Raw genomic sequence first — 67,632 nt, forward strand, 5'->3', positions numbered from 1 at the left:
CCGACCCCGGCCCCGTCGCTCCCCGCTCCAAACCTGCTCCGGGCGGCGGGAGGCAGCCTCCGGGCGGGCTGAGGGGCCGGCGGGCCTCGCCTGGGCCGCCCGCGCTGCTGGTGACAGCGCCTCGCTAGGCAACGGCCGCAACCTTCGGCGGCGCCGCCCCGCCGCGCACAGCGGCCCCCCGCGGCAGGAGGGCGCGGGCGGAGCGGGGGTTGAGGGGTGGGTGTGAGGGGACACCGGGGGGCAGCGGGGGGCAGCCCCCGGCCCCCAGGGACGCGCACAGCTCGCCCTCGAGTCCTGGGGAGGGTGGAGGGGGCCGTCTGCTTGTGGTCAAAGCAGGGGTGCGAAATGCGGCTTCCATCGCCGCGCTCGTCATGGAGGAGAGCGTCTCCTCACGGCTCCGGTGGAGCTCAGCGGTAAAGGCTGAGTTTTCCCTCAAACACAAGCGGTCTCCAAGTAGGCGAGCCACGCTCACAACTGCTCGCAGCTGCTGGCCCAGCAGCCGCCGGGAGTGCCCAGGCACACGTCCACACACAGACACATCTGTAGACACAATGCCGACAGAGCTCAAGGAGCAAAACGCGAACGGATTCTGTCCGATTTGTATATGAAAAACAACAGATAAGACCGAGTCGGTCCCATTCATGACATGGAACACTGCTTTAGCAATTTGTAAGTGCACAGAGCTTACTCCACCCTAAAGACTTGATAAACAAAGAGACATTTAGAAAGCTAAGCTGTGAAATGACTGAAACAAAAAGGTGTATTTCCAGCTTCAGTTCCCTAAAGCGTGTAAGTACTTCTCAGAAACATAAGACAGGACAATGTAAAGATGTAATCTGCAATTAAGTAGTTCTTCTTTCACAGGGAAAACCAAAACCAATGACTTTTCAGGGACAGCAAAAACTCTTGATGAGACAACAACCTTACTCACTGTTGAAAATATAATCCCTTTACATCATTGGCCTCACTCTGCTGCTGTTCTCTCCTTTTTCTTCTTTTCTCTCTTTTCTTCACATTTATAGATCTACACCCTGAAGCTAGAGATTTACCAGCACGTCGGCCACTTCTGCCTTTTCCAGGCTCTGAATCAGTATCACTTTCCAGTTGTAGTAAGGCAAAACGAGACGCAATGGTAGGGACTGAACTGATTAGAGCAGATTCCATTGCCATGTCTGAAATTCTAGGGAGCTGGCTTCTTTTCATTATCAGTTTCCTGGGAAAGTAGCACAGAAGGTAGAATGAAAACATTGTTTGATCAAACAAGCAATAATTCATATCATTAAACCACAGAAGTGGGTTTTTTTGGCTCAGAAAGCATAAGACAGGGCTGGAATTGGGGGAATGAGGGAGAAATCAAAAAGATACAGTATAATTTATTTATATTTTAACCGACTACACTGTATTACCTTAGGTAACTAAAGAAGAATTACATAAAAAAAAAAAAAAAAACAACAATCTACCAAACACATTTTAGGCTAATACATTCGCTCTTGAGAGATTTCGTGGAAAAAAGGTGGCTCTACAAGAAGCTGGTCTTCATGTTCTGGGTGGAAATAGACACAATTAGAATAGAATAGAATAGAATAGAATAGAATAGAATAGAATAGAATAGAATAGAATAGAATAGAATAGAATAGAATAGAATAGAATAGAATAGAATAATTTAGTGCTTAAAAACTATTTCAGATGCCATCCCCAGAGCCTGACAAACACAATTTAAAAATGAAGTAGATAATACACATACGCAAGCTCCAGTTTGGGGTAAGCAGCCTTATCTCTTCTTTTACAAGAAGTTTAATTTTGTTTGCAATGCACTGGAGATTCAGCAAGCAGTTTTCTCCACAGGGAGGTGAACCCAGCATTTCAGCTGGTACCGTCCACAAACATCAAGTTCACCTGTTCTTAGAGCAAGACACAGAGGATACGTTGGGAGGAGACAGAACTAAGTAACACTTATGCCTTCTGTTGTTGCCTGTAGCTAAAAGCAACATGTACATCCCTGGGACACCATTCTAAAGATCAAATCATTTACCTAGCATTAAAGATAGATCCTGGGTATATCTATGTTTGTCCAACTGCAATTTTTCCATGCAGAGTTTGGTCAATTAGCAGAGTATTGAAAGTGATGATATCCATCTCTGATTACAAATTTCATAGAAAACAGACATCTAGATATGCTGACATATTATGACAGCGGTGTAGTGAGATAATACATACTTCTTGAAATTACTGTTCAAAAGGGATCTTTAGATTTTGAAACAAGTTCTTGAGTTATCTGCTTAGATAACCTACAAATCTGTTCCTTATTAAGTACTATTACAAAAGAACATGAGACTCTGCAGAAGTTTCCACAGGCTCTCTTTACCACTTAACTCCAGAATTTCTCCAGTCCAAAATTGTATAGGTGCTCCATATATACTCAGGTATGTCAACATGCAACAATAGCATGGCAGAGACCATTCCCCAAAATAATGATTTAAAAGGAATATGTCATTTCACTTTTCAGAGATGAAAGAACCATGCTCTACTCTTAAGTTTACAGGAGACAAAAAGGTTACAGAAAAGAGCATTCTCATCACACAAAGTTACTCAACTCCATTTCTCTCAAAAGAAGAGAAAATGAAGCTGGTCATCTTAGGAGAAAACGGCCATTGAGCTGTGAATCTACTTGATGCTGATATTCAGATTAGCTGATCAGACCACAACTATGTATCTAGAAAATACAGGTCAATCATATCTACATCATAAGTAATTCATATTTGTCACTCTTTAAATGACAGAACAGGATACATTTGGATTTTTGTGCAGACAAGACTGTGCACATATGCACACGTGTGCATACATTGACAAATATTTTAATGCTAAATAACTATATAGTTAACCAGCTGAGGAAATTAGTTAAAGTTGAGAGACTTCATGCTCTTACTAGCTGGACACGAAATATGTTGAAACTTGAAGCTCAGAGAAAAGATTACAGGTGCATCTTTACAGCAAGAAAAAGCACCAGATAAAAGTGCTCAGTCATATTCCACAAGAACTTATGATGCTGGATGTTGCTCTAAAGCAGACAACACTCAAAGTTTTGTCTGCAGACTCCCTGCTGTGCTTGGCTTAAGAAAAAAAAAAGAACTATAGTATGACTCTTCAGTAAAAGCTTGGAATTTCTAGTCTCTCTCTACTGTGGTGTATTTATAGTTAATGTAAACAGTACAACGGCACAACAGTCTTTATTTGTACAGTGGCAGCAGTGGCTAATGCTGCCAAATCCTTCTTTTTGCACATACAATCTGAAAATAATTACACATAGCTGAACCTCTACACAGGTACATAAAGTGGCTGCAAACTCCCTTCTTTCGTCTATAAATACACCAATATAAATACACCAATGTAAACACACCAATAAGTATACCTTTGCTGTCTTATCGTAGTTGGCATGCAATTAAGAGCCCAGCTGACAAGTACATTTAAAAAGTACTACCCATGGAATTCTGCTGTTCCAATTCACTGAAATACTATAGTGACAACATGATATCAATTTACAAAACCTTATTCCTGAATTCGGTGTTTCTACATCATCATCATCATAATGGATGGCAATGAGTTTATAAAGTGAATTGCAAATACATGAGATTGCAGGTTATTTTCTAGTTGAGTCGCAGATAGTTGTTAACATTGCTAATTCAGTTGGTAGGACATTTCAATACTATTCATATTACAGCAGGATCAAATTATCCCACTTCTGCAACACCTAAAGATGGATCCAGTGATTCACCAAGGCCTACCACCATGCCAGGCTTCATATTTTAGCACCACACCTACAATTCTGGCAGACCCATTTTATTAAGCACCTAGCACTTCAGTTTCAAAGTATGGCTCCCATTCCCCCTTCCCTGAAAAAACAATGGGCTGATACCTCAAAAGCTTTCAGCTAATTAGAAGTGCTTGCTAGCACCCTTTCAGAGGCTGGTATAGTTCCCCCCACCTCAGGAATTATGAGCAGTGTTATTCTGTATTGCTATAGAAATAACCAGCCGTAGAAAATTAAAAACACACTGGTGTAATTGAGCTTGAGGCTGTGTTTAAGGAAGCTTTTTGATCACAGAAAGAAAGTGTTCAAATATGATTCAAAGATCGAAGCCGAAATTCCTTGAAGTGGTATAGTCTTTATTGCAGCGCTGGATGATGCACAGGGGATCTCTCCACCTATCGTGCATACCCAAGGCAGAAAGCAGTCTTGAATTTATACAATCAATCTATCAATATTCTACAAGCGCCTATACATATTCCTTACCTATCCCCGCCTTCCCTCGCTTCTCATGCTAATTAGCCTTTTGGCACCTTGCGCCTGCGTAGAGCCTCCCAAGAATTGTGGGCAGGGGTCTTTGGGACGTGGGCAGGGGTCTTTGGGAGGAAGACCCCGAGTCTTCCTCACAGTGTACTTTTCACCTTTGGTCAGGAATCTGCTGAGTTGGCATGTTTCTTAATTGCAAGCGCTGGTTGTTGCTAATTCTTCCATTTGTTGTATCTTTATAATGAATTCCAATGTCCAGTTTTGAGATTTATAGTCCTTCCATTTGTTTCTCTGTCTGTCTACCACTTCCTTATCATGAGTTGCAGCGTCTTGTTTCGAGATATACAGTCCTTGTCTGGGGATTGTCCTTGCCTCCCCAGTGCCTCCCCAATGCCTCCTTAATCAAATACCACAAGGAGTTTCATAATTCCACAGATCAAACTATGACCTGAAGCATCATTTCAACTTCTACAGTAGTTTTCAAGTAAGAGTTTTGAAGTGCGGTAAAATATTGGAAGTAAATAACAGCCTGTTGCCCAAACCCTATTTATCTGAACACAATATTCCCTACTACATAGGCTACAGGAAAAATCCGCATGAAGGTAAAAGGAAGCAAAGCCTGCTGGCAAGTATTTGAAATTGTTTCCATTTGTGTTATGTATTAGCAAGAGCCATAGTCTTGAGAGAAGGCTTTCACTAATGTGTCAAGGAAGTAAGTAACCCCGTTACAAAAAGAGCCCTCAATAATCCAACTTGCAACACCATCATGGCATGGATTGACAGCTCCCATAAATGACCCAGTTCCCAAACGTTCTGATCTGCATATCACTAGCAGGCTGTTAGTGCAACTCTCTGTGCAGTCTGCTCCAAGCAGTAAGAGTTGTGAACACAGCTCCTGCAGCCAAAAGTACCTGTTACTCAGATTCATGCATCACCAACAGAAGATGAGCATTATATACATGTACCATATAATTTTAAGGCAACATTATAGCAATGGTTATTTCTAGCAAGTAGTAATTTATTTATTTATTTATTTAGTGCTTTACTCATTTGTAGGTCATGCTTTTCTACAAACCATGTCAGCATACGTGAATGGATTATTTCAGATTTTTATATTAAAACAACAGATAAGACCAAGTCGGTCCTACTAATGACATGGAACACTGCTTTAGCATGTCTGATGCAGCAATTTGTAAGTACACAGAGCTTACTCCACCCTAAAGACTTGATAAACAAAGAGACATTTAGAAAGCTAAACTGTGAAATGACTGAAACAAAAGGGTGTATTTCTAGCTTCAGTTCCCTAAAGCATTTAAGTACTTCTCAGAAACAGAAGACAGGACAATGCCCTGAAGAGCTTCAGTCTAGTTTTAGACATGATGTAACAAAGCTAACTATGATAAAAGTAACATATCCAGTGTTTCAGTAACACCGAATCCCTTTTCTATGTTACCCACCTTAACCCACACTGCAGGTCAAATAGCTCTACTGTAAGCACTGCTGTAAGCCCCCAACACACATGTTAAGAGGAGCGTAATGCACACCCAGAAACTCAGTTGGAGCATCAGCAGCTTCCTGGTCTGCGTACAGCTTTGTATACATGCATGAATTTACAGTTAACTGGCAAATGTTCAAACACCACAAAGAAATGAGCAGCACATCACAATTTAGGACTCTAGGCTGACGTTAGGAGCAGACTTTCAAGCATTTGTGGAATAACCACATAGCTTTAAATACAGTGATCTACTGTTTCAAGGAAAATACGCTGAATAGCCCAAAAACACAACTCAGTTCCTCTTGAACCACTTCCATCTTCAACTAAACTAATAAAGCCACAGATTTCCAAGAACTTTGAAAAGAGCATCTTCCCACACGCTGTCTCCTTGTGTCTATTACTAACATGCTTATTTGCCACCATCTATCATCGAAACACGTGCTCAGCTAACACCTAAAGTACTGACTGTACTAACTCACCACTGTGTCTCTTATTTTTTTCCTTCATCTTCTGAGATTTGATTTCCTCAAGTGTTTTTATTCCAAAATTCAGATTGCCCTCTGAAAATAGGAAACAGTTCATGAGACTGGCTTAGAGGCACTCACTGAGGACCACAGCTCCTCAGGCTTCTTAGCGCTCAGCAACTTTCTGAAGTATTTAGAATAAAGCCTGTCAACACTCCTCACAAGTGAAAGAGCCAGAGAACCAAGGGCATTTTGCCCCTCCTTTCATCCTTCAGGCTTAAAAATGTAGTTTTAATTTTAATCCATTTACACGATATTAGATCCCTCTATCGTTAGATATGGCTTATCAACAGTGGTTGCAAGGCTGCACGTGCAGCCATTTCAACTCCATGCTGTGGCCCTGTTTTGTTCTCCAAAAATAAAGAAAAGGAGTTCACCTTTCTGACCCAATTGGCACATGATGGTATTCATGGCAGAAATGAGATCATGGAAATAACCGAGTCCATTCAGCATCCCTACATTTTGTTGTGTTTTTACACCACACTGCTTTTGAGTTAACTGTCAAGTTCTTCTGATTTATCCTACTAAGGTGCTGGAATACCTTGTTTAGTAGCAGTAGAACTGCCTTTGCGAGTGGAAATCACCCGTAATCCATTTTTGCCTTCCACAGCTGGTTGCTGGACAGGAGTTTTAGTTTCTTCTTCCTCAGAAAGTTGGTCTGAAGGGGAAAAATCTATTCAGTTATGCATAGACCAGATTGTTCATGATTACGTAGCTCATGCAGTGACACTTCAGCCCATGCTTCATATAAAAAACTTTGTTGCTCTTTTGTTTTGTTTTGTTTTTTAAAGAGCTACATTGACCTGATGAACTCCTAAGTAGAATACACTAGGACAAAACATCTAGGACTCTAGATTCTCTCTGCAGCTTTAACTACTACACAACACATTGCTCTTCAGACAGAAAAAAGAAATTTCCTTCCTAGTTTCACATAGAACTTTACACAACAGACCAGCTAAAGCCAGGAGTGGTTCTAAGCTTTCCTCCAACATTTCAGGTTCTGTCCACTGACTGCCGGACAAAGCCACCAGTGACCTGGCCACACTGCCTGCCCTATCGCTAGTCAGACCTCAGGTCATCTGTGATTTCTACATTCCTTTACAGCACAGATTCCTTCAAGAACCAAAGATTTACACAATCATTTACAGCACAAATTCCTTCCAAGAACCAAAACATGCTCACCATCATCATCTTCATCATCATCTGCAGCATTGATTACAACTGAAGGGTGTGTAGGGCTTGGGACATTTTCAGAGTTTTCCACTTTCATCACCCCCTTAGCTGTGGAGAGGGATTTGACTGGACAGAAAGTTTGTTTTGCTGCAGTGACATCTGAGCCACTTTCAAATCATCGTCCGCGGACTCAGGCGGACTTGGCAGTGTAGCTAGAGGAAGAGGATGATCATCGGTAATATGGCAGTTTAAAACTTTGACCACAATTTAGCAAAGAGGTGGTAGGAAAGGCAGATAACCCGCACAGACAATGAATTCATCATCTCCTTTTGCCCATCCCATCACTGTTTACACCGTCAACAAAGACTTCCCTTCGAACAACAACACATCTCCCTACCACCCAGCAAAAGATGAAACAACAGGAAGCAAACTGCAAGGCAAACATCACACAAAGCCAAGAGAAGCTGAGCACGAAAGCAGAAAACAAACACCAGCAGTACACTCGGTGCAGTACACCTATGACTGCAGACCTTTTCCTGTACTCACAAATGAACAGTTACCTGATGCCCCCTACAGGATTGGCACCCACTAAGTAATACTCCAAATTAAGTCTTCAGCACTTCAAGAAAAAGGACCTAAACTCACTCTTGCTTGGTGGGAAGAATTGTCCATCGATGTAACGTCCCTTTGCATGATGAAAAGCACAGTTGGCTTTCTGACAGCCTCCCGGCTGCTTCTCCCAGTAGCAAGGAATCTCACTGCACTTTTTCTGAAGACAGAAAGAAAGAAAAGCTCGTGATAACATGCACCTGAGGCTTGCAAAGAGATGCGCAGCTCCAGATCATGACAGCTGTCACAACACAGTGCTGAAACATCATTCCAAAGGTCAGTTTCTCAGTTCAGTGGAGTATTTCTGGGCATATTCACAAAGTTTGCATAAGCTGGAACCACTATGCACATTTAGATTTGTCATCATTCAGTTTGAGAAGACAGGCACTCTCAGACACCAGTTGAGGGTGGGTTAAACTAATACACCTAGGATTATACTAGCATTATTCAGAGGGAAAAAGAACATCTGAAATTGCCTAGGTTAACCCTGTCTAGAACTACTTCTTGGAGACTTAGTTCTTCTGCACCTTTAACTTTCCCCACTTCCTACCCCAGGCAGCTAGAACAGCGTTATCGGAAGGACTGTGGGTCAGAAGAGACCTGAGAGTTCATTATCAAGCCTGCTCCCATGACGATAGAACAGCCTGTTTATTACCCCCCTGCTCCAGCAGGTTTTAGCAGTCTATTTAACAGCTATTCTGCATCTGTTGAGAAAACTGTCAGCATCTAATAAAAATATATATATATCTTGCTAAGACATACCTAAGGCATTGATTTTATTTTCCTCTGCTTCCTCCCACCCCCTCTCTTGGTAACAGAAACAAGTATGATTTTGAAGCAAACAAATCTATCCTGCAAAAGCACAATCAGTACACCTACGGCACTGAAAAATGCTTTTGTTAATTGATTTTGAGAACACATCGTTAGGCACTCACGTCAATTTCCATGTGTCTGAATCGGCAGACATTCCTGAAACAACGACCCTCCTGCCACAGCTTGCAGACCGTCTCATTGCCCAGAGCAGCTTCGCAGTGGCGGTAGGCACATTTGTCTCCCTGGAACCAAAAGGAAACCAACGAGGAAAATAGAGTACAGCCTCAAAAATGGCCATGCTGCTGCCTAATGTTGCTACAACTGAATTCAGAATCTATCTGGTTCTCAAGTTAACCAAAGACCAGCGTGCTTCCTCCTCCTAATCTACTCCTTCCTGAAAAAAAATGGGAAAAAAAAAGCAAAGCAAAGGAAAGCCAGCCATACCTTGGTACAGGTAGAATAGAAATAGAAGTAGCAATCGTCTCCTTGTTTAGACATGCCGACGAGTTCTGCTAACAAGCTCGGCTTCTCTCCACAGGGCCTTCCTCTGCTCTTGGAGAGAGCTGTCTTCACCCTTGCTTGGGCTGAAAGTCTTCTACTGGCTTGTGAGCAGGGAAATCTTCTTTTGAAAAGTAACCCTAAAGAAAGTAACAAGTGAAAAATAATGAGGAACCAACATTTTTCCAGCTTTCTTCAGTTCATCAAATCAAGTTATCAGTCTCTCGAAGAGAGCAAAGCCTTGAAATCAGCTGTTACATGAACTAACTAAATATGAAAGTTCCGTAAAGCTGCCAGGAGCTTTGTCAGCAAGCGTTCTCTTCCACATCCTCAATAAGATGACTTGGAGCACATCTGGAAGCCTGAAAACGGAGTCACTCCTTAAAAAACCACCTGATCATACATGCAAGTCAATAATCAACTCTGGCTACAAATAACTTCTCTAGAACACAGTTAGGACGCATTAAACAGCACGTTCCAGGCACTGTGGGTCTTCCATTTCACCTACCTGGACAACCTCAGCAAAGTTATCGATCTTCAAAGACTTCCAGTTAACTTCTCCTGTAGGCCAAACCAAGACTGAATCCGTGAATTAAAAATAAAGGGGTAGGAAGAATTTTCCTCCTCACTTTGCCAAGGGAACCTCTCATCCACAATTCAAACATAGGATGTGCTTTTAAACGGCTTATAACTAATAGAGGAAGCAAGTCCATTTGAATGCTCTCTCAGACTGGAGACAGCCAGGGATAGTTAGCTCTTCAAAAAAATAAAAACCAAAAAAACAAAACAAAACAAAAACAAAAAACCCAGCGCATTTAGAGATGAACTCGTGATTCAAAGTGGCTGCAAAAATGAGGCTCCATCTTCCACAGCCAGACAATTTAACTTTTTTTTTTTTTTTTAATTTAAAATTCAGTATGTTCCAATCTCTGGTCTTCAAGATTTCTTCACCTATTAAGAAAACACAAAAACCTTTCCCCGTCTTTATTACCTGTACAGCAAAAAACATACCAGTGCATATAAATCCACAGATGTGCATACGCATACACACATCTGTGTTTATACACACACGAGGAGGGAGTGAGAGAAAGTTAGCGAGAGCGACAGTGAAAATCAGAATTTTTGCCTTTTCGACACAGAGAGCGCGTAAAAATTCTCTCATTTTGAGGGAACTAGAAAAAAATGGAGGCTCTACAAAAGATTTTGATGAGTATGCCTTCGAGGCCGATGCTTTGTAAGATGAGTGATCTGGGGGCCAGCACACAAATATGCAGACGTATGTACATGCATACAGGATAAACAGATCTATACACACAAGCGTGCACAGTATATGTTGTATGATCTCCATAGCAAGAACAACTCGTAGCCCTGATCAGACACGTAGAGTTGCAATCAATTAACAGCAGGAAGACAGCAGATCAAGGGTACAGCAAGCTTTGAGAGGCAGGGGAATGCTCACTTTGCCAGTGGCATGACTGCATGATGCCAAGGATTTTGAATTAGTTGGATTTTTTGGAAGCAATTGGGTTTTTCTTTCTGCGCTGTAGCAAATACCACAGGTTTGCCACCACGTGCTGTTCCCTAATCCATATATCCATCCTCATCCATTGCTGCAGGATCATGAAAGGTTAGAGAAGACGACTTAGGTCCAATTTAACAGCCAATGATTTTTCGATGAGCAGAGCTGCAACAGATTTTATTTAGCCACAAGCATTTTTTTTTTCTTTTTTCTGAGATGAAGTCAGAAATTTTAATTATTATTTTTTTTAAAGACACTAAACACAAAACCTGCAACCAGACCAGATAAAGTTCAAATTAGAGTGATTCTGAAACCTTTCATTAAAACGCTGCACATTTCTGTGCAAATTATTTCTGACTCTTCTGGACAAAAGTGGATGAAATAGTTCTTACAAATTAATAATCAAAGGTTGGAACCTTTTACTCACACAAACACTAGTGAATTTTCCAGGAAATATTTTTTTGGCAGGGAATTTTCTCAAATCTAAAATAAAGAGAGGAAAAGTTGGCTTCTCATATTAGTTACTGCTTTTGACTGCTGGGCAAAGGGAATAAAAACAGTAGTTAAGTGCAAGCTTTCCTTCTCTTCTTTACTATGGATAGGAATCGTCACTTCGGACCTTTAGCACCTTCAGAAACACACCCAGTGCCATGCAGGTTCCTCTGCATCTACTTCTAACAATTACTGGTGCTCCTTAGCATGGAAGTTTGACTCAAAACACTCTCCAGATTTAGCTCTTTTGACTGCCCAAGGAGCTCATCATTTTGCTTGTTGCCTTCCAGTTTCCTGAACAGACCGGGAACGCTGTTCAGAATCTGAATGGATCTGGTCTAAGGAATGGGAAGAAAGCAAAACCAAGCATACCTCGCAGCCCTAAATTCCAAAAAAGCAGTCTCATTTTAAAAAGGACCTCAAAAGCTTTTTTTTTTTTAAACTGACACCTGCTAACACGGCAATCCGGGCGCTAAACCAACTGAAGTTGCCCCTGAAAGCCTGAATAAAAATGAGTAACTCTGGTGCACTCAGCAGGTCTGTAATAGAAGTTGGTAAGATTTTTAGATTTCTTTTTTTTGCTCCAGGGTGCTGGTAAAATGTTTGCATTAAGAGATTTTGAACCTTTTGTACCAAAGAATTAGAGATGCGCTACAGTGCCAGTAGCTGGGGGTCTGGAAATACACACCAACAAGTGTCATAAGCTTTGCCTTTGCTGAAGGAAGATAAATAGTACCAAGAAAATCTGTCTAGTTTGTTTTACAGGCTTGTCTTTCTCAGTATGGAACAAACTGACCTCCCTGGTCTAACTTTGCAGTTGCCTATTCTGCCTTTGTCCTGGAGAGAAGAGCAAGAAAGGAACAAATCTATTTTTGCACTCCAAAAACGCATTAGAGGAGGATTATCACACCCACCTAAGGGTACTTCCTTGTTTGTTTATAAAGCACCAAGTATTTCTCTTGGACAGTCTCTGTAGCTGGTCTGTTTTGTGCCTTCCATTTATAATAAAGATATTAAGATGCTTACCCCTTGTTTTTTGTTTTTTGTTTTTGTTTTTGTTTTTGTTTTTTTTCTAACGAACAGTGGAAGTGGAGAGTCGGATGACAAGCAAGAACAAACACTAGAAACTCCTTGTTCTGCCCCTGCTTTTTAATCACCCAGCATCACCCCGGCTGCAAAACAGCCTCTGCTGATTTACCTGCTTGTTAAAGCACCCCACAGGCTGCAAGTGCGGTGTGCTAGGTGTCAAGTTCTATTTAACGGTGCACAGGTAACCATTCATCTTCCCACAGTCGAAGCACAGAACAGTCGCTTGCTAACAGAACTCATCCCTGCTGCTGCAAGAAACCTCATGGCCTGCAGGAAAACCTCAAGCTAAGAGTTCCAAAGCAAAAGCAGAAAACGCATGATTTGTACTCTTTATATTGGAGTGAATTCTAGCTGCTAAACGCTGCCTACATCTGAGGGCACGTGCTGAGGCTGGGGGGAAGGACACTCAACACCCACTGACAGCAGGAGTGCAAAGATGACAGCCAAGAAGGCAAAGGTTAGAGCTGAACGCTGCCTCAGCTTCCTCCAGCAGCCAGCTGGGGGTCACCTTTCAGCACGCTCTCTGAGACTCTGAGCCCCGAGTTACCGCAGCCGCCAGGTACAGCTGCTCCTTGCTGGCCCAAACTATTGGAAGAGTCTTCAAACTTCAGGGACCTGTTTTATGAGAGCCTCGAGATCCAATTAATCTGTTCCTGAAGGCGCTGATCGTCCTGGTGTTTCTGGAGCTGTCCAAGAACAATCCTGAACTGAGGCACTCGTCTGATCAGACAGTGCTTTGGCACAGATCTGTCTTTAGCTTGACACATCAAGGTGAAGAGGAATCGATTCTTGCAAGCAACCTCTCAAGCAGGGATCTGATAAGGTGACCAAAACGACAGATCTGTTGTACAGATCTGAGCACGTCCCTCTGCAGGGAATCACTTTCAAGCCTAAGATGTTTCACCCATCTCCCTGCCCCAGAGCGACACAAGTAAAGCTCTTAAGCAATTGCTAACCTGTTCTCAGTGCTCACGAGTCCCAAATCACTCATTTTACAATCTATAAACCATGGCAGCTGGCACCTAGTTGGCACACGGTGACACTGCACACGTTGGCAGTGTCGTCAGGAGCTGCAAAGTCAGGGCTGAGGGGGTTAAGGGAAAACCACACATCAGTTTAGCAACTTGGCTCCCGTAGGATACTTCCTACGGCAGGAGTTTCAGCAAAGCCACTCAGAGGGACCTGCTGGCTAATTCAAACGGGACTTCTGCTGGAGCAGTCAGAAGGCAGCAGGAGATATCCAGTGGGCATCGCTGTCAGTCTGTGGCAGTTTGGGGTCCAGGTATCAGTGGTTAGGTGGGGTTTTCTCTGCTTCACTTTCTCCAAAGCTGTGAAAAAATATTTCTTTTACAGCACTGTACAGTCCCACGTTAAGGATGGAACCAGCTGCATCAACTTCCAGTACGACGGTGTTGGAAAAAGGTGCCTTTGGTGGTCAGGAGCACAACAGCTCTGCTGATGTGTTATTTAAGTGTGTTCTTACATCTGAGTTTCCTCACAGCAGTATGTAGCTGAGGGGGTCCTACTTTCCTAGGGAAGATTTATGGTTTTTCTCCTACCAAGCACCAGCTCAGTATACAAAGCTCTGTTAATAACACCCAAGCATGTAGATGGAATGCAATTGTTTTCCTTACAACCCCCCAGTTATTTCCATGTCTGTTCTGGACCTTGGGATCTCTTTTGGGAGCTACATTACGCAGAGCAATACAATAAGGCTGAGATCACCGCTGCCTCAATGTAATGCAAAGGTGAAGGCTTTTATGACAGCCAGTTTGGAAATGAATGCAGCCCCATCTTGTCAGCATCAGAGCAGAGCCAGCTCCAGATGGCTCCAAAAAGGAGCTGCTGCTGGCCAGAGCCGAGGCAGGGAGTGCTGCTGGGTGGGCTTCGGGGGAGCAGATTTAAGGAAGGGGGGAAAATACTGCTGTGCAACAGCAGCTGGGAGAGAGGATTGTGAAAGCGTGAGAGAAGCAGCCCTGCAGCTCCCAGGTGAGCGCCGCAGGAGGGCAGGAGGTGGTGCAGGCAGGCAGCAGCAGTTCCCCTGCGGGCTGTGCAGGGAGAGGCCCCTGGTGGAGCAGGCTGTCCCCCTGCAGCCCATGGGTCCCCCATGGAGCAGATCTCCACGCTGCAGCCCCCCCATGGGTGGAGGAGCCCCCGGTGGAGCAGGTGGATGTGGCCTGGAGGAGGCTGCGGCCCATGGAGAGCCCCCGCAGGAGCAGGCCCCGGGCCGGAGCTGCAGCCCGTGGAGAGGAGCCCACGTGGAGCAGGGGCAGAGAGGGACCGAGAAGGAGTGGTGGAGATGAAGTGCTACAGACTGAGCACAACCCCCAGTCCAGTCCCCCTGTTCCCCTGCGCTGCACGGGGGGAGGAGCTGGAAGAGCTCAGATGGGGGGAAGGAAGGTGTTTTTGGTTTCTTTCCTTTGGTTCTCACTTGTCTAGCCTGGTAGTAGTAGTAGTTAGGCAGGAAATCTTACTGTCTCCCTATGCTGAGTCTGCTTTGCCCATCACGATCCTTGTTGAGCGATCTCCCTGTCCTTGTCTCAACCCTTGAGCCCTTTGCCTCGTATTTTCTCTCCCTTTCTCTTTGAGGAGGGGGAGGGAGAGAGTGGCCGTGATGGAGCTCGGCTGCCCACTCACCGAAAAGCACTGCAGCTGCAAAGTACTGGAAAAGTTTTCAGAAGCAACAAGGTGTTTAACAAGGAAATGTATAGTTTCCTTTTTCAGGCTTCCTAAATAATTGGGCTTATTTCATATTCCCAACTCGGAGGAGGAGAATTGTTGATTTCACCTTCTTTTTTCTTCCTTGGAAATCAAAGGTGAACAGCTCTAAAAGGAAGGGGAACGTATCAGAAGCAAGCTTTTTTTGGCTTGTAATCCTTTCTTAAGGAAAAGATTTCTCACACACCTTCCCCAGATGTAGGGGGGCAGAGAATAATTTTGGAACTACTCCAATTAAAGTCAGCTTGGGGAGAGTGGGACTTCTCTACTTGTTTCTGAGACATTCGCCTTAGCAAGAGAGAGTGTTGTGTTGCCGCTGCCAGGGGCCTACGGTGATGACTTCAGAAACAGAATTGAATGATGTCACTGTGACACCTTGGTAACAGCTGCCTCTGAGCAAGTTTAGCGAGGAGGGACAGAGAAGTGTGCTGGATGAAACCACGTGAGGACTTGTGGATCCCACGTTGAGGTGCATCGAGAGGGCCCACCCTTCTGTAAGTGTTTGGATGCTTCATTTTAGATTTCTGTAGTTTGTGTAAAGTCCTTTCACAAGCATGAAGTTTGGTACTTTGGCTCAGGTATGTAGCTGCACAGAGTGACAGGTGCACCATGTGGCTGAGGGCCTCTGCACGTTCTCTCTTTCCCACACACGATCAAGAAAGAAGGGTAGACAAATAAGAGTGTGCTGTGGTCCTGCCATAGACCTCAAGTACTACAGCATAAACAAGAGACTTAAAAGTAGCCCATCACATGAAACTTCAGGACAGCAATGCACTTCATCAGCTGGTCTGGCCTGTTGAGTGGAGTGTCTCAGGATGGAGTGTATGAAGATGCACTCCATCTGCTTTCAGATTAGCACTTGCAGTGAGCAAGCTGCCTGGCCTTAACATTTTTCATTTCATTTTTCACCCGACTTTTGCTGGTTCTTCTTGGTCTAGAAAAAAAAAAAAAAAAAAAAAAAAAAAAGTGAACTCAGATCAAAATAGAAGGATTTCCTTTTCATTAATTCCATGTTCTTAACTTGACAGGTTTGGTTATTGACGTAGAAGGGACATATCTGGCCTGACTTGAGTTACTCATAATGTTTCACTTCATTGTAGATATGACTGGAAACCAGAGACAAGACTGGTAAAATCATTCCTAGAACTCTGTGTTGTTTTCCTTCAGGTACCTTGTCTCTCAAGTCAGTGAGGGCTGGGACAGAATGAGATTGGAAAAGTCAAGTGTAGTATTCATTGTTACAGAAGTAGTTGTCCTGTATCTTCTATGGCAAAAGAATTTTCCTGAATAAATATATAAATAAATAGACAAAATTCCCCTGGCAAAGATTGGAAGCTGACACTTACCTGAAAGTTACCAAAGCAACTTCCTCCCGGCAAGGTAACATAGCTCACAAATGGTGGGCCCAGGGAGCTCAGTGATTCATACACAATGATGCCTTCGCTTGGGAATACGGCCTTCTGCTTCTGTTTGCTTTCCCAGAACTCCTGCAATATTGCTACGACATTCACTGTCAAAGACATAAAAATGCTGAATGTAGGATGCATACATGTCCTTGATCTTAGTGTTTTCTGTGTTACACAAGAAATGCAGACATATGAGCTTGATACATTTATTATTGATAATAAAATGTCTGTGATTATTTCTGCTGGTGTGAAAAATATGATTTTGTGGCAATTTTGGACTTTCTGGGATTGCAGGCTACTGTAGTACATAAATTGCAGGTCAGCAATATTGTACTATTAAGTCAATGTGTTGGAACTTCGATATCACAGCAGCCATTAAGCTGCTCACTTTCAAACATGAGAAAATGTTATACTCAGATTCCTCTTTTCCATTCTCAAAAAACAAAAACAAAAACAAAAACAAAAACACATGGTCATGCAAGGAAAGCAGCTGACTTTTAATGCAAAACTTTATGAAGTAGCTGGAAAAAAAGGTGTTGTATATTATGATGATAATAGTTGCAGGCTAATGTGAAAATAGAAATGTGAAAACCAGAAATCCAATTGACATCATGACTATTGAGCCAGTACTCCAAAGTTTTACGTTCTGTGTTGGGGTTTTCTCAACACTTTTCGGCTTGGACTCGAAAAGAATTTTAGTATAGTTTATCTAGACTCCTTTTACAGAGCCATGTGTAGCTTAGAGATAATTTTCTTTCTTTCTGGGCATCGTTCAGCAGGTGGTGAGCAATTGCATTGTGCATCACTTGTTTTGTACACATTAGTGGTATTAATACTCTTATCATCATTATTATTATTTTCCTTTTTTTTCTTCTTCTTTTTTTTTTTTTTTCCTCTCTCCAAATAAACTGTCTTTATCTCAACCTACAGGCTTTCTTTCCTTTTTTTTTTTTTTTTCTTTTTCTTTTTCCTGATTCTGTCCCCCATCCCACAGAGGGAGGGAGGAGGGTAAGCAAATGTCTGCATGGTGCTTAGCTGCCTAATAGGTTAAACCACAACACTATGCAAAAACAAACAAATGAACAAACAAACAAAAAAAAAACAGCTGTGTATGATGTTCATCATTTCTCACTTGAAAATTTAAATTCAGAAGGTAAGAAGTATGTTTCTTAATTTGGACCTTCCAGTGGAAATATGGAAGCCCTAGGCAGCAGTATGGGTCCTTCAGAGTACTGATACTGGTTCAGTATCAAGTATTAGTGCATACAGGAATCAGTGGCAGAGATAATTTTCCTCATACATGTATAATTTTCCTCTTTCTTCATCTCGTCTGACCTTGTTAGTAGTGGAATAATGTAGAAGTGATCCATTTTGAGACAGTGTCACCCTGGTGGTAGCTCACATGCAATCTATGGACAGGGCATTGCTCTGTTTGCTGCAGGGTGAGCAATGTGAGCTCCAATATTGTCACCGCCTGTTTCCTGACTTCTGGCAGCTGCACTGCTCTCACAGACAACAGCTTTTCTTGGCATTTAGCCATGACAAGGGCAGACACACAGAGTGTGGTCATCACCAGTTCCCTTTTTGCTGTGCTCAAGCCATGAGGAAGTGTGGGTGGCGTGGTCTGAGCTCTGGGGAGGTGAGGCAGGGTGTTTGGAGCACACTGCTGTCTGCCACTGGATGGTGTCACGGATGCAGCAGCAGTGTTGGCTCCTACCAGTTCTGGCATTTGGGGCATTTAAAGCTGCAGAACTCTCATGGCATTGGAATATTGCTTCACCGTAAAGAAGAAAGCTATCTGAATAAATTTTGTATTTGTAACAGGAAACACGTTGGGATAACCACTGTCTCAGTGCAGCTGTGAGAAAAAACTGAAATATTGAGGAACTCTTAACCACAGAAACTGACTTCTGCTTTTCTAAATGATGATGAATGTGGGAGAAAAACTGGTCTACTAGCCAGGGAAACTGCTACCGGTACGGACTCCAAATGGTAATCCACCTTCAGAAATTGGTCTCTGGCTGAATACCTCACTGATGTAAACATCTGAGTGGTTTTTTTTTCTTCTTTTTTTTTTCTTTTTTATGAGACCTTCTGCTCCACAGAGCATGCACACATTGGGTAACAATCTAATTTTAAACCCATTAAGTGAAAACTGATATTTGAACATAAAATTCATGAATGTAAAATTTCCAAGTTTAAACATGACAATTCAGTAGGAGCTGTTGCTTCAGTGTGAGAATGGTATTGGTGACATTCAGTCCTTTACTGGTATTGAAATAGATAGCAACAGAAAGTATCAGCTTTAAGAATATCACTGATTTAGGATGTTTCCATAAAGTGCTTTGGTTTTTGAAACAACTGTTGTCCAAGAGTGCAGTCCTTAAAAACAATAATGCAAAGTCCACAGGAATAATGAATTTGGTGGTGTAGGTAACCCACAGTACTCTTTCTGGTCTCATCATTCAGCCTGTATGATACAACTTTTGGTAAAACAATAAATAAATAAATTTTAATAAAGCTTGATTTCTCCCACATCATGATGAGATCGATTATTCTGTAGGTAATAAACTGCTGAGTCTTCTAAGAAGATGTACAATGCAATTGGCAAAGCTGCACAGGGAAATCCCAAGCATGATCATTTTTTGTCCAGTCCAAGTCCCTAGATTTTAGTATCCTAAGCCCCTCATTGATGGAGGGGAAACTACCCATAAATATCATGCGTGCTTTTGCTTACCAAGAGGAAATTATACTGGTATAGTGGTCTATAAAAGAAACAGGTATTTAAACTGTTTAGTACCAATGATAGCAATAAGTGACCTAAATTGCTGTGTGTCTGATCCTTGCTTCTCTTCTGTTGTTAGTTTTACAGAAATTAAGAGTTCAGAGTGTAAAATTTCTGTTTTAATTTCCATTCTTGTTCATGAGTCCTTTCGATGGTAATTCAGCATTTAGACAGCCTGCATCTCTCACTTGGCTGAAAGTTTCCACTCTGAAAACTAATATTCAAAAGACTTTTTAGAGCTATAGAGAGGTATCTACTTTCACTGCAATACACCAACAGAAATATATTTCCCTTCTTTTCCTGAAATCCTGAAACATGCTTTAAGCTGTCTCAAATTTTACAGATAAAGCAATATTTTACCAGAGGACTAGTAAGCAGTGAGTAGCTGCTACAGATTAAACTAATACGTGTATGACTAACACAGAAACAGTAGCTGAGCAGCATCATTTTTATTCTGTTTAGAATTTCTGTCAAATGAAAGCTATGTGCCTATCCCACAGTGCAGCTGGATATCTCTGTAATTAAGTAATTAAAAGTGCCTGGGTTTGTACTGAATTGGATAAACATAAAACCTGGCTTAGCTGTGAGGATGGTAGCAGGAAATACTTGGTGGTATATATGTAGTGGCAGCATCAAATTATCACTGCAGTTTTTGCTGTGATTTTTTCAATCCTAGCCAAAACTAGCACCTCAAAACAGTGATGAACATGAAGATGCATCAGGTTAAACTACAGAATGCAGCCATGATATCAAAGCCTCAAACTTTTTTTTCCCCAAGAATTCTTTATGTTTTGATTTAATTAATTTTATTTTACTCAACTGTTTAGCTTGAATCAGTATGTTTATCATCATTAAATTAAAACAGCATATCAATTTCAAATATATAATTAAAACAATTTCAGCTAAACTTGTAAAAATTCGGTGTGTGTGAAAACAGTTCTCTACTAAAAAAAAAAAAAAAAGATTTTATTTATGCCTAACAGCCACTACAGCCACTATTATTTTTTTTTCCTTCATTATGTATCACATGGATTTGTAGTAGTTTAGGAAGATGTGAAAAATGTATACATATGATCAGATGCACAATCAAATATACTAAGTTACTATTCTAAGATAGTAACTAATGATTACTAATATGATGATTACTAATGTTGTATTAAGATCTCTCAATATTCATTTTTCCTGCAATCACATGCATTGTTTGCCTTCATTTCTAAACATTCCAGGCAGAATGTTGTTCAGTCTCTATGCTGTATATCAGTATTTGGAATCCAACTGGCTTAAGTCTAAAAATGCAGTATGGAAAACAATGAGAATTTTCAGAAGTACATAAATGAAACAACAAGATTCATGGTTTAATGCAGCAAAATACTGTAATTTACGTCTCATTTTGAAAGGACATTCTCATTGTAATTGACTTTCGTATTTTGAAAGATGCCTATGATGTGGTTGAGTTTTTAAGATAATGCTTATAGTATTTGTATGCAATGACAAACAATTTTCTTCAGGATTAAATCATCCATGCTTTAAAACAATTTATTTTGTACACTGTCAGTTGCTGAATTAGTTAACAGTATTGATTTTGTTGTAGGCAATGCCAAGACCCCATTCAGACAATATTTTATCCACTTTATACCTCAGATCTTTCTCAGTTAGAGTTTCATAGTAGTACGTGCATCACCAAGTTCAAGAGCAAGAATTCCATATACCCTCCTTTAGTACTCTCCCATCTGTGAATATTAATGGTTCCACAATAGTCTATTTGAAGCTGGCTGTAATGCCTAGTTACGAGGTGAGAAGATGATTTTTCTTCTCTACTTTGCTTTTTACTCAGCTGGAAAAGCCTCTTGCCCAGGGGCTGAGCATTGTACCAAATGAAGCTGTCCCCAAGTGCAAATCCTGGTAGAGTTCTTGAAGTTTTCCTAGACTCTAAGGACTTTTTATTATTTATTTATTTATATATATATATATATTTGAATTTAGGACAGGCTGCGAGTTCTGTGGAACAACAAATATGTGGGTTATACAGCTGCATTTACCCTAAATGAACCCTGAGCTCTTTTGAGAGTTCAGAAATACAGTTTGATGTGAACTGTGTTTGAAAGAGGATTAAATGATAACACATTTATTATAACACAACATTGTTTTCCAGACAATTTCTCACCTTTCAGTAGCAACTGTCTTGCCTCTGCTCAAGGAAGTCTGTGAGTCAAATTAAATATCATTCTAAGTGGGAAACAGAACTCTCCAACTTGGATTATGTCAGTAAGTTTGCACTGCATTGATGCCAGAAAAAAAATAGCTCCAGGTTTCTGTGAATTACTGCTAAAATACTGGCTAGGCATTCACCTCAACCAAGGCAAACAAACAATGCCATAAACAGGAGGCTGGCCAACTGGGAGGGGGGTGTTTTGGCCAAGACTGGAAGGGCAAATCGGAGTGGGAGCCAAGTGACTCTGCCACTGAAGTGGAATGGAGTCATATACTTGACAACGTCTCACTGCCGAGAGAGTGGAGTATAAAGAACACACACACAAGATAACCACCTACTTTGTCATTTTAAAACTTAAAACAGCTGTTTCTAAAAGTCCTTTTAACTGCCTTCGTGGATTTAATTTAATACGTGAATGCAGAAGAAAAATACAAGCTTTTTGAATGAAAGAAATATGTAATATGAAATCTATTAAAGAAGATTCTTCAGTGAGAGGCTAGTAAAGTTCCCTTACATGTCTTAAATCAAGCCATGGCACATAATCAGTAAAACTATATCGTTTAAACAAAGTTCATAAGTTACAAGTGCACCCTTCCCCAGCTGCAGCCTATTAAGGCTTGTAACTTAATGCATACATCTTAGGGAAGCTGTTAAATTGGGCTCAGGCTAGCAAAGAGATACTGTTTAAATCTCTAGAAAAAAAAAAAAAAAAAAAAAGGCAGCAACTGGAGTGGGATCCAGCTGTTTTGAGGGAAGGTTTTATTGCTTCTCTTTTGATTTATTTTGCATATTTTTAAACATATAAATAATAGCTTTAGGAAAAAAAAGGTACAAATGCGAGTAGGCAATATCAATTAATTTTCCCATGATCTTACTATGCATTTATCATATATATTATGTTATGTATTAGCATGTTAGCAGTGATTTTGTTAGGATATTCTGGTCCATATGCTATACTATTCTGTTCTCCATGTATATGTACAAAAATAAAAAGCCCCATATCCTTACTAAACCTAATGAAATTAGGTATATTGTTAAATATATATAAAAACATTATCAAGTATCATGTACTGGGACACCAACAATATGCTGAGAGGACTTCAGGGGCATTTTTCCTTCTCCATGATGGATTTGGATGCTATATGAGTGAGCTGATCTAGCAGTGGACTACTAGGTGATTCTGTCTAAAACCCTTAAAAAGCACAAAAAGTAGCAAGATGTTGTTTCAGGAAAAGAAGATCTGATTGTGGGGTGAGATTCCACTTGTGAGAAGCAACATCTTTAATTGGCAATGGCTACCTTAAATCCAGCACTGACTGACAGTTCCTAGACTTCAAGGATTTGGAAAAAGAACAAAATAAAATTAAATAAATGAACTGGATGGCCTCCTCAAGAGCCATTCTGAACATGTTACCAAGTAAAGGAAGAAAGAAGAAGATGTTGGAGGCAAGCAGCTCAGAGAATGGTGTAGGCTTTGCGAACCATTGGTATGTTTGTAGTCACAGCAGATTTAGATGCAGCTAGGGAAAGGAAGGGTAGAGACTGGGAGGGTTTCACTGACACCACCGTTGGACTGAGGCAAAAAGTCAATCCCTGCAGCGTTATGAATTGAGTAAGCAGGTTATCACTTGGAACAGAATGAGTAGACATACTAAAGTCAGGTGTTTTTAAGCTGATAGTCTGAAGACAACTGTTAATCATTGCCGAACAGCTTGGCTTGGTCTACATTCTTATGTAGCATTACATGGGAAAATGATAAGAACCTTGGTATAATTTCAGCATCTGAATATAGCAATAAAGAATTATAAATTGGTCAATCTCCTGTGATAATCAGAAGTATAACTGATTCGCATAGGAATAGTATAGTAATAATAACATTAATCTAGAAAGGAAAAGACTGTTTGTTTGATAAAACTTTTAATCTTGTAATATTTCTCCAAGGCAACTGACTTACTCTGGCTATAGTGCACTTCAATTTAAAAGCTTGTATCAGAGAGCTAGTATGGTACCCACTGACAAATCTATTTCAATGTTAAATGAAGAAAAGTGAGCTGGGCTGATTCTACCAAAAATTATGGGCAGATCCCCATAAGTTAACATACTTTCTTATTAAAAACTCTACAGTCTAACCTGTCCATCTATTGCTGACCTGAAATCTTTGCTGGCAAAACGTGCAAAGGAAAATGTGCGATTTGTTGCTACCAGTAAAAAGAAATGGAGACACAGTGCTGTTCAGCTGATGTAAAATCACTTTGCTAAATGTTCACAAACCAACCAAGTAGCAATCCATCTAGGAACCATGAATTCAAGTCAGGGCTTAAAAAGACTTTCTGGAAGTACTTAGCTTTTTTCCAAGCTTTATCGTAACTCCTACCTGATACCATAATATTTTTTGATATGAAAACGAAGTCGTAATAAGGTCAGCATATGGATTAGACCAGTGCTGGGGTTAATTAGGTCTGCATGGTAGAAAGCATTATCTTTTTATCATGTTATCTGGGATGGAAGCTACATACAGCGCACAGTTCAGGGAAACACACACACCAAAAAGCAAACACAACTCTTGCAGTAGCATGGGTTGAGCACTGGGCTCCTTCTTCTTGCCTTCCTCCTCCATGTCTTTGCCTGTCCCATTCTTGCTGGAGCTGCCAGCCCCTCTGCAGCCCACTGTTCCCCGTCCCCCATCAGTGGGCTGGTGACAGGCCTGCACCACGGGGCCTTGCTCAGACCCCTGCTCTCTGCCAAAGATTGTTTACCACTATAAGGATAAAGCATTCTCATGGCAGGGAGGAACTTGTGAGAAACAAATTATCCCTGCTGTCTTGTTGCCAGGGCACCCAGCCATGATCTTGCATCTTTCCCAAATCCCATCATCTCTGCCTCTGCTGGGCAGATGCTAGCCCAGAAGGAGCACTGCTGCAGCAGGCACAGCACCACTCACTGTATTTGCTCCTGCAAGCTGCACCCAGGAGGGCAGGGACTTTTGAACATCTTGTCTCTCCCTGCTGCTGTTGAAGAAAGCCCTCTGTGAGACATTCCCAACAGAACAAAGTGTTGGGACAGTGCAAGCCAAGACCTCTAGGTTGGAATGGGAACAAAAAGTGTATGTGGTGCTGAGCAGTGATGAGCAGACTTGCTCTGACATCTTGCTCTAGCAAAACTCAGTCCTGTTGACATACTGAGTCACACCACATTGTGAAAAGGGTAGATGCTGCTGCAACAAAGTAGATCCTGAATGGACTTCATTCTTACTTTGTTCTTTCCAATAAGGTCTGAAAGTAATGCGTTTGTAAGAGATGTGGACGTGGTCCCATGGGGAAACATGAGACACTATGTTCTTTCTAGTCTAATACTTGCTTGCTGTATTTAAATCTGATTAAAAGTCAGAGATGGACACCACCTAGATCTAAAGATGACTTTTTGCTGAAGATAAAAAGAATGCATGTAAATTCTCATCTGACTCATCAGACAAAGCACTATGAATGTCTGTCACCAGTCAGAATTAGTGGCACACACTCACAGCAACTTCAAGCCTGTATAGGTTAAATTTATATTAGAATGCCTTCAAAATTCTTTTCATACCTCAGAAAATCTAAAGTAGAAAAAAAAAAAACAAAACTACTCGAATCCACTCGCACTTTTGTTTCTATTTAATCATCTCTCCCTCCCTTAGATCTGTGGGTGGTCACAAATGCATTGTCCAAGCAGCTTGTACATACACTTTCAATAAAAGCCTTGTCAGTAGACCTGCAGGAACTGGTTACCAGTGGAAACTTATGAAAGGGAATGCCCCTCTCCTCGAGCCCACCCCCCACACTGCACCCCGATCAAATTCTTTGTTCCTGTGATGTGTGTACATTCACAGACTGCTCCACGAGGTCCCAAGACTGCAACAGTAATACAAACCTACCCAGCAGCATACAAACCTCCTGCAGGGTGGCCTGAGAAACAGATGTCAGACTCCTAAGCTCTGGGACAGATCCTTATGCTACATTCACACAAGAGTAGCATCCTTCTACAAGAGTAAATCCAACTTAGTCCCAGGGAACTACTGGGTCAGCCTCTGACTTTTCAGTGTGGCTATGAGCATAAGAATCTGGCAAGTGGAGTTGTTTAATGCAGATGTACATGGGTTTTTCCCCTAGGTCCATCACTAGCCATGTCTTTAAGTCTTTATTCCTTTTACAGCAAGTTTAGAAGGCAACAGTTGACTGTATGAGACTGATTTTATTAACTCTAACAGAGCTGTTGACAAAAGAATGAAGTGGAGATTAAATAAATGTCTCTGCAGTGTGCCTCAGGTCACACGGGAGATTACGATTAGAAGTGAATGTTAAATAAATAAATAAATAAAACTCCCTTCTAAAAATCTAACATTGTTCCAGCATTGTTTGCATGTTAAATGATTGACTAGGTGATTCAGACTGAAATGACACCCAGCAAAATACTAATTTTACAATCAAATTGTTTATGTAGGACCAGATTTGGGGGCATGACATCAAGAGATCTCATTCACCTGTGAAGAAAACTGAGAACAATGGAATTTAACTATTGTTTCATTTGATCTGTTGAAGAGGGTTTTTTCCATTGTATGAAATCTGTGGATGTATTTTCTAAGAAATTACTAATTAAATAGCACTTTGTTCCATGCATAGCCCCACTCAAATCATAAATTCAAATTTAAATACTCTTATTTCCGTGATGTGAGTTGCATTGAACTCTGTTTCAAGGGATGCATCAGGCCAGTTTATTATGTGCCATCTACTGAAAGGTACTTCAGAACATTTCACAAGGGATAGTTTGTAAAATGAGAGAGAAAGAGAGAATAAAGTGTTTTGGCCAGGTTTAAAAAGTGCATCCATAGTCAAGTCTGATATGGGGGGGGGGGAGGGAAATCACATTCCATATACTTGCAGGAAAACATCTTATGTTTTAAGATTGCAATATTTGATATTTTGCAGTACTACAGTCAAGAAAGGTAATTTATAGGACAAACTAACCACAGAAAGAGAGTTGGCATAAAGTTTTCCAAAATTGTCAAGCAGTAAAGTTTTTACCATGTTATTAGAATGTAATTAAATATCCTAGGTAAAAGTTGTGAATCAGTTTTCTGAAATGCAAACTTAAAAAATAAGCAGCAACACTGCCTTCAAATAGGCAAGATAAAATAATGATAGTTTGTGGTATGCACACGAATACATGTACAAGCATGTTAATTACTTCTCTCTCTTAATTTGTTGGGTACAACAGACATTTGAATTAAATACACTCACTATCAGGGAAATAAAATCATTATCTTTGGTACTTACAGTCTTTAAAAACCAGGGCAGGGTCTCGATGAGGCAGAACTTGGGCAATTACAAGTTGCAGAGACTCCAAGGTTCTGTCCATCTCTGCTCTGCTTTTCCAGAAAGCAGCCACAAGCTGCCCTCATGCCTGAGTCAGGCAAGTCCTGTACCAACTCTGGATTCCTGAGGAATCTCCCCACGTCTCCCAATCAGGCATTGCCTCAAACCCCACGACCCTCCGCAGGGTCCACCTCCCCGGACTGCTTATCTTTGCTGTATGCTGAGCTAATTAGCTGCAAAGGCAGGCTGACAGGCGCATTCCTACTCCTTCCTTCTGTTAAACACACCCACCTACAGGCCGGGGAGAGAAGCTAATCACCAGAAAGAAGTTTGTTTCATCGGTTTATTGGCGATGTGCTGAGGCAAAGACCTCTCTGGTTCATACCAAATGAATAAAGAGACTCTCTTGCTCACCCAAACCCTCAAATTATGGAAAAGATTGCAAATATAAGGAAATACTTATGTAAAGCTATACTAAACGTGATAGCCTGAAAGCAGCATGCAGGCTCTTGTTTAAAAACAACAAATTCGATAAAAAGTATGGTGTTTTTTTTCTTCCTGTAACTATGTAACTGGAGAAGAAGGATATTAATGGCAAATAGAAAATTAATCCGATTAGCAAAATTAAACTTGTGATATATTAGGTTAACCCAATTTGAATCTGGTTTCCTGACAAGCAGTTTCCTTACTCCCTATACAATAAATGTATTAAAATACCAGTGAATTAAACTGTTTACATCTAAAAGGACCTGTGGGATATGCAGAGGTCTGAAGAGGCACTCCAATCAAGGCAAACACAGATGCAGTGGCAAAAGCTTGAAGCACGAATGTAAATACATTGCTGTCACACACATTTGTGTAAGAGTCATAAACTGTACAAAATAGTTGCTTTGCTCAGCTTACTTTTATTTCAATTCCAGTAAAGTCTTCTTTTTGATTTGGAAAAAATCCCAAAGTAAGGATGTGTGTTCTTTAATTACTGTACAGTCTTTCCCAAAGAAAGATTATTTTTTTCTTTTTTTCTTTTTAAAGATGCAGCAGTGGAAAACTGCTGGGCAACCTTTTATCTCCATCACTTGCAAGTTTCAGTACATACTGTTTCATTTATAGAGTGTGCATTGCACAAGGTGTATCTACTCTTTATCTTCATGTTTTGTTTACAAATTAATGAACTAACATTGTGTTTGTTTACTATAACATTTAAAACCCATTTTGTTATTACCCGCACATTCCTTGCTAGGTGAATTCGCTAAGATAATCAATAATGCTATTGTCTTAACCTCTGCATTTTCCCAAGTTCACTCTAAGAGAACTCTAAACTTCATCCCATGTGTAAACTTTGTGGCGACCTTTGATGACTTCAGATATTTCAGGAATTCTGCTGCTTTGAAAAACAAACAAACAAACAAAAAAAAAGGCTTAATAAAGATATATTAAGCTGTAACTCCCTCACTTACTCTACTCTCTGAAAAGTCTCGTCTGGCAGAGTAAATGAAAATGATAACTTAGAGCCATCCATTAGAATACCTTTGAAAGAGTTAATGGATGCTTTAAAGGAACATTTTGAAAATAAACAGCATGGATTTCCATCATTCCATCCTTTCTATTCTCATGGAGCACAATCAAACGGGACAGGCTTTGTATATTTTTGGAACCCATTACCAAGACAGACTTAAGGTCATGCACCAGAAAGAACTCACCCACTGTGAAAAGCTCTAAATTAGAAGCCAAAAAGTGTGTGCACATCTTATGCAAAGAGCTTCAACTGAAATCTTATTAAGCAGTCACTGAAACAACCCCTTAACAGATAAGAGTGTAGAAACATAAAAATATGTTTTTTCCCTTTACATTTAAAATGGAAATAAAATTAAATTCAATTAGGCTGCTTTTCTGCCCGTGCTAAAAAGAGCTATTTGCATCAGGAAACAGCCCTACATACCTTGATAACAATCACATTTAAGATTTAATTGGACTTCCTTACTTCTGTCACCAGACCTTCCTGCAGCTTTGATGCTAAAAGAAACACTTATCTATTACATCTCTGCTCCGGCCTGCCATGCTTTTAAGAATGTATACCGCTGCTAGCTAAGACTAGGTTTTTTATTGTAAGAGCAAAAAGACAGAAGTTGAAAACTTTCAAAGCAGAGCATGCTGCAAGACAGGACAGAGCATGTAATTCTCAATAGACTAAAAGCTGATTTTCAGTTAGGGTAAAGTAGAATATAGATAGTATCAGGTGTGAGTAAAAAATCAACCTCAAATCCAAACTTCCTCATTTCCCCAGCCAAGTAAAAGATTTAAAACATTGCAAACTATGGGTTGATGACAAACTTTACCATGTCATACGTCTCTAGGAAGGCTCTTCACCTAAATCACAGATACATCAAGATACTTGTTTTTCTAGGTCTTCAGAGACCCAAAATAACATAAAAAAAAACATGGTAATATTTTTTAAAAAGAGAAGTTCAGAATGCTCACCACTTTATGTAAATTGTTAAATGAATTAGATTTATTGGTAACTGCACAGCCAAATTCAAAACCTGAGTGACTGCCAGATCTCTACAGCACTGATTTATTCCTTTTCTCTTATTTATAGATCTTTTCAAGATCTATACAAGATCCTGGAGTGAAAGGAAAAACAAGCAAGAATTGCTTGGTTCAAAGAATGTACATTATCATGTTGTTTGATGATCCTTGTACAGGTTCAAAAGAAATTTTAGAGTGTTAAAAGCTATCAGTTTTTATTTCCTTTTGATTTTTAATTAAATCAAACAAATACCTGTTTGTAACCTGAGGGCAGAATTTCACATTTAAATTTTACGTTGTAGGAACAAAGGAAAATTTTTAAAGAGGAATCCTCTGCACATCAGAAGATTCTTAATCTATACAAAAACAGTAAAATTGACCTAAAACAAGATACTGTTGGAAATACTGTACTTAAATGATCGTACCTAGTACTACTAATTTATTTTAAATCACAGTCGATATTTTTAACTAGGAACACAAAATAAAATCATGCAAACAAAACCAGAGGAACCAGCGTGATGTTTATTAGTTTCCAAAAATACACGGTATTGTTAAGAACTTTTTCCTCCACTGTATAAAAGGATGCTTGGTTATTAGGTAACTGTTTTAGCTGTATGTACTGTGAGTTTTCTCATGTTCGGTGGCAGCTATGATAAATTATCCCCAGAAACTAGCTGCATCCAAGCTTGACTTAATGTTGTGCATATTTTCTCGACGTTGTTTGGTATAAACGTTTGCCTCTCCTTTCTGTAGTCATCGCCTCAGAGCAGACTTCTGCTGTTTTGTCAGCTGACGTTTTATCTTCCTTTTCACCAGTTCCTACAAATAAATAAACAATTCAGTATCAGAAGTTTTTGAACATCATTTAGTACTAACATTACCATAATGACACTGTATTCTCAGTACTAACATGAACATGTGGTAGTGAACCTGTCGAGAAGACCACCATGCGCTGAGCAGCTGGTGATCCACACCAGGGTTAACTCGAGTTTGCCCAGGCCTGCCCTGTGCTGTGCTGCCCATACTGTGTGGCCCCAGAACCCCCTGTGGGGCTGCACAGATCCCTTGGCCTGGGGCAAACTCAGCCAGCTTCTTGGGACAGAGGAGCCTGCAGGCAGCTTCCGCCTGGTTCCAGTGATTACCACTGCTCTGTGGTCTTGCCTTTATCTAACAGAGCAGAAAGAAGTTATAATAAGAACTTCACCTCTTCTCAACAGCAGAAATTGAGCAAGCAGAGTTGTTTCTTTGTAAGAAAATCATGTAATTATCTCAACTGAGTGAAAGGGGAGAACCTCTGCTACAGACAAGGTCTACAGTATAGCTATGTGGTTTGGAGTCAGGGTCAGGGCTCTAGCATTTGAAGGGGTGTACGATCACCTGTGCTATTTTTTTTTCTTTTAGCATTAGCTCTAATAAAAAGCATCTTAGGTGATATCTTGCAGAGTTTAGGTGCCTTTCATTCAGGAATCATAATGAACCAGTACTTTTCAGTGCAAAACATATGCCTTCAGCAAAAATGATAATGTCCTGTGCTTGCAGATTTGACAAACATCTTGTAAGTAGAAAAAGGACCAAGAGAGTTTGCTCCAGCACAAGGAGAGATCTCCTTGTCCTTATCACAACCCATGAATATTTTTTACGTCATCATGTTTTCTCCCCCTTTTTCCACCTGAGGACAGGGCTAAGAGAAGCATGGAGGAGCTGAGGTACCTGCTGGTGCAAAATTACCCCACAATCTAGTAACATTTCTTTTGCATTTACCCCAATTTCTCTTGCCTTGTTTTTTGTTTATGATACTGTCAGCACATTAAGTAGTAAGTTGGTAGTTACGTCAGGAACCAGAAAGAATTCTTTTGGCACTGTTTAAAAACTGCTGTGACTAATACAACTAAATTATGCAAATACAAGGTAGTCAATAAATCCAGGTACCCAATCCTGATTTCAGTAAGAATGCTGTAGTAATTACATAGTATTCACCTGAATAGTAGTTTCCTAAGCTTTACCACATGCAGGTTGACTATCAAAAATGTGAATAAAAAGAGTAGTATAAGATCTGTCTTTCTTTCCTCGGAAGCTTAGCAGAACTCAGTATTTAAACAAGAGCATTTTGGAAATTAAATCTGTGAATGCTCTTTAAAAATATTCCAGAAGAAATTCCTGAGGAAAGCTGGTAAGAACTAGTTTAAACTGGGCCACTGATGTTTTTCTTCTGTCAGTAAGACAATTGTCATCCTCTGCTTTTTATAGGCAGAGCTCTGAAAGAAGGCTTCTCTACTTCTCCCACTTCAGTGGACAGATGACTTCCTTCACAGTTCATACAAGGCTCGCTAGAAGAAACTTTGCAATACAAATACCAGATATTTTCACTATGCAAAAATGTAAATTCACAAAATACTACTGCTCAATCACAGCATGCAAGTCTCACTAGTCTCTCCATCATCCTAAGCCTGACTGTAAGCAAAATGAATAAACAAATCTATCATTTATTATTTAAATTTTTGCATAGTTTGCATTATTTCCTATAATTAAATTGCAGCAGTCCCTACAAAGATTTGTACAAGCACAACAAGACATTTTATTTTGTCTGGAATAGCTTATTGTCTGTAACTCATAAGGCTTTCTTTTTGGCACAGTCACCCAGCTATGACTGCACCTACTGCTATTACTGCTATTGTTTATACATGCCCATATGAATTCCTTCTGTGTGTTTAATCTGGAAACCTGCTTATGTTTTAATGTGTTTCTTCATTGAGAAAGCTATATAAACAACAGAGAAGTGCTAGAAGCAGTAACAGGCATTGGCTCTAAGCAGCTCAGTGGGTCTTACTGCAGTGCCTTTTGTGTTTTTAGTTTTGCAATCACGTTCTGATGTTACAAATAGCTCATCATGCATATCCTTTCTTTAGTTCTAGTATTCAAAAGTTCAAATAAGATTTAACAATGGGCAGAAACATTTTACTTAGCGTAAGAGCATATAAATGGAAAGATTACACAAAGTAAATTGACACAGGATGTTTATGTGGCTGAATCTCTTGAAAGCTGCTTCTGCTTTTATCTTTCTTTTAGAACAGAATATTAGGTACTTAAATGCCATTTGAATATTTTAACAAGTTTGATGTGTCTGCCTACAGAAAAAACATGTGTTCGCTAAACAATCAGGAAGGTTTCTACAGTGAGTGACCACTGCTACCACCTACTGGTGTACAGAAATATAATTTCAAATAGGGATCTATAGGCGATTCCAAAAGAAATCCTACACATTTAGGTTAGCAAACTGAAAGGGAAAAAATATGTATCGCATGGATCAGAAGCCAGGCGATTCCTAGCATTTATCCTAGCTCTTCTTTACTTCATTTCATAATTCAAGGCTAATTCTTTTTCTCCTTAATAAGGCACAAGGCCATGTCCTACAGTAAGAACAGGGATGACTAACAAAAGTCTCTCTTTCCTTCACACGAAGTCCTGTAAAAGTCTTACACAACTTGCAAACATGCTGTTCCCTAACACATTTATTTATGCATAAAACTGGCCTTTCTTCCATTTAAAATTTAGACACACTCTTTAAAATGTGACAGAGGTAGCCATACTGGATAGTATACTGAGTAGGGATGAAGAAAGATGTAAAATTCTGCCACAAAGTATTGATTTATGTAATGCTGAAAGTCAAATTCATATTGCCAAAGACACCATGACTACAATGAATTCATATCTATGTTTCAGAAACGTGGTAAGAGATGTGTTAAAAAGACAGATGAAAAAAGGCCAAGTTAAATCTTTACTCACGCATGCAAATTTAAAATACAAAAACATTAATTATGGGCAACAGAATTGATTTCTAGCAACAGAAATGAAATTAAAGTTGCTAATGCCGGAGTAGAGCTTTTGTGAAAGAGCAAAGAACAACACATGAAGTACAGCACTGGATATAATTCACTTGTAAACATGTAGAAAGCGTCAGACCTATTTTCTGTGAACATGGAACTACAAACCAAAGATGTACATAGTAGTAATCAATTAAAGACAGTTACTGCTAACTACGTATTTGTAAAAATATCTTCAACAGCTACGTCCTAAGATGGTATCAGAGTAAACTAGACAGTAGCAGTAATAATTACCGGTGGAATGGTTGAACAGCTCCCAACACTGCTGGCTGACGTACTTTTAGTTCTTGTTCTGTGCTCCGCAATATGAACCATACTGTCTTCATTTCTAAAATATGTAAATTAATGTTTTATTCCATTCAGTGAGCATCATGTTTCAGTCATTTTTTTGATATACAATCAAAAGTGCTAGCAGAACATTTGAGTACTACAGAAAGAACATTTACATTTGAAATATTAACACTAGTTCAAAAAACATATTTTATGACAGGAAGGATTATAGTGCAATAGCCACATACATACTACACAAAGTAGTGTAAGAAAAAGAAGCTTCAGAACACTAAAAAGATTAATTCAGATTCTGTACATTGCCTAGGCGTAGAATTTCATGAAAAAGGAAAAATTCAAAAAGAAAACAGGGTATATGAACTTTATATATGCATTCAGGTACATGGGGAGCTTGCAAACTAATAGTTTGAATTTTATATAAGAAGGGGTTAGCTTAAAGGTAAGAAGGAATTTCCAAGTGTGTCAGTAAAGGCATTAAAAGCCACATGGTATGACGTTCAGTAAAATATATTTGAATAATATATTCCAAAGAGCTTGTTCTTGCTAATTTCAGCCGAATGAGGGGCAGAGGCTGAGAAAGACCACTCTAATTATAAACTCATTTGTCAAAGCTACTTAGCAGCAGCAGCGTTTTAATACTAAAATATTCGCTGTAAGGCTGAGCGTTTAGTTAACTCGGTATTCATATTTTCTAAGCAATCTTCCAAAAATAAAAAAATAAAAAAATAATCCTGACATTAGATTTTAATATTTCAAACCTGTACTGTAATCAATGGTATAGTTTATATAGAGATATGTCATTTACTCTTGACTTTCTCTTTCATATCCAATATCCTTTCTGACTACTGTGAGTTCATAGCTCAAAAAAGTTTCTTGATAACAAGATCAGCTGCTTAATTACAAGAAAACCTGTATTGGTTTGAATTTTCCATCTTTTAATTTGTATCTTTCCATGGCATTCCTCTCCTGACTTGACACTAAGGTGCAATGCTATTTTGAGAGAACAGTGTGATTGTAGTTGTTAACCTTGATGCTGAGTTGTAAACACTGTCAGGTTCGATAATTTCCCAAAGGCTGAGATCTGATGGAGCCAATTCTCAAAGATTAAAAGATATCAGGTAATTGATGATCTTTGAGGATGTCATCTCCATAGATTCTTATTTCAGCTTCCTTTCTTGCTTCTTTAGGATAGAATTTATGGTTTGTCCTCAGGGGAGGAAGAAAAAACAAAAGAAAACAAACAAACAAAATAAAACTGAAACAGGTGGAACTTGCACCCTTCTTTAAAAAAAAAAAAAAAAAAAAAGCCTTTGGGGTTACTTGCATCTCCAAAACTCAGTTAGTGAATATTCTGAGGCTTGTGACTTGCGCTTGTATGTGCACTTGAAAGGCTCAAATTTGGGGAGGCAATACACTGGAAGAAGGTGATGTAGAAGTAGAATTTTAACTGTTAGTTATATTGGGTCATCTGATAGCTTTTTATGGTACTCAGGGTAGATACAAGTACCTTCTTATGCTTAATTTGAGCACCTCTCCCTAGCAGGAAGTTGAATATCTCTGTCTAGAACTATTCCGACTTCAGAACAGCACTTTAAAACACGTTCCTGACACAAATCCTTTATCAGAAGTGTCCAAGCATTAGGAGAGATTTGGGCTCACTGAACTGTGATGCAGCAGTACTTTGAAAGAGAAGTTTAATCAAGTTTGAATGCTTGAACAAACACAATATTCTGTGGGATTGGTGTTGTTTTAGTGTGTACCTGAATGCTTTTCCATTGCAAGAAAAACTTCTTAACAATAATGGCGCAATAAACTATTTTATTAACCATAAAACTTGCGTGCCATTTCTAGAAATGCATCTTTTGCCATTGAGAGTGGGAGATGAAAGGACTGCTCAGACTTGCAGCCATCTGAAAAGTATATATATATATATATTTATTTTTTTTCTCTAAAAAGGGAAAAAAAAGTTAATATTTAACTTCCATATTTCATTTCCTCAGTATTATTTCCTTCAGTGACAGGATCGTATTTTGGAGGAAAAGACCTAGTTAAAGAAGTGCTAGTGGAGTAGAAATTGGGAAGTTCTGCAATTAAGAGCCTTTACCAGGCTCCTGGATAGCTTTGAAAGCATATAAGAAAATCTAAATGGCTACTGTATGGCTTAGAAAAGATCCCATGAACTTGTTTTTTTGCTATTTTCAGAGAGAGTTGCATCTACCTTTTTATCAAATATCTTCATGAATACCAGAAAAAATCCAGGTATCCTTGCCATTAAAATGTCAAAAAAAAATTGCCTAAAATCAACTAATTAGAGCTTTAAATTATATTTAAAGATTGGGCTTTTCTTAACAAGCTAAAAGCACATTTACTAAGGCAAAGTAAGGCAAAGTGTTAAATCCTTGGTTTTGTTTGAGAGAAATATTCTGCAAGCCAGCCAACTGTGGAAGTTGTGTGAATTTTGTAATTAATATTTTGCGTACGTACATAAAGCTCCAAATGACCTATTTTTAAATAAAGGACAATGATAACACCCTGTAGGAGGGTCAGACAGATCATTTTGTCAGAAATCACATGTAAAACGAGGGCCAAATTCACTTTAATCGGACCCACCGAGAACAAGTTTCAAGTCAAAGCCTTCAACTCATTTACATCAACAGCCGAGACTCCTAGCAGTCTGACCTGGTAGCTGGGCCAGGTTAAAACAAACAAACAAATGAAAAACTTTCATCTGTTGCTGTTCCAGTCTGTCAAATTACCAAGATAAAATCATTTTACTACTGTGTTCTGAGGTGTATTTTAGTTAGTGAATTACTTCCTAGCCCTCCTCTTAACTGCCTGGTTCCTGTCAGCAAAGTCAGGCCCACCAATTAGCGCAGGCTAATTCTGCTCCTTTTTATATGTGTGCCTCCTTTGTTATGCTGTACATTGTTCACTAGTTGGGATATCTACTGACAATTAGGGAATGAGGCAGACACAAAGCCTAATTTGATCACCCGGAGACCTGCCTCCCAAGATCCCTGTGTAGGCAGTGGAGACACAGCAGTACCTCCAGGGCACTCCAGCTGAGGTTTCAGCTCGCCTTCGCCCTCTAGAGAAGCCTCCTTCTTTCCATTAACTACAGGGAAAGACTGGCATCCCCAGGCAAGAGATGGCCCCTCTCAACCACGCTCCCATTTTAATAAGGGAAGTCAGCGACAGAGTTTGACTTTTGAGTTTCAGGGCAAAGGCTGCTCGTCCGCCACGCTGGAAACGGGCCTGGTCCGGCTGCCTGATGGAGCTCATCCCAGCCCAGCTCCCGACCTGGCCCCATAGGCACCTTGTGCCTCCAAAATCAGCAATTCCCTTTGGGCACACTTCTATGTGCTCTCGGGACACTCCTGGCCTCACCAGGAGGACAGAATGAGGGAGGAATGGCAGTGGGGTGAATCTTTCACGTGAATTAAAGTCATTAAGTAAGGTTCTGTTTGTTAGGTTAATTGCGGTATTGATCCTCCAAGTCCCTCAATTTGGAGTAGTATATAACTGATACAATTTCAGTTCAATAATTTTTGTTGGTGAAAACATGCATTTTACCTGTATTCAGCTTAGTTTCTTTATGCCTTTTTCCCTAGCCAGTTCACACACTGTCAGTTGTAGACTGGACTGCCTGTAAGTGTTGGGTGTATGGCAGACATCATGGATGATAACCATTCAGACACAAATATTTTAATTGTTGAACATTCAAATTCAAATGTTGGTCAAAATAGTTTTGATACCACTGGAAAAATTGAGAGGGAATCTGGTTCTTGAAAATTTAATCTTTATGAAAACACTTAACGAAACAAAACTGGAATATGGATGAAAGCTTCACAGGTACGTTGTGAGATTTTTAAAACCTGTTACTGGTTCTGCCAACTGTGCACTTTTTTTTTTTTTTTTCCGAAACAAGTGCTCATTTTTCTGAATATAATTTATAGGGCTGGCTGAGATGTTTAAAACTCCAGAAAATACGAGTGGAAAAACATCACCTTCAAGCACTGTTCGTGACAGTGATCTTACACCACCGTGCACGACAATGGACACTTCTGAACTGCGTACTCCTGAAGAATCTGGTATGGTTGTTAATTGGAAAGAAATTATTAAAGTATACTTTGGGGTAGCTGTGTCTGCAACTCACTGATAGTGCATAGCCTAATGCTAGGCAGACTTAGTGTAGAGATAAAGCATCTTGCAACCATTGATTTTTTTTTTATCATGTATTGGAGGACATTTTCCAGTAGTTCCAGTTATTTTTTTTGGTAGGTGTTATTTTTTTATTCATTCAGTTTTATATCGAACTTCTAAATGCTGAAGTATTGTTTCAGGCAAACCTTGTGTTGAAGCATGGCAATCCTTTAATCAATTGTCAGGGGATACATCTAGATTCAATGACAAAATCTTACGGCGGGGAGTGGTTATGCTGTAGAATTTTGCAAAGATTCTACTTAAGAAAAATGTCAGATTAGGAAGATTTGTGTTAAGATGATCCTTAGCTTTTTTTTTTTCTGTCTTTTGCATATGACTTTGCATATCAGTCGTGTTCCTGAATAACTCAGAATTCTTTAAATTCTGTTTTACTAAGAATTTAGCAAAAGTGAGCATCTAGTGAATCACCAACCAAAATCAAGAATGAATTATCCAATATTCAGAGTAGTAATACTAATGATTTTTATCAGATTAAATAAAAAATCATCAAGGTTTTTTAGGCTTAATTTTTTTAACGTATGCTGTGCCTTGTAGGAGCTAATTGCCTTCTTGCTAATTACCAAACCAATTGCTGAAACACAGTTTTGGATTTAGCTTGTAGAAAGCTTTGGCTGATTGAATCCATTTTTTACTTAGTTATACAGCGATTGGAATGTTTGGATTTCCTGCTTAGTTTGTTTGCCAAATTAGATAAACCTACTGTTTATTTCAGGAGAGATGATGGTGTCACCATTAAATACTCCAGATTCTTCAGGAGAGATACTGGATTGTCAAGACATCTCAGATTTGATGAGAGAGAAGGAATCTCCAAAGTCTATATTTGAAATAATGTCCTCCAGAATTCCAGAAGGACGAATAGCTATGCTGGAAGAAGATCTTGATGTGGATAGCATGTCACTCCACTGGAGTCACAAAACACCAGATCAGAAGTTGGAGTCAGTCAACGTTGCATCAGGCATCAAGCAGCCATTAAAAACCCCAAACAAGAAGCCAGAACCTGTAGAGGTCCTGTCGGGCATCAAGCAGCTCATGAAGACCGCCAAGCAGAAGCCAGAGCCTGTAGAGCCTACTGATTTCCTGTCAGGCATCAAGCAGCTCACAAGGACCCCATAGCAAAAATTGGAACCTACTACAGATGAAAATGCCTTACAGAAATTGCCGGAGACTCCAGTAGAAAACAAGGAGGTAGTAAAAGATGTGACAGGAGTTAATTTAATCCAGAAAAATCCGAAATTGAAACATCAGCCGGTAGAAGACATGGTTGGAGTCACACATTCTCTGGACACTCTCCCAACAGTTTAATGTCCTTTTTGTGCTGTGGTGCCCAGAACCGCGCACAGTGCTCGAGGTGAGGCCACTCCAGGGCAGAGCAGAACAGGGCAATCATTTCCCTCGACCGACGAGCAATGCCAAGTTTTTGAAGTATTTTTGATTTTGTCCGTAAGAGTAACTTGTTCTCTCTGTCTAATTATTCAGAACTTTTAGGCGTACTTTGTTTCTTTCGTGCTTATTTTAAATACCTCAACTCTGTTTAACTCTGGCAGTAGGTAAAGGTCAGGTTGGCTTTCATTTGTTGTGAAACCACAGCCTGAAAATGAGGTTTCGAGCAGCCAGGCTAACCAATGCCCAAAGAGCAGGAGGAGCATTAAGTCACCTGCATCTCCATCTGCTGCCTGGCCTATCTCTACTCCCTCATTTCTAAGAACTTTCCTGTTCTGTTTCATGGAGGGGAAGAGAGCCGTACTCTCTAATCCCTTTTATAGAAGTCCAAACTCTTTTGTGACTCCCTTAAGCCTCAGAGAGAATCAGCAGAGAGCAAATACATGACTTGCTTTTAAATTGGCTTTATGTACTGCGTGGAGGAGGCTGGAGAATGAAACGTGAGGTAGTTGGGGCCTGCGCTTTGTAACCGCAGGCCACTGGTAAAAATGTGCAAAATGAAGAAAAATTGAGCATAATGATGGAAGTTATGTGTCATAATGTAGTTAATTTTCATCTGTGCTTAAATGTTTTAAAGAGCATTTTAAAAATAATCTTCTCTATGTCATGAAGGGCTGAGGTGGAGTCCTTCCAGTCTAAAAATGTTTCTGACCCGAGTCTACATTTAAAGGGTTCAAAGGCATCTTCTGCTTGCCTATTTTCAGATCAGGGTTTCTTGTCATTTTTCATACCATATTATCTCATTGACTGGAAGTCAATTTTTGCTTAAATGATAGATATCAAGCGTAGACTTGGCCAAGAATGTGGATGGCCGTGATGTTGGATGTGGTGATGACAATTTTCTCTCGTATCAGCTTTCTACTTTTATGCAGTCAAGGCCTTCTGGTCAAGGCCTGAGTCACCCTGGCTCCTCACCAGTGTTTTTTTTTTTTTTTTTTTTTTTTAAAATCTTCACATACAGAGCAGCATGGGCTTTGTTTTGAGTTCTTGAGAGTCTCAACTTTAAGCCTTAGTACTCAATTCCTGTCAGGGAATAAATTTTTGTAGGTAACAGCAGGTAACTACTTAGATGACGACAACAGACTTAAAGCGCTGATTTTATTTTCAACACTTTTACTGCTGCTTCCTTCCGCGCTCCCCCTACTGTTACCCCTTCGAAGCGCCCTGTTTTTATGATGAAGAAAACAAAACCAAAACCAATTTGAATTAGGGGAGGAGCGGCTCAGAAGCCAGCCTCGGCTGTCTGCGTTAGTTTAGGAAGCTTTTAGCGAGCTGCTGCCCAACTGGGGCCTCCCGGGCTAAAAGAGTCCGTCCGCCGAGCGGCGCTGGATAGAGCCGAGGGGCCTCGAGGCGGCTCGACCGGGGCTGGGTGTGTGGGGCCGTGTCCCCCCGGGGCGGCTCCGGCAGCTCCCGGTGTCTCCGGTGCCTCAGGTGCCTGGAGCGGCGCGGCGGAGGGATACGAGCGGGCGGAGGCGGCGCTGGCGCGCGCGGCAAGGGCGGGAGGGGCGGGAGGGACGGGAGGGGGGCGCCGCGGGGAGCGGCGGCGGCAGCAGGAGGGAGCCGGCACCGCGCTGAGGGGGTGAGCGCCGGGACGGGACGGGGTGAGGGGGGGCGGGGGGCTGCTGGCGTTGGGAATAAGCTTTAAAACCACACGCGGTTATTGCTGGGGGAAGCGGAGTGCCGGGGAGGATGCTGAGAGCGGGCTGGGATCGCTCCGTGGTGCTGCCCTTACGGTGCTTGTGGCGTGGGGGTGCTGGGCTTTAATCCCATGCGCGGGTTATAGGTGTTGTTGTAGGGCCTGCTTTCAAATGAACAACATGTGGCGCTGCACCGTGCACAGGCACACCCAAGGGTTTGCTGGCGGAGGGGCGCTGTCAGTGCTGTCACACGCTGTGTGTGTCTGTGGGAGCCCCTCAGGGAGCCGGCACCGCGGGGCTCCTGCCAGGCCTTTCCCCTTCGGTCCTTCCTTTGCTGACGGGCCAAGGGGTGAGAAATGTCGTGGTTTGGTCAGGTTTGTATTTAACGCAACGCTCGGGACCCTGATCCTGTGGTAATGACGGGTGCTTCAGCCTCCTCCTGGAGGAGGGAGCTCCCTGAGAGCCCAGGGGACGCAGTCGCTTCTGAGACCCAGCCTGCAGCGGGATTTCTGTGAAACCTCTGCGGGTGTGAGAGCTGGCACTGACAGGGAGCTGCAGATAAATAGCTCCAGCCGCAGTCACGGCTTCTCCAGGTTTGCTTCAAAGGCAGCTTTGCTTGAAAGCCAAGTCCGAGAACGTCCCAGTAGATGAGAGGAAGGTAACGCACCAGGTGTAGGTGAGCAGGAGTGACTGCTTGCCTGAAAATAGCTTTAAATCGCTCATGGAATGAACCATTGTATGAGTGGTGCTGCCTCTTTGCAGGCTCTGATGGATACCAAGCAGCTATGGCATACGTCAAAGCGGTATTGCTAAGTTTGTGTGAGCACGTGATGACTGCTCTTACCGCTGTTAAAAGCGTTGTTTCCTCCAAACGTGTAGTGCCCGCGCTCCTGTGCACGATTTCAACCAATGCTCGTGGTGGATAGTTCCCAGGTGCAGGGAAACACATGGAAATGGCACTTCGTTCACGTGGCACAGGCACAAGGCTCTTGTGCTGTACTTTAGGAGTGTTTTGAACGGCATTAAAAAAGGGTTACGTTGCTTTACATATTTATGAGAATAAATCATGACTTGGATGAGTAATTTTGACATTCTCACATAGGTAAGACTTCTTATGTTGGAAGATGCCGCTCTTCGGGAAAATAATTGTAATTAAACGCAATGGGACCGATGGAATTCACTTTCCACTCACTGCAAGTTCTTGTTTATTTGGAAGGTGAGAATGTGTCGAGTACTCGGATGCATTGAAATAACATTAATGATAGTTCCTGCAGACAGAATCTTTTTAATATTTACTTGCAAGAAAGAACTGTTTGTATTTGTGAATGCTGTTCAAGGTAGGAAAAGTGGTATTGGACTCACATTACTTGAGCGGAACTTACTGTTTGTCATCGCTTTTTGACCTTTCCTTGTTTAAAAAAAAGTTCTTTTTTTTTTCCCCAAAGTTTCTGTCAAAGAGATCCGCTAGAGCTATGAGATTGCAAGTAATCTACATGTGACGTGTGTCCAATTAGCAAGTGGTGGCACTCTTATCTGCGGGCAGGTCCTAGAGAACCAACCAGTGCAGAAGGGAAAGTGGCTTGCATTCAACTGTGCTCATACCAGTGCTCTTTTGCATTTATTTTTATTTTTTTAATTTTTTTTTTAATTATTTTTTTGGTTCTCCAAGGCCTCAGTAATGAAATGCACGAGCTAGTATCAAGAATTGATAAATGTTTTTACTTCTCTTGAACTGGGTTTGCTCAGCACTTCTCTGATTGATTGATTAATATCTTAACTAATTATCCAGTCCTGCATCAGATCCCGTAGTGCCAGTCTGTGGGAAGCACTGCAGTGTCAATAATACTCTTCTTTGGCTTCAGCAGAGCTGCCCAGGCAGATGATAATCAGTTTTAATGTCTTTTTAGGCTTGTCATGAACAGATTTTTGGTTATTTTACCTTTTTTCCAGTATGGATTCTCTGGCATTACAGAAACATAAGCTCCTGATATTTTTTTGTCACAGTTGAAAGCCTTAGGTGGTTCATTTCTTCCCGTTCATTGCCTAATGTCCTGCATTTTTTTTCAGACTTAATTGTCTTCAGGATCTCAACTCTTTTAGCCAATTAAGGTGAATGAGTTCAACGCTCCCTGGTGGGTTAGGCAGGGCAAGCCTGCATTCTAACAATTTTGGCCACTAATGGTAATCTGCGGCTTCACACTGGAGCCAGTCCTATAATAATTGGCTTTACTGGCGGATGAAAAGGCTGCTTCTCAGCCACTCAGACACTGGTTTTTTTGATCTCTGTGTTGTTAGCACTAGGACAGATTTTGGACAGAGTGTATTTTGCTGATAACGTGACTTAGAATCCAAGCTTTAGACTCCGCGTTTCTCTTTCGATCCTTTTTACTGCAGTGCTGTTTTTTCCACCACTTTTCATCACAGAAATTAGCACCAAGTACAGCATTCCCCCTGTTTCTTACCTGGAGAACTTAGTGACTGCTCTCTTGCCTTAGGTCTGTTGGCATGTATTAAATGTATATGTCCAGAGAAAAGTGGTGGAATTTAAACTGCTGATCACATTCATTTTTTTCTTTGGTGGAGAAAAGGTTTCCCTGTGGTAGCAATAACTTTCTGGCTTTTTCCTAGTGTTCCAAACTCTTTTGGTGCGATAGACATCACGTTAAGTATTTCATTCAATGTATTTTCTTGTCCCTTTGTTCTTCTGTGTACAGTCATCCAAATTATTAGCTGAAATTTGGGATGTCAAAGCACCAAATTCTACAGCAGTGAGATTTTTTGTCTTCTCTGCATGTCTGTAAACTCCAATTATATTTTCACCTCTAGGAGAACAGAATGTGACATCCGTATCCAGTTGCCTCATGTCTCAAAAGAACATTGTAAAATTGAAGTAAATGAAAACGAGGAGGTAAGATATGCATATTTTAATGACATTTGTATTGCATTGTTGCATCTCATCGGGCTACTGAAATTTTTGTTTTATTTCTAGGCAATCTTGACAAATTTAAGTACAGTAAATCCTACGCAGCTGAACGGTAGCTGTTTTCAGCAACCTGTACCTCTGAAGCACGGAGATGTGTTAACTATTATTGATCGTTCTTTCAGGTAAGTGCCAGTGACAAACTGTCTCTGACAGACAATGCCTTGATCCTAGAACATGTTCTGCAGCCAAACAGTGTGGGGAACTCTGTGGACGGTCTCTACCTGCCGGATGAAGATACAGGAGATAGCAGTAGATGAATGGGAAAACCTAAAACATCATTTTACCATTTTCAGAAAGATAATTTAGTTTATTTTGTATCTCTTTACAATGTCTTATAGAGCTTCTCCAGAAGGCAAGACGGCTTAAAGATTTTTTTTATTACTTTTATGTATTATATTAAGCTAAATCAATAAAGATAGAATTGTCTGGAGAGATCATTTTGATTTTGTTTCAAGGACAAACACATTTCTAGGAGAAGAGAATATTTTGATGTAGTGAAAGTACTTTAAAGCAATATGTTGGTATTGCTGGGAGTGGGACAACTCTTTCTAGGTCATTTATCTTAATAATGCGAATTTAGTTATCAGCTATTTAACCAAAAAAATGCTTGTTTTTACTTTTAAAATATTTCATCCAGGTTTGAATATCCTCTCCAATCATCTCCAAGAAAAAGGCGTTCCAGATCTCCAAAAGATGAAACGCGGCAGGTAAATTTGTGGTGACAGGCTTACTTCTAAATACATTGGTATCAGTATTGATAAGGATGAATTCTATTTCCCTGTTTTGTTGTGGGTTTTGTCTGCTTTTTTTTAAATGAGGAATATTTTTTCAATCGTAGGCTAGCTTTCCGTTTGAAAATGCAAATGAACTCATATCTTTTTTAAACTCAATATATTATTTTTAGAGTTATCAGTTTCTGTTAATAGATCTATTACTCATCTATTAAGATTATAGGCAACCTATTGAAACGAATCCTTATCTTTTTTGAGGAGAGAATAGGATGCAGGAAACAAAGTATTAACATTGGATATACTTGTACTTTTAAATGGGGATGTTTGCCCTAGAACCTGAGCATTTTTTTCCTCCAAAAGTATGTTGTTTTATGGGCTAGTAAATTGTTGGAATTTATAAATATCAAACTAAGTTTATCTTTTAATAATTGATTTGCACTTGTTTCTTTTTTTAATTCCCAACAATGTTTTAACCCTTCAAGGGGATATTGCTACTTAGCGAGTACTGTGGCTATTGAAGATTTTTGTACGTGATGTTTCTCTTATTTAAATAAAATTCTTCCACTAGGTCTGGTACAAAAGTGAGCTTAGAATGTGCTTGTACATGTTCATATGCTACAGCTGCTTTTAGAGCTAATAATAATAAAACAAGACTTGAGCTCTTGCTGTGTAGAGTATCAGTTAGTGTTCTTAAGTGGTGAAATACTCGGTTTTAATTTGAGTGCTTTTAAACCTGTTCAGTATGCAATGCTTACACATTTATAAATCTAGCCTTTTCCAATGTTCAGTAGAAAGCTAAATAAATATTTGTTGCTCTGCTGTAACGTTGTACAAATTTACAGGTTCTTCATGTTCAGCAGGTGGCAGAAGTGGAGTTATTACATAAGCAAACTTCAGGATCTAAAAGATCTTCAGGTTGGTACCTGTATTATAGGGGGTTTGTGTTCATCTTCCTCCTTAATTTTAATTCTTAGCATATGGAGGAAAAACAAGGTTGAAAAGAGCAAAATAAATATATTTAAAGATTTTTCAAACTGAGCACAGTACACATTCCTGTGTCAGTGTACTACTGCATTGTACTTAAATGCTGTGATTTACCCATGCCAGGGGAAAACACATTGTTGCATTCTGACAAACGGGCAGTAACACTTTTTGAGAAACAGTATTGAACGTTTTGCTGAAACCCCAAAAGATCACGTTTAAAGATCTCCTTCCTAACCCCCATCTCCTTTTCCAAAAGTTGATCAGTGTGCTTTTTCCTTGTCTGTTAGTCTCTCCATCTTTACATGTATTTCCCGTTGCATCTAAGAGAAGTGGACATGTCAGCATTTGTTTTAGTAGATGTTCATGCTGGTATATGGCAGTGTTGAGACTGTGGATGTGTAAATGTTCACAAGGGCTCAGCTTCTTGTGGTTTCGAAAGGCAACTTCTTGGATGAACCCTGCTAGCTGACTGCTCTCTGCGTGGAAAATGTGAAGTGAAGCATGTTACTTCAGGCCTCCAGCATGCGTGCGGTCACTTGCTCTGTCTCATTTGGGAAGTGCTAGCTCTGTTTTATTGTCTTGCTTTACCCTAGAGAAGCATTGGTACAGTTAGAACAATACAGCACCTGGGTAAATGCAAGACAGGAAACTGACTGAATTGTGGTAAGCCGATCTCAGTGATTGTTTAGTTCTGTGTTCACAGATTTGTCTTGTGGCAGCCGTGAAAGATAGGTATACAAGCCACCGAAGAAAAACAGCAGCATGAAATACAAATTGCCTTATCTGAATGTGGGATAAGGTCCAGATTGCAACTTAAAATTTATTAAACATTTCACAACTAATGTTTTTATTATGAGAGAATTGTTATTGTAAACAGAGCTTTGTGTACAGTCCCATATCCTGGAGCCTGGTTGCTAGCCTTGGTAGAGGAAAGGAGGGAATTCTCATCTGTATTTAAGGAACTTTACTTATGTTTCTGCTTTTTTTACATAACTTTGTTTTTGCTTTGCTTACGCTGTAGATCATTCTGAGTGCAAAGAACAAAATGCTGATGAAAATAAACAAAGTACAGAGGAAAATATGTCCAAAGCCTTACCAGTTAAGCTACAAACACCTAAATCTTCATATAAGATAAAACAATCTACTAGAAAGCAAACTGAAATGTCTCCCTTTAGTAAACTCTATGAAACGCTGAAACATGAGATTAAAGTGAAAAAAACTCTGCAAGGAGGAAATGTACCTGAAAAAGCTGGAAAAGAAGGTGGTAAGGGTGCCCTGCAGGAACCAAGTGCTCAAATCGCATCAAGTTGTGATCATGTAAGCCCTACTGAAGAAAAAGAAATTGGCATAAGTGAAAATAATGAAGAATATAAAATGAAACAAGAAGTAATTAGTTCAGAACTTAATCAAATCTCAATGGTAGGAAGTGCTACCAAGAAATGTTTTACCAGAAGTCCGCGAACTTCTGTTTCAAAGGAGATGACAAAAAGTATTCTCAGGAGAAGTAACTTGCAAGATCATAAGGAAGAAAGTACACCAGGTAAATCTAAAGGCACTGAAGTTCCAGCCAAAACACCCAAACCCAGTAAGGAGAATGACAGAAATGCAGCATGTCTGCTGCAGCCATGCTCCATAGAACGCTTGGGTTATGCAGATGAGGTGAAAATCTACAACTCTGCAATAACAGCAGAGAAAATAGCACAGACAACAAACATGACAAACGTTTCTGAAGTAGACAAACATGTTATGTCTACACCAACCCCCAGAAGGAAGAGTCCTCGATCTTGTTTCATGTCACCTACCAACGAAGCTACTGGGGTGGATTCTGTAAATATTGGTACTCCGACAGCTCGAGGAGATGTGTTGTTGGAACACAAATCTTTTTCAGAAATTTCAGCTGAAATTCAAAGGGAAGATTCAGTGTGCAGAAATGATAGCCTCCAACAACAGCCTTTGGCAGAAAATAAATGCATAAACCAGAGACGAAACAGTAAACAACATACACCAAGAAAATCGGGGAAAGTAGAAGTGCTGAAAGAAATCTGTGATCAGACAAATGTAGATTCAAAAAAGAGAGATTCTGAGTCTCCTGCTTCTAATTCCAAGAGTCCCAGAAGAAATGTCAGACAAAGTAAAGAATTTGTAAACAAAAGCATCCATTCAGAGACACCAACTTCAGGAGAGATAACATCAGAACTGGCATCTCCTGCTAGTCAGAAATCTGGCTCTGGAAGAAAAAGGGGTAGGCCGAGGACCTCTGAACTGCGAACTGAGAAAGCACTGGAGACAAATGCAGTTGAAGAACACGACAATAAGACTGTAGACAGACAGGACAGTGGAACTCAACAAGATCTGGCCACCAATGGGTGTAATCAGAAATCAGATTTGGAAGATACTTGTGTTCTAAGACCTCGGAGATCATCATCAAAAAGGTCTTTGGGAAGTGCTAGTGTACTGGAAGACAATGAGGCTGTTGCAGAAATGAATGTTTCTGACCTGTTGGCTGAAGAAGAATCAGGTAAATAGATTTCGCGCCTTGTTGGCACTTAATTGGAGAAAATCTCTTAATTTTCGTGAGAATTTTTCCATTTAAATATATAATTAATTGCTGATACGTTGGTTCTGTAACATCATGTTTTTATATATATGACCCTAAAAATAACCAGTAATTTCTATAAAATTTTCTCCAATTGAATGTAAATGAGTTACTTTCTAATATGTTTCTGCCTTTAAAATGCCCAAGTAAGCCTTGTTTCCTGTGCTGGTTAAAATGGTGACTTCCTGGATTCTTTGATTTGTGGAGATATATTCAATTATTGCTATTTTTTGTTTAGGTAACACAAAAAGAGTGTCTCAGAAGAGGAAGAGCGGTGATCTGTTACCTCAGCCTTTAGGCAAGCGAAAAAGATTGTCTTTTGGTGGTCATCTAAGTCCGGAACTCTTTGACAAAAGTTTCCCTCCCAACTCACCCCTTAAACGAGGTGCGATTCCTGCAAGGCTGAGCTTACCGTTTGGAGGCTCCCCACGCGCAGTGCTGAAAAAGGCTCAGGGGCTGAAGCACTTTGCAGTCCAGGTAAATAAATGCTGAGGCTAATCGAGTCGCTAAGCTAAGTGATACGAACAGAACTTGTAAATTTAAAGACTTCTAAAAATGAATTCAAAATGAATAATAAAGATGTATGTTAGGAAGTGGACATATTGACTGGGAATTATAATGGTATTTTTTAATCAGCGTTTTTAAACTTTTTCCTCCAAAGGAGGATGTGCAGCTTATTGTTCGTCTACCTCTCTTTATCCAGGGGGTGTGCTTTATTTCATCACACGTTTTTGCTTGTTCTCATGCATGTTTTGGAGTATGTTTGTGTGCTTGTGCTTAACAGCAGAATCTACTGGCACCAGTTAATCATAAATAGCAGAAAAGAGACGCAATCTAGAAAGAGTAGTTTGTTGCCAGACTATGCAAGCTATGGCCGTGTGGCTTGGCCAGAAGTCTGAAAACATTCAGCTGCTGATTTAAGCTAGTGAAAGCCTGTAGTGCACTTTATGGGAATAAGACTGTTTTGAATAAACTAGAGTAACAAAGTTAATTTGTTCAGTTGGATTTGCACAGGCCATTGGAGGCTTTTGAAATTTAAAAGTTGTTGCCAATTTGCTTTCTTCTTAGAGAGTAACATCTAAGACTTTTTCAACTGATCTGATGCTATTTTATACTATTGCATTTACTTTCAGAGATAGAAAAGAACACTTGTAGTTTAGCTTTGCACAGTAATTTTTTGTTATTTTTTTTTCTACCAAGAACTTTCTGTATGTTTGCAAAAAGAAAAAATGTCACCAGAAAAATTGCCAGCCCAGACGCCCCCAGCTGCCTCTTCCCCTGACTCTGGAAAAGCAACACCGCAGCTTCCTACAGGCTCTCCAGCACCTTACACAAAAGGGCGTTTCTCTGTTTCGCACATCACAACACCATCACCAATTGCAGAAGAGCAGAACAGTGTTGCAAAAGATATGAATACAGGGGAGAAAAATGGTGCCCTAGAGAAAACACCTAAATCTAATGGTGTTAGCCAAGATGATAAAACCTCAATGGCAACACCTAACAACTTAACAAGAAGTTCACGACGTAGTATGAAGACTCCCATGAAGAGGAGGAGTGGTGCTGTAGCAGTTATCAGTTCAAAAAGAAGAAGCGGTGCCTCTACTGCCAACTTACTAGGTTTGTTTCAGCAGTTAATTTTAATATGATTTCTACTGCTTTAAAAAACAGCTACAAAACTGAAGTAGTCCTATTATTAGTTTTATTCTGAGACCACCAAATGATCAGTGTATATTCTGATGGTTTGTGGGATTTTTTTTTTTTTGAATCATCTGAGAATTGCAAAATTTTATGTTCTCACACTTATCCATCGCTTTAGCAACTAGATTTATAACAAGGTATTTAGAACGCAAATCCTAATACTCAGAAACTGAAAAATGGTAGAATTAAGGTTCTGTTTGTTAGGTTAATTGCGGTATTGATCCTCCAAGTCCCTCAATTTGGAGTAGTATATAACTGATACAATTTCAGTTCAATAATTTTTGTTGGTGAAAACATGCATTTTACCTGTATTCAGCTTAGTTTCTTTATGCCTTTTTCCCTAGCCAGTTCACACACTGTCAGTTGTAGACTGGACTGCCTGTAAGTGTTGGGTGTATGGCAGACATCATGGATGATAACCATTGAGACACAAATATTTTAATTGTTGAACATTCAAATTCAAATGTTGGTCAAAATAGTTTTGATACCACTGGAAAAATTGAGAGGGAATCTGGTTCTTGAAAATTTAATCTTTATGAAAACACTTAAAGATGAGATGTCTTTAATTTATGAAAACAAATTATATCAATTTGACTCTTTCAAATTTAAAATTTCCCATCAATATCAACATTCATCTGGCAATTTATTATTCTTTGCTATCTTCGTTTTTTGTAGAATCATTTTAAAGTTGTGAATAACATGCTGTGTGCAGTGTCTGTGTGCAGTGTCTCAGTGATAGTCCTATTATATGGTGAGATAAAATCACAGGCCTTCCTGGTTAATCCTGGATATGTTTCACTTAAAAAAAAACAAAAAACAAACAAACAAACAAAAAAAAACAAAAAAGCAAAAAAAAACAAAAAAAAAAAAACAAAAAAAACATTTTTTTGCTGTTAAACCTTACATTCTGTTAAGGAAAAATTCAGGTAAAATAAAGTGCAAGACTGAAAGGCTTATGGCAAATTTGTAATGAGGAAAATATTTCACAGAATCGCAGAATATCCTGAATTGGAAGGAACCCACAATGATCATCAAGTTTAACTCCTGGGTCCTTAAATGACCGCCCAGAAAATCAGACCACATGTCTGAGAGCACTGTCCAAATGCTTTTTGAACTCGAGCAGAGAGTGAGGACAGAGTGAGGTCAGCACTTAGCACAGATTCTGGAACTGTATGACGCTTTTTGTTGTAGAAACGTACTGGATGCTTGGACACTTGTACTGGATGCTTGGACGCTCGTACTGGATGCTTGGACACTCGTTAAGATTCAGCTTGAAATTGTGATTTCTGACTACAGCAAATCCTTTGGAATCATAAATAGCTGTGAAGTCCTGTTTACACAGCTGCCAGTTAAGGTTATTGTGTCTGTTTTGCTTCGTAGTTGCGAAATCTTGGGCAGAAGTGGTAAAATTGGGTGTTGCAAGACCACAGGCAAAGGCCGTTAAAAAACGTGCCCCAAAACGAAGACCAATGAAGAAGACAACACAGTCACCAAAGGTATTTGTTTTACTTCTTTTTAAGGTTTGGGGGTTTGCTTAACCTTGAAACAACTTGTTGGCATTTAACTGCAGAAGCTGGAAGTTTGAGATTTTGGCAAGATGTTAAATGGGTATTGGTGTCTTTCTCACAGCGTGTAAATCTACTTGAATTTACTGAAATGTATTAATTCAAAACATCTTAAGAATGTATCTAAATAACTAATTGTGTTGGGTGGATGGAGTAAGTATTTGTCCCTTGTCTGTAGTTGAAGCTGTAGTGCTGTTTGAAAGAGGTTCTGTTCCGGTTTAACCACTTTACGTGGTGGTGAGGTTGGTCGTTGGATGATGGTGAAGGTCTTTCCCAACCTAAAGGATTCTATGCAGGTGGAAAGGAGTAAGACTGAAAGACTCTCAGGATAATCCCTGAGCGTTTCTGAAAGCTAAGAAAACTTGTCTCAGATGCTCATTGAGCGTAGTCACTCAAATCTTAAACGAATATATGAGCTGCATTTCACAACGAATCAGCCCTTTAAAGTAGCTGCAATTTAACCACTTCTGTATGCCCAGCAGTCTGTATTAGCTAAACACGACCAATAAATTTGTGGAATCTCTTGAGTGATTCTGGCTAGGTTTTAAATAAAAGGGATCTTTGTGTCCTAATTTTTATTTATTTATTTATTTATTTTTTTCCTTTTTTTCCTCCAGAAAGAAAAATAAAAGGTCATTTTAGCACAGGTCATGCAGAATCTCCTGCTACAGTAGTTGTAGGCAGAGCGCACTCTACCACTGGTAGAATAGCTGGACAGGTCCTTAAAGTGGTGAAAAATCCAATCTCGAAACAAAACTTGAATATGGATGAAAGCTTCACAGGTACGTTGTGAGATTTTTAAAACCTGTTACTGGTTCTGCCAACTGTGCACTTTTTTTTTTTTTTTTTTCCGAAACAAGTGCTCATTTTTCTGAATATAATTTATAGGGCTGGCTGAGATGTTTAAAACTCCAGAAAATACAAGTGGAAACACATCACCTTCAAGCACTGTTCGTGACAGTGATCTTACACCACCGTGCACGACAATGGACACTTCTGAACTGCGTACTCCTGAAGAATCTGGTATGGTTGTTAATTGGAAAGAAATTATTAAAGTATACTTTGGGGTAGCTGTGTCTGCAACTCACTGATAGTGCATAGCCTAATGCTAGGCAGACTTAGTGTAGAGATAAAGCATCTTGCAACCATTGATTTTTTTTTTATCATGTATTGGAGGACATTTTCCAGTAGTTCCAGTTATTTTTTTTGGTAGGTGTTATTTTTTTATTCATTCAGTTTTATATCGAACTTCTAAATGCTGAAGTATTGTTTCAGGCAAACCTTGTGTTGAAGCATGGCAATCCTTTAATCAATTGTCAGGGGATACATCTAGATTCAATGACAAAATCTTACGGCAGGGAGTGGTTATGCTGTAGAATTTTGCAAAGATTCTACTTAAGAAAAATGTCAGATTAGGAAGATTTGTGTTAAGATGATCCTTAGCTTTTTTTTTCTGTCTTTTGCATATGACTTTGCATATCAGTCGTGTTCCTGAATAACTCAGAATTCTTTAAATTCTGTTTTACTAAGAATTTAGCAAAAGTGAGCATCTAGTGAATCACCAACAAAAATCAAGAATGAATTATCCAATATTCAGAGTAGTAATACTAATGATTTTTATCAGATTAAATAAAAAATCATCAAGGTTTTTTAGGCTTAATTTTTTTAACGTATGCTGTGCCTTGTAGGAGCTAATTGCCTTCTTGCTAATTACCAAACCAATTGCTGAAACACAGTTTTGGATTTAGCTTGTAGAAAGCTTTGGCTGATTGAATCCATTTTTTACTTAGTTATACAGCGATTGGAATGTTTGGATTTCCTGCTTAGTTTGTTTGCCAAATTAGATAAACCTACTGTTTATTTCAGGAGAGATGATGGTGTCACCATTAAATACTCCAGATTCTTCAGGAGAGATACTGGATTGTCATGACATCTCAGATTTGATGAGAGAGGAGGAATCTCCAAAGTCTATATTTGAAATAATGTACTCCAGAATTCCAGAAGGAATAGCTATGCTGGAAGAAGATCTTGATGTGGACAGCGTATCATTAAGTGCAGAGAAACAAGCCTCTCAGGTGAAATTGGAAAGTAAAAGGAAAACACCAGATGAGAAGCTGGAGTCAGTCAACGTTGGATCAGCCATCAAGCAGCCATTAAAAACCCCAGAGAAGAAGCCAGGACTTGTAGAGGTCCTGTCGGGCATCAAGCAGCTTATGAAGACTGCCAAGCAGAAGTCAGAGGAAACAAAGGTAAAATATTTTCTTTAGCTTTTGGAAAGAGTTTATTTAAGCTTGGAGCCTGTGGTTGAAGTGAACTCTTAGGCCATCTAATAAGACATGTTTTATATCATTGTATTTTCATTAAAATATCTCATGCACAAGACCTGTGGCTGACAAAATACCTTCTGGAAGAGCACCTGATGTTTATTTGAAAGCAGTGAAGTTGACAACCTGTGTTTTCCTTGGTAGCTTTGTCCAGGTGTGAATGGGTAAAAACCAGAAGATGCAGCTGAGTACAAATTTGAAGGAGCACTTTTTTTCTAGTCATTTGTTTCTGTTATGTTTAAAGCACCCTTAAATTACTTACAGACTACAATGGAGTTCTTTCTGTGCCTTCCTTTTCATAAGTGGGATATATGCATGTTTGTTTTTTTTTTGTACAGCTTCTTCATAGCTTGTAGATTAAATTCAAAACACTTTTTTTCTTTAAACATCCAAGAGCACTGAGCTTTTGCCAAAATTTGGTGTTACCACGTAGTCAGTTGATTGCTCTTCATGCCCATAAGGCTTTCATTCACTGCTTGCTGAATGGACACCAATTCTACTCTGTTTGCTTGTATTAGGATGTACTTTGTTTAGAGGAACCCTACCTAAATGGCTGCTGAGGCTGCTCTGGGTTACCATTTTGACCTTACAATTCGCACCTTCATCACTCTTGTCATTGGTGTATTTTATTAGCCTCGATTTTTGTTGACTCCCAGATCCATAGATTAAAATGAGTATTGCTGGTCTGTGTAGAACTACAATAAAACACTTCAAAACATTCAAATGATTTAGATTCAATAACCCTCTTTTTCTAATCTTACTAGACAATGTTCAGCCCGTTTACTGAATGCTTTTTAAAACTCTACTGTGTTGTCTTTCACTGTAAAAACTGCTACACTAGCTCAGATAACAAGTATTAAGTTCAATTTTGTGGTAGTACCAAATATATGATGCAGTTAGCAAACGAAGTTGGCTTCATTTTCTCATAAAGTATTTGGCAGGACTTTTTTCAACTGTTTCACTCCCAATTTTCTATTAGTTAACTATTTCTTGTCCTGTCAGACACACACAAAAGTATTGATTATTGCTTATTTCCTTAGGTCAGGTCAGAAAATGTTATGGATCCTAAGCAGGAAGATGCTGTAACTGCTTGTACTAATGGCAGTCGTGAGTATGGTAAGTACAAACACTTTTATTTTAACTAGAGTAATAATGAATATGCAGGACTGTGTGTGTTGTTAGGAAGTTTCAACGTGTTGTAAAAATTCCAAATTATATAGTATGGAAGGAGCAAATATCTCAGGGAATTTGAGCAGTAATCTGTAACACAAACCAGTGTTGGCATTCTATTGGTGTTTAAAAAATGGTGTAGTAGTTTGATGTAATAACGGTGGCATCTCCAAACATACCAGTGTAAAAAACAAACAAACAAAAAATCACCTGTTGCTAAGGTATCCACTTAAAATCACCTTTATTTGCAAAGACTTTCAAAATATATCTTAAAGCTTGAGTGCTACCTGTCAAATAAAACAAATAACTCTGTGTACTAAACTGGGTTTTATTCTAGGAGTCTGTTTAAATCCCTGTTACTTTTTAAAATAAAATATGATTCATTTGAGCAAGACCGCTTTACTAGGAAAATGAAAACTCAAGAGATACTTTGATCGGGCATAGTAATGTATAACTTTTGATTGTGCTCTTTTCTATATGACAAACTTTGTAGGGGGGAATAAAACTGTTTTAGAAGACAAAGGAAATACTTCACAAGATAAAGATTCTCAACAAAAGTTGTCAACTAGCGAAGACCACTCTACCCAGAGACTAACAAGGGGCAGACCAAGGAAGACTGTACATCCACCTTCAACAAAGCAGTGTGAAAAGGATTTAAATTCAAAAGAATTGCAAGGTCTGGAGAAAAAGAGCATCCAAGAAGAGATGGGAGAGATCAGTACTTCAACTTCAGTAGCTAAAAATACAGGAAGAGGAAGGAGAACAAATCTTTGCATGGAAAAAGAAATTGTTTCAAAGCATCCTGTTGAGAAAACAGTTGAAACCGTTTCACTTGTGGAAACGCAAGTTGATACTCGAAGACCAAGAAGAGGTAAAACTAAGGAACCTAAGGAGTTAAAACATCCTAGTGAGGATCTTGAGTCTTCTGAAAAAGATTCTTCAGTGCTACAAAAAGATCCTGCAAATAGGAAACAGGCTTTGCAGGAGTATGATATCAGTAGCACATCTGTAACTGAAGATGATCAAAGCAGAAAGACAGAAGGCGTATCTAGTAGCACTCAGGATGAAAATCACCAACTGCAAACAGATTTAAAAAAATCTGAAAACGCATCTGACAAAGGTAGTGTAGAAGACAGAGAAGAAATTCTTCTATTGCATCAGAAGAGGTCTAGAGGAATGAAAAAAATAGAAAACACAGAAGCACTGCTTCCACCCAAAAGACAAAGAAGAGCTAGGAATGAACAGGTTGAACAAGCTCCTTCAGAGGAACTTCATGGGACGACAAGGAAACTTCGTAAACACCAATCAGCAAAATTACTACAAGGTGATGAGCAGACTTCTGAGACTGCCCCCACAGAAGCATCTGGAAACAGAACTGAACTTGAAGTAAAGGTAACAGAAAAAAGAGGTAAGTCTTCAAGAAATGCTAGAAAACAACCAACAGAAGTAAAACCAGACATGTGCGGGATGGCACTTGAAAATACACAGAATGTTCAGAAAGGCAAGGAGACTTCAAATGAAACCATTACGGAAACAAAATCACCCACCAAAAATGAGAGGAAAGTATCTCTGGGAGATGAAGCGGAAAATGCTCAGGAAAATACTACAAAGGCATCTCAAAGATTAAAGTCAGAATCACCTTCTGGAGAGACAGATAAAATGCCAGTAACTGTTCTCAACTTGGAATTCAAACAAGAAGCAAACAGAACTAGAAGCAGGAGAGGGAAAAAAGACTCTTCAGAGAAGAAGGCTGATGAATTTGCCCAGGATGTAAACAGCCTAGATCTTATGCTTAAATGTAAGTCAGAAACAGAGGAATCTTCTCCCAAAGAGTCTTCAGCCTCTAGTTGTGTCAAGCAGGCACACCAAGTAATGAAAGACCAGAACAACACAGCTGACACATTGGTAACTGCTCTAAACAGTGATGGCATTGCTCATAGACATCAAAAGCAGACAAGAAATGAGCAGGAAGCAAATGAACCAAAGCAAACTGAAATCCTGCAAGAGAATCGAACACAGGCAAAAGCAAATGCATCAGCAAGGGACAAAAGAAAAGAGATTGATCTAGCAGCAGAGGCAAAATGTTCAGCTTCTCTCCGGAGAAAACGTGGCTTGTCAGAAACTGATGACAAAGAGGAGAGTACTAATGAAGAACAAAACGTGCTTTTGGAATCGGTGTCCTGTGCAAAAGCAAAGCCATTAGGAAGGGGCAGAAGGAAAGAAACTCCTCCAGTGTCACACACAACTAATTCCATTTCTCTTAGAAGAAAACGTGGTTTGCCAGCAGATAATGGTAAAGAAGAGGCTCTTAAAGATCAAAATGTTCCGTTAGGAGCAGTTGTTTCAAGTCTAAAAGATCAACCAAAAAGAGGCAGAAGGAATGAAGCTGCCATATTATTAGAAGCCACAAGTTCTACTCCTGCTCGGGGAAAACGTAACTTATCAAAAGAAAGTAGCAGAAATAATAATCATAGGAAAGCTAAACAAATGATTTCTGAAAAACCCTCTTCCGAAGAAAAAATTGACCTTTCAAAAGGGTACTCAGGGAAAAAGAGTAGTATCACTTCAGTGGCTGTTAGTTCTAGTTCACTTCAAGGTTTGCCAGAAGATGGTAAGAATGAAACTCCCAAAGAGCAACAGGGTATACTTTTGGAAGTAACCCAATCAGGAAAAGAAAATCCATCGAAGGCAGGCAGAAGGAAAATAGTTCCTTCCAAATCTGAAGAAACTAGTTCAACCTTTCTCAGGGAAAAGCTTGTCTTGCCTGAAGACAGAGGTCAAAACGGAATCCTTAAGGAAGGTGAAGGTACAGCTCTGGAAAATAACTCATCCCAGGAAAAACAAAGGCAACTGAGAAATAAGAGGAAAAATGTACAATTCAAACCAGAGGCAGCTACTTCTCTTCGTGACAATGGCAACTTGCCTGAAAACGGCAACATTTCGGAAATGCAGTGTTTGATACCCACTGGTTCTGAAGAAAGTAATCAGTCTGGAAAAGGAAAAGAGGTTAACCCTACCCAACAGACAACTTCCACTTCTCGCAGAAGAAAATGTCTGTTGCCAGCAGATGATGTACCACCTAAAAAATCAAAATCAGGTGAGGAAAAAAAAATATTTCTATTTTCTACATATAGCTAAGTCTAGAATTTTGTACAGGTTATTACTGTTGGCTGCCATAGTCTAATGTAAATAGAGAGTGGGTCTTTAATGTAGCAAAGAGAGGTAAGTAAAGAAGGGGCTAGGTTATCCTGTACAAACCAGATGTTTCTCCAAAGCAGAATGGATTGATTGTATGGCATCTGACAGCTGTATTCCTCTTCTGCTGAGTTATTCAAATGCTCTCATGCTCTTCTGCTGTCTCAATCCGTAACTTGCAGGTTAAATAACAGCAATTAACTAACTTACAGGTGGTTATGAGCATAGCATGATAATTACATTTGTAGCACCCATTGTCTGTGCTTGTTTTCTCCTAAATACCATCTAAGCTCCTGCTTTTGTATGTCCAGGTTTTGGGTAGCTTGTACAACTTATCCGTGCTGTAATGAAGTTGGTGCTAGAAGGACTTGGAGCTGTATTTGAGCTCAAATGACAGCAGAAGTTCCACATGTCTCTCACTTTTCCTGTTTTTCAGTTTTATTTTCCCCAAGCCAATAGAGCTCTAGCTTCAGACACTTGAAATATTCCCTAAACCTTTCAGCTGGATGTGATAAAATTTTAAAGATACCACGTTGTAATAAGAAATTATCGTCAAATAAATATAATAAAATGGAAGTAATGAATCTTTACAGATGCACAAAGAATTTTCTGGCAGGTTATGTGCATTAATCCTATTGTGATTTGGCCATGCTCTCGTTTCATTTCTCTTCATCTCTTTATCTGTTACATGTGCTTATCCAAACGTAACACGTACATCTATTGTGGCAGGTTCCCCTCTTGGTTTATTGACTTCACACTTCTGCTAGTTTTCACTTCTTGACACTGCTACATGCACCTCCCAAAGGACTGATCTCTCCCAGTGCTTTTCTACCGGTCTGAATAGTTTCTTTTGGGGGGAGGTCCTTTTTCCCCACATGGATTTTAGTGGTGGTGCTTGGGTCGATGCTCATCTCTTGGAGCAGCTTCACTGGTCTGTGCCATGTGGATTCTTCCAGAAGCGTCCAGTGTGTTTGTTACAACTACAAGCCTGACTTTGCAGTTCTAGCTGGACAATAAATTAGTTGCTGTACATTCATTTTTGCTGTTTTTTTCTTCAGTGTTAGATATGTTTTAGTTTTACATATCAGTAGAAGAATTTTTAGCTAAAATAATAGCTAATTGGTTTTGGTGCTCTCATTAATGTTAACCTACTTTCAGAAATAGCTGTATGTCCTTGGGGACCTATTTTAAAGGATATTGGATGTGCAGAAGTGTGGGTTTTGTAACTGGTTTGTTGAACTCATAGATGTAAGCTTTGGAACGTAGTCATTAGGGACATCTCCCTTCAAAAACAATGGAACTGAAGATTGACTTTCTATAAAATGCTTGATTTATGATATAAATTTCCATTTAATATTTCTGTCTACGAATAGAGAATGATGAAAACGGATCACCCAAAAACGGGAAAAGAAACAAAACTGAAGAAAAACTTGAAGGCAATGTGAAGACAACTCAGACTGCTGGAGGGATGAACAGGACAACAAGATCAAGCACAAGAGCAAGTGCAAGAACAAGAAAATAGTCTTAACAGTTAAAGAGCCAGTTTTTAGAATGATTCTGTAAATGACATTGGAATTTTTAATGTGACTTGACTTACACTCAGATTTTAAGTTCAGATTTTGTAAAGCTATCGCTGATGATATTATCTAAGTACTTTTCTTAATATGTTTACAGATATGATGCCGCCTGTTTTAGTAGATACATATAGTGGTTCCTATACCATGCGATGCTTGTGCAGAATGGCAGGTAGAAAAATAAATCTTTTATGCTCGTATTTATCCCCTTTTTTATGGTAATGAGTACAGTAGCCAGGAAGCCATGTTACTTTACTGCCAGTGTAATTGTAAGCTATTTTCTGCTTAAATTTTATGTGCTTAAGTCTTATTTTTTCATTAAAGTTCTGTAAATATTCTTTTAAAAACTATAGATTTATTAGTAGAACTACTATGAATGAAAATGGTATTTTAAAAAAAATAATTTTACTGAGAAGTACGGGTTTGTAAGCCATTAAATTTGTAAACAATTTAGGACTTAAGTGTTTTGTGTTCTTAGGAATAATTAAAGATGTAATTACTACTGTCCTCTTACAACCAAATTTAATTTTTTTTAGCCAAATGCCATAATTTTTGGAAGTGTAATGTGGGTGCCTCTGAAATTCAGGCAATTCTCTTGTAAACATGGCCACGCTGTGCAGTGCTTGTAAAGGGAGGTGAGCACTGGGAAGAGGAGCAGTGAGCGTATGAGGTTGCGATGTTGCCCTTTTCAGAGCTGCAGCTGATGTGGAGTACTGAATGTGGTTTGGAGAATATTTTCTAGAGGTCAGTGTCTGCGGCCTGTGGATAATGTTGGCGTGCACACATCTCAAAGGGTGGTAGCTTTCTGTTCCTCTATGAAATGCAAAAAAAAAAAAAAAAAAAAAAATTCAGCTCAGGTATCTATGCATTTTTAAGACCCCAGTTAAGAACCTACATTTTCATATAGTCTAGGAGGAGTAATAGATTTCTATGGAAGGACAGATAGAGTTTATTTTCTGATGTTTTTCTTAGGGCTTCTTTTGGAGAAGATGAATGGCCCTTTGGGCAAGTTCTGATTTGTGAAATCCGTGTTTTCAAAGTGTTACCACAAGAGGAGTGAGGGGTTGCTTCCACCAGCTTAGGTTGCAGCCTCTGAAATGAGAGGAGTATCTTCACCCAAGATGTTTAATTGGCTCTGTGGTGCAGGATTTATGATCATCCCAAATTCCAGGACATGTAGCTTCATGCTTCTTGTCTCAGCAACAACTCAAGCAGTAGGTCTAGACTAGTGACCTTGGAGTTTTACAGAATTTTACCGATTTTACTGGATCCATATGAAGTCCTTGCATGTTGAGCAACTCCAGTTTCCTTGCACTCATTTTCTCCTGCTCTGTTTGTGACTCAGTCTCCTTAACTGCAACAGGGAGACTTCACAAAGCCATCTTCACGAACCTAATCCTGTGTCGGCCCCTACTGGCTGCTGCTTAGAAGTATCCCTTTTGGTTGGTTTGGTTGTTTTCCAAAGAAACCTGGTGATAGCCACCAACAGATTCAGAAGAGAAACAGGACAAAGCAGCTTGGCATTTGTAACCCCTTGAAGGTGATGTGCTTGGGATCAATTTGTCATTTGGCTTAGTAGCTTTCCCTATGCAATGTGGGTAGAAAGAGGAAATAACAGCAGCGCTTTGACCTCTGGAAGCTCATGATATAAGTACCCTTCTAGGTCAGCTTCACAGCCTTGCTGTCTTCCGTGTTCCAACCTGTATTTTTTGTTCTTGCAGTTATGTAAGAGAAGCAAGTGCCTCTAAGTTGCTCTTTCTCTGTCATTTCAGTCTTTAATATCATCCCATAATTATTCAAGGCAGTAATTTCTAACAAATCAAAGTCCTAAGGCACACCCCAATTTTTATTTTTTATTTTATTTTTTTTTTTCAGAATGAGAACAGGGCTGAACTCTTGTGCTGTGAGAAAATGCTCCATTTTAATTGCATCACACACAGCCTTAATGATAAGGGATCATTCCATCTTCCCTAATTTAGCTAGTACGTGTTCGATAGTGAGGCGGCCTCCATACCAGAGGAGATGAAAGCCTTGGGCAGAGGCACGGAGTTGTGAGGGTAGAGGAAGAACACTTGCCAAGTTTCCATCACTGCATTGAAGGAGCTGCCTTGTTTTCCATTCAGTAGCTGCAACTAGGATATAAGAGGGCATCTTGGCCTCTGTGCCAAGCTGTGCAAAGTGAAGAGCTCGTCAGCGAGATGAGCAAAGGGGCATTTTGTTTGGGTTTGTTGAGTGTCACAGGTTGTGCAAACAAGACATTCACCACACAAAAGCTGTTCTGCATAAATGTTACTCTTGACTCATTGGATAAAACCTAATTAAGGCTTTCCTAACAGGGCAATATTCTTTTTTTTTCCAAACAAAGTTCTTGAAAGAAGCAGGAGGGGGGATTCTCGGCTCCTTTTCACAAACTATTTCAGAAGAACTGAGAGAACACCCTTAACTAGATAGCGCCGCTAGGAGCAAATCATTTTTCATAGCACCTGGCACACTGCGTTAGGGTATCACACATCCCACCACTTCAGCTGTGGTCAGCACGTGTCTGCTGATGAGCAGGGGCTAACGAAGCGTGCCAGAAGCTGGGCTGTGACTGCTTAACCCCACTGCCACACAGGGCCTGAGCTTGCTCCCCATGCAGCCACTCGGGCTTATTAATTGGGGCTGCGATCCACAGGAAAGTAACTGCTCTGTGGTTGTTTTCTGTTGAGCAGCTAATGCTCAGACTAAGTAAATTGACTTGAAATATCTAATTAATAAGTAAATAATAGTCCATAAAGAGCAGCTGACTCTGTCTGCTGAGATACTACAGAAATGGGGCCTCGCTTAGCAAAAGAGGTCCTAATGGCCTTTTGGGGCAGTGCAAGAAATTCCCTTCTAAAGATGATTGTTAGTTTTGTCCTTGCTTTTATTCTAAAAACCAGCCTCGTCCTAACTGACACCAGCAGAAAGAGTCCACACTCTTGTTTTAAGACAGTATCTGTGACTTTCATGCAGCAGAATTGGTAATTCTACAGGTCACGTTAAAGGTTTTATACAGGATTTTAAACTCAAGTATTTGGTGTCTCTGATTTGTTTTGAAGTCTGTCTCTTCAAAACTAGTAAACTGATATACATGTATATATATATGTATATACATGTATTTTAACAAGTTTTAAAGATCAGCAGCCTATGCACATCATTTTGGGGAGCAATGGTAACAGTGGTTTGAAGTAAATTATGCATCTGTTTAACACAGAATGGGAATAAATAACCTACTTTAGTTGTAGAATCTCAGAGGAAAGCAAAGTCCTACCAACACACCTACAGTGAGAACAAGCTCCAGTGAACCACACATATGCAAACGTTATAGCCTTATTGAGAAATAGAGCTGAACACAGGCATATTTTCTGATTCTAATTAATATATATATTTTTGTCTCCAGTGATTCTGTCTGATATCTCATTTTTTGTTTGCTCCTAGTTTGTGACTTTCTATGTATATGTAAAGTATGCATATAAAGTTATCAAAGTTATACACTTATATATATTTTTCAGAGCTGAGTTACCAATTTCTGAACATACTAAATGCATAATTAATACTTGATATACATTTAATATCTCTGTGGCAGTGAATTAATTTATTTTCTACTTTTATATTACTATTTAGTACAAGCTAAACATGAGTAAAGAAAAAGTGGTATCCATCCCTAGGCAAATGGTGACGTCTCGACTAGATCTGTACCATTACAGTAGTTCAGGGGGACAGAAGGTGGTCAACCTTCATCTCGTGAGACTCACAGCCCCACAAGGAAAAATGTGTCATAGGATTATTTTCTGTAACATAGTACGCATAAATATCTTGCAATTTGCTCTCAAGTATAGCTAGGAGTCTCAAGTTAACTATTTTCTCAAAAATTTTGATGGCAAATATAAATGTGCAGTTGTCATCCCATGTCTTGTGTCATTGGTCATCTCCTGAGTGTACACCGACACTCAGCTCCTTCCAGGAATCTTCACCGACTTTGATACTGCCAAATCAATAGTCTTTAGGTTATAAACTCTACAAGAAGCCAGGTATTTTTGCCTAAATTGAATGCCTAACTTGAAAGAGCCCTTCAGAGCTGCAACACAGCTGACAATAATTCCCAAACTGCCCTACTTCGATTTCATTCTGCTTCATTTAATGTGTTTCTGGAAGGTGGTGGTGTCCTTAAAGAATGCAAATTGCAATTCTTTTATTACACGAAAATATCTTCTAAAATGGTCTGAGTCTCAAGCTAAAATATTCTGAGTCTTATGCTAGGTAAATATTCAAGGGAAAAACAAGGGTACCTATGCAGAACTTCTGAAAGAAAGTGACACAAAAATAATTTAAGAGAAACTCAGAAATTCTGTAATGCTTATTTTCAATACAAATTGTAAAATATCCTATGTGGAGGTATTTATAACTCTATCGCTACCTTGATTTATTTACCTTTGGGATGTGACTTTACAGTGTCCTTTTCTGTCCCCAGGTATGAACTGTAAGTGATCATAGCAAAGACTTCATTTACTTATGTATTTATTTATTTATTTCCAAATACTGTTTGGCTTTCACTTAAAGAAATATTTCTGTATTTTTCAAGAGGCATAGACTGAAAACATAAGGTGGAGAAACAGCTGATCCTTAGCATTGGAAGTGTATGTAATTTTTAATATAAGGTGTATGTAATTTTTAATATAAGGAGGTGTTAAAGTGCCAGGCAGATGTCGCCATAATGTCTTTATCTGCAGTAAAACTTTTGTACACCACATAATGTGCTATGTGTCCATTGAACTAGGATGTTTTGACTATGGATTTTGAAAGAATGTAATTAAGTTTCTATATATGCCTCACTTCTTTTAATGTCTTGCCCTAGAAAGTTTTTGTTTGACAATAGTAAATAAAATAAAGTTGACTTTAATTCTGTGTTTGTGTTTTTGTTTGTTTGTTTGTTTGTTTTATATAATAAATGTAGCTTTCAGGAATTCATAAAAATATGTTTACAGTTACTCATGCCTTTATTTGGATTCATAGTTTTCTCTGTATGTGTCTATATATTTTTACATTTATAAATATATTTTAAGGAGGAGAGAGATATTTAGACAGTAGAACAGTAGAGAATGAGTACTAAATAATGTTGGTGAAGAGTGGTGGTGAATATCCATGGCCAGGTAAAATAAAAATAAGAAAGAATATCACAGCTGCCTTTCTAATATAATTTTCAGTAATGGTATAATATATACTCTCCAGAAAGGCTTTTAAATAAAATTTTAAATAACATTTTACATGGATACAGTAAGATAGTAAATATGCAGTCCATTTTATTATTATTTTTTATTATTCTATTTTTGTTTAAGAGCCTTGTCACATTTTATTAAAATGGGTAACTAAAATATTCGCTGTAAGGCTGAGCGTTTAGTTAACTCGGTATTCATATTTTCTAAGCAATCTTCCAAAAATAAAAAAATAAAAAAATAATCCTGACATTAGATTTTAATATTTCAAACCTGTACTGTAATCAATGGTATAGTTTATATAGAGATATGTCATTTACTCTTGACTTTCTCTTTCATATCCAATATCCTTTCTGACTACTGTGAGTTCATAGCTCAAAAAAGTTTCTTGATAACAAGATCAGCTGCTTAATTACAAGAAAACCTGTATTGGTTTGAATTTTCCATCTTTTAATTTGTATCTTTCCATGGCATTCCTCTCCTGACTTGACACTAAGGTGCAATGCTATTTTGAGAGAACAGTGTGATTGTAGTTGTTAACCTTGATGCTGAGTTGTAAACACTGTCAGGTTCGATAATTTCCCAAAGGCTGAGATCTGATGGAGCCAATTCTCAAAGATTAAAAGATATCAGGTAATTGATGATCTTTGAGGATGTCATCTCCATAGATTCTTATTTCAGCTTCCTTTCTTGCTTCTTTAGGATAGAATTTATGGTTTGTCCTCAGGGGAGGAAGAAAAAACAAAAGAAAACAAACAAACAAAATAAAACTGAAACAGGTGGAACTTGCACCCTTCTTTAAAAAAAAAAAAAAAAAAAAAAAAAGCCTTTGGGGTTACTTGCATCTCCAAAACTCAGTTAGTGAATATTCTGAGGCTTGTGACTTGCGCTTGTATGTGCACTTGAAAGGCTCAAATTTGGGGAGGCAATACACTGGAAGAAGGTGATGTAGAAGTAGAATTTTAACTGTTAGTTATATTGGGTCATCTGATAGCTTTTTATGGTACTCAGGGTAGATACAAGTACCTTCTTATGCTTAATTTGAGCACCTCTCCCTAGCAGGAAGTTGAATATCTCTGTCTAGAACTATTCCGACTTCAGAACAGCACTTTAAAACACGTTCCTGACACAAATCCTTTATCAGAAGTGTCCAAGCATTAGGAGAGATTTGGGCTCACTGAACTGTGATGCAGCAGTACTTTGAAAGAGAAGTTTAATCAAGTTTGAATGCTTGAACAAACACAATATTCTGTGGGATTGGTGTTGTTTTAGTGTGTACCTGAATGCTTTTCCATTGCAAGAAAAACTTCTTAACAATAATGGCGCAATAAACTATTTTATTAACCATAAAACTTGCGTGCCATTTCTAGAAATGCATCTTTTGCCATTGAGAGTGGGAGATGAAAGGACTGCTCAGACTTGCAGCCATCTGAAAAGTATATATATATATATATATTTTTTCTCTAAAAAGGGAAAAAAAAGTTAATATTTAACTTCCATATTTCATTTCCTCAGTATTATTTCCTTCAGTGACAGGATCGTATTTTGGAGGAAAAGACCTAGTTAAAGAAGTGCTAGTGGAGTAGAAATTGGGAAGTTCTGCAATTAAGAGCCTTTACCAGGCTCCTGGATAGCTTTGAAAGCATATAAGAAAATCTAAATGGCTACTGTATGGCTTAGAAAAGATCCCATGAACTTGTTTTTTTGCTATTTTCAGAGAGAGTTGCATCTACCTTTTTATCAAATATCTTCATGAATACCAGAAAAAATCCAGGTATCCTTGCCATTAAAATGTCAAAAAAAAATTGCCTAAAATCAACTAATTAGAGCTTTAAATTATATTTAAAGATTGGGCTTTTCTTAACAAGCTAAAAGCACATTTACTAAGGCAAAGTAAGGCAAAGTTTTAAATCCTTGGTTTTGTTTGAGAGAAATATTCTGCAAGCCAGCCAACTGTGGAAGTTGTGTGAATTTTGTACTTAATATTTTGTGTACGTACATAAAGCTCCAAATGACCTATTTTTAAATAAAGGACAATGATAACACCCTGTAGGAGGGTCAGACAGATCATTTTGTCAGAAATCACATGTAAAACGAGGGCCAAATTCACTTTAATCGGACCCACCGAGAACAAGTTTCAAGTCAAAGCCTTCAACTCATTTACATCAACAGCCAAGACTTCTAGCAGTCTGACCTGGTAGCTGGGCCAGGTTAAAACAAACAAACAAATGAAAAACTTTCATCTGTTGCTGTTCCAGTCTGTCAAATTACCAAGATAAAATCATTTTACTACTGTGTTCTGAGGTGTATTTTAGTTAGTGAATTACTTCCTAGCCCTCCTCTTAACTGCCTGGTTCCTGTCAGCAAAGTCAGGCCCACCAATTAGCGCAGGCTAATTCTGCTCCTTTTTATATGTGTGCCTCCTTTGTTATGCTGTACATTGTTCACTAGTTGGGATATCTACTGACAATTAGGGAATGAGGCAGACACAAAGACTAATTTGATCACCCGGAGACCTGCCTCCCAAGATCCCTGTGTAGGCAGTGGAGACACAGCAGTACCTCCAGGGCACTCCAGCTGAGGTTTCAGCTCGCCTTCGCCCTCTAGAGA

General features: G+C 39.4%; 1 protein-coding gene, 2 long non-coding RNA genes and 1 pseudogene across 4 annotated transcripts; 2 read left to right on the forward strand and 2 right to left on the reverse strand.

Annotated features, from left to right (window-relative positions):
- The window catches only part of LOC113842255 (kinesin-like protein KIF27), a 19,901-nt pseudogene extending 18,490 nt beyond the window's left edge, over positions 1-1,411 (reverse strand).
- Positions 1,412-15,602: 14,191 nt separating this feature from the next.
- Positions 15,603-20,947, forward strand: LOC139999069 (uncharacterized). The gene is made up of 2 exons (XR_011804095.1): positions 15,603-15,715; positions 18,452-20,947. It is a non-coding gene; the product is annotated as an uncharacterized lncRNA (long non-coding RNA).
- Positions 20,948-29,999: 9,052 nt separating this feature from the next.
- On the reverse strand, positions 30,000-38,884 carry LOC139999059 (uncharacterized). 2 transcript variants are annotated; one of them, XR_011804075.1, is made up of 3 exons: positions 38,592-38,884; positions 33,614-33,707; positions 30,000-30,317 (listed from the first exon to the last, which is right to left on the reverse strand). It is a non-coding gene; the product is annotated as an uncharacterized lncRNA (long non-coding RNA). The 2 variants fall into 2 exon arrangements; XR_011804074.1 differs by lacking the exon at positions 38,592-38,884 and adding an exon at positions 36,714-38,543.
- A 1,379-nt stretch (positions 38,885-40,263) lies between these two features.
- On the forward strand, positions 40,264-59,736 carry LOC113841792 (uncharacterized). The gene is made up of 16 exons (XM_072025888.1): positions 40,264-40,762; positions 42,071-42,184; positions 43,795-43,876; positions 43,958-44,073; positions 44,589-44,658; positions 45,525-45,597; positions 46,688-48,184; positions 48,501-48,725; positions 49,448-49,879; positions 51,341-51,457; positions 52,137-52,307; positions 52,414-52,548; positions 53,392-53,774; positions 54,923-54,965; positions 55,513-58,116; positions 59,588-59,736. Exons 2-16 carry the CDS (start codon positions 42,093-42,095, stop codon positions 59,734-59,736), a joined length of 6,189 nt encoding a protein of 2,062 aa, XP_071881989.1. The 5' UTR covers positions 40,264-40,762; positions 42,071-42,092.
- The last annotated feature ends 7,896 nt before the right edge of the window (positions 59,737-67,632 follow it).

The sequence above is a fragment of the Anas platyrhynchos genome, chromosome 19 (genome assembly GCF_047663525.1).
Source record: "Anas platyrhynchos isolate ZD024472 breed Pekin duck chromosome 19, IASCAAS_PekinDuck_T2T, whole genome shotgun sequence".
Lineage (NCBI taxonomy): Eukaryota > Metazoa > Chordata > Aves > Anseriformes > Anatidae > Anas > Anas platyrhynchos.

Excerpts from the sequence above, each read along its gene's own strand:
- LOC113841792 (XM_072025888.1), top strand. The coding sequence starts at position 42,093 with ATGCCGCTCTTCGGGAAAATAATTGTAATTAAACGCAATGGGACCGAT. Across the intron at positions 49,880-51,340 it reads CTCTACTGCCAACTTACTAG|TTGCGAAATCTTGGGCAGAA; the intron begins GTTTGTTTCAGC and ends TTTGCTTCGTAG. Across the intron at positions 58,117-59,587 it reads ACCTAAAAAATCAAAATCAG|AGAATGATGAAAACGGATCA; the intron begins GTGAGGAAAAAA and ends GTCTACGAATAG.